The sequence below is a fragment of the Oncorhynchus nerka genome, linkage group LG21 (genome assembly GCF_034236695.1).
Source record: "Oncorhynchus nerka isolate Pitt River linkage group LG21, Oner_Uvic_2.0, whole genome shotgun sequence".
Classification (NCBI taxonomy): Eukaryota; Metazoa; Chordata; class Actinopteri; order Salmoniformes; family Salmonidae; genus Oncorhynchus; species Oncorhynchus nerka.
In genome coordinates, this window is record NC_088416.1 from 20,449,417 (window position 1) to 20,521,505 (window position 72,089).

General features: G+C 41.0%; 3 protein-coding genes and 1 long non-coding RNA gene across 6 annotated transcripts; 1 reads left to right on the forward strand and 3 right to left on the reverse strand.

Moving 5' to 3' along the window:
• Positions 1-2,242: 2,242 nt before the first annotated feature.
• gngt2a (guanine nucleotide binding protein (G protein), gamma transducing activity polypeptide 2a) lies at positions 2,243-4,614 on the reverse strand. The gene is made up of 3 exons (XM_029624438.2): positions 4,526-4,614; positions 2,933-3,022; positions 2,243-2,787 (listed from the first exon to the last, which is right to left on the reverse strand). The coding sequence occupies exons 2-3, from the start codon at positions 3,014-3,016 to the stop codon at positions 2,659-2,661; spliced, it is 213 nt and encodes a 70-aa protein (XP_029480298.1). The 5' UTR covers positions 3,017-3,022; positions 4,526-4,614; the 3' UTR covers positions 2,243-2,658.
• Positions 4,615-25,371: 20,757 nt separating this feature from the next.
• On the reverse strand, positions 25,372-51,179 carry LOC115104044 (beta-1,4 N-acetylgalactosaminyltransferase 2-like). 2 transcript variants are annotated; one of them, XM_029625203.2, is made up of 11 exons: positions 51,096-51,179; positions 39,998-40,143; positions 39,623-39,766; positions 39,190-39,296; positions 39,007-39,044; positions 36,718-36,895; positions 36,532-36,618; positions 33,509-33,690; positions 31,296-31,439; positions 30,176-30,407; positions 25,372-26,062 (listed from the first exon to the last, which is right to left on the reverse strand). In XM_029625203.2, exons 2-11 carry the CDS (start codon positions 40,141-40,143, stop codon positions 25,878-25,880), a joined length of 1,443 nt encoding a protein of 480 aa, XP_029481063.1. In that variant the 5' UTR covers positions 51,096-51,179; the 3' UTR covers positions 25,372-25,877. The 2 variants fall into 2 exon arrangements, with proteins under 2 accessions (XP_029481063.1, XP_029481062.1); XM_029625202.2 differs by lacking the exon at positions 51,096-51,179 and adding an exon at positions 41,989-42,264.
• Positions 51,180-54,555: 3,376 nt separating this feature from the next.
• Positions 54,556-66,996, reverse strand: nags (N-acetylglutamate synthase). The gene is given in 9 exon segments (XM_029625205.2): positions 54,556-55,846; positions 56,196-56,378; positions 56,716-56,847; positions 58,461-58,500; positions 59,565-59,699; positions 59,702-59,744; positions 60,584-60,797; positions 60,898-61,175; positions 66,624-66,996. Coding segments are annotated over 9 exon segments (1,566 nt in total). The 5' UTR covers positions 66,990-66,996; the 3' UTR covers positions 54,556-55,671.
• On the forward strand, positions 66,230-71,541 carry LOC115104046 (uncharacterized). Of its 2 annotated transcripts, none has more exons than XR_003859691.1 (3): positions 66,230-66,318; positions 69,906-70,030; positions 70,983-71,541. It is a non-coding gene; the product is annotated as an uncharacterized LOC115104046 (long non-coding RNA). The 2 variants fall into 2 exon arrangements; XR_003859690.2 differs by lacking the exon at positions 66,230-66,318 and adding an exon at positions 67,149-67,228.
• Positions 71,542-72,089: the final 548 nt, after the last annotated feature.

Here is a 72,089-nt window from a genome sequence, read left to right on the forward strand (position 1 = left end):
AGCACAGGCAAAATCCTAGAAGAAAACCTGGTTCTCTCTGCTTTCCACCAGACACTGGGAGATTAATTTACCTTTCAGCAGGACAATAACATAAAACGCAATGCCAAATCCACACTGGAGTTGCTTACCAAGAAGACAGTGAATGCTGAGTTACAGTTTTGACATAAATCTGTTTAGAATCTATGGCAAGACTTGAAAATGGTTGTCTAGCAATGATCAACCATCAACTTGACAGAGCTTTAAGAATTTCAGAAAGAATAATGGGCAAATATTGTACAACCCAGGTGTGCAAAGCTCTTAGAGACACACCCAGAAAGATTCACATCTGTAATTTATGTCAAAGGGGATTCTAAAATGTGTTGACTCAGGGTTGTTAATACTTAACCAAATTAGATATGCATTTACTATATTTTTTATACATTTGCAAAAATTTCTAAAAACTTGTTCACTTTGTCATTATGGGGTATTGTGTTTAGATGGCTGAGAAAAAAAATATTTAATCAATTTTGAAATTTGGCTGTAGCACAACAAAATGTAGAGGGGTAGGAATACTTTCTGAAGGCACTGTATGAAGTTCCTCTCCAAAACGTGTATCCATTTTTTTTTAAATGTTGCTAAATTAGCTTTTTATTGTTGAAAGAAACTAGGAAAGAGATGAGTGTGTTTTTCTCACTACCTAATAATGGCATGGGGTTGTTCAATGACAGCCATGTGTTTGTTTAAAATCTATCACTTGATGGTTTCATTTCAGAGAGACAAATAATCACGTTTTTTTCCCCATTCAGCAGATGCGCTTATCCAGAGTGACTTACAGCAAGTTCATTCAGCTAGGTGAGACAATCACATATCATAGTCAAATATACAGGGATGAACATTCCATTCCAGCTAAACAATGGATATGTAGCATTTTGCACAAAAAAAAAGTTTTCATACACAAAAAAATTATCTGAGAACAGTAATATTTTACACACATATGAAGGTACCCAAAAGCAATAATAACTGATGAAAAAACACAAATGTGAAAAATTGGTGTATACTGTATATCGTTTTGGAAATAAACCTTTCATATCTTCCTCTTTTTTGTTTACTTATCAAAGCAAAATGCTTTTTATATTATTACATTATTATAATAATTTTTTTACATTTCAATTTGTATTCATATAAAAATATTTTCCTGGTATGGTTTAGAGGGCAAGTTAAACATCAATTAACACCATTCTGTGTGATCACCTTCAACCTATGGTGAAGCACTTCTATCCTGATGGGAGTGGCCTCTTCCAGGATGACAATGCCCCCATCCACAGGGCACGAGAGGTCACTGAATGGTTTGATGAGCATGAAAACGATGTAAACCATATGCCATGGCCGTCTCAGTCACCAGATCTCAACCCAATTGAACACTTATGGGAGATTCTGGAGTGGCACCTGAGACAGTGTTTTCCACCACCATCAACAAAACACCAAATTATGGAATTTATTGTGGAAGAGTGATGTTGCATCCCTCTGATAGAGGGAGGGTGACCCAACACCCTATTAATTAAGACACTTTATGTTGGTGTTCATTTTATTTTTACCTGTATATATTTCCTTTCTCTAATCACCTTTCTCTATTATTCATTTTTTTACTGTTATTGTTGTCATTATCTCACTTTGATTTAGCAACAGTAGTTTTGCCATTCATGCAGAGAGAGAGAGAGCAAGCGAACGAGAGAGAGAGAGAGAGAGAGAGAACGAGAGAGAGAGAGAACGAGAGAGAGAGACCACTTATTTGGATAGTCCCAAGTAGATGGTTTGTAGTTAAACTTTCAACAACAATAACTTTCAACATCATTTCAACTAACTATCTACTAACCTTAACACTTACCTTAACCCGAAAGGTAACTGTTACCCTAACCTCAACCCTTACCCTTATTCTAACTCAGCAAGCTGTTGGATATCAAGAGACAGTTTGTCGATAGTTTGCCCATCTGTATGGGGCTATCCGAATAAAGTCTGACTGAAAGCAAAAGGTGAGTTTGAATTCTTACAATTCAACGTTCTAGTTCAATGGGACTGTATCCGTTCACAGTGACATATATCATACATCAACCCAACTTCTGATCAAAATGTTGATTTCTAAAACATACATTACAACTTGATCAAGGGATACGTGCAGCATGAGACGATCCATGTTCATATGAGGTGCAAAACAAGGGAGAAGTCACAGAGAGAAGTCACAGAGAGAACCAAGAGACGTCGAAGAAACTGCTGTAGTGGATACACTTTATTTACAAGCCAAACAAAACCAGGTCAGTGGGTGCACTTGGAACATTCCGGAGCCTGTTTGGAAGCTCTCGAACCGCCAGAGATAACTGACAGGTGAGGAGGTTAGGGTCATAGATCGTCAAAGAGAACGGAAGGACACCATCGTAACCAAATGATCCCTCCTATCCCCTGAACTGTCCCCGGATAAATCTCCTCCTGAGGTGACCTTTGCGTATCCCAGTCAGTGTGCAATGTTGTGTTGTCCAAAACTGGCTAACCTAGTGGAAGTCTCTCGTGTGGGTAGTCACGTGGGAACACATGGCTAACTTACTGCAGCTATGTACCACTCTTTACAGTGCTGAAAAGGCTGAAACTGACAAATACATCTGATGTTTTTCCCTGTGTCCCTGTGTGCTAGGTGATTATGCAGCCTCCCTTCTCAGGCTTGTAGGGGTTCTTATCATCTGGTACTCCTGTTATCAGGAGGTCGGTACCAGACGCAGCCTCACACCAGTCCATGATGTCCTTGGATGTCTTGGACACCTAAGAGAAACGGAGAGGGGTCAATAGAAGTTAGGATTCTTTCAATGCAGCATTCTAATTCAGTTCAATGGGACTGTGTCAGTTTGCAGGGATGCCTTTGTTATACTACAGAGCTTCTCTACATGGACCCTTTGATGGTACTTACAGGCTCCCTGGGCGTTGAGACCTCTTTCTTCAGCTGTTCCAGCTCCATCTTAAGGATGTCAATGTCTGACATATCCCGAGCCATCTTTCCCTGAGAAGGAAGGAGGGGAGTGGACCCATGAGAGAGGGCACACAGAATAAACAACAAATATTCACCATGCTATAACAAGTATAATTCATCCAAATCCACGTGAGGGTCTTTGGGATTTGTGAATGACTTCACTAATTGAACAGGTTGGCATACTTGTTTGAAATTCTTATATCTGTCTTCAACAAAGCGCTTCAATGGGTAAGCCCATGAACCCAGGTCTTAATCTTCACCTTTCAAATCCATGTAATTCCTCTTTCTTAGGAATCTCATGCTGGGATGACCGGTCCAAGGCACCCTGGACTGTTTTCTATTGCATGTGTGGTAAAATAAAGCTATGATGTCACAACAAGCTAAAGAAGGTTGCAGAACAGGATTATCCAATAAGAACGCACCCTATACATTGTCTAACTTTGTATGGCTAGTTGCCAGGAATTCTACTCTAATAATATCTTGCTTTTTAAGTAGAGTTGATCGCTATGGGCGTGCACTGACACAGTAAAATATGTCTTAGGTCAGGGATGGGCAATTTTGATGGGGTAGGGGCCACAACAAATGTGAACTGATCATGAGGGGCCGCAGTGGTCCACTGGTCCCTTTACAGTGGGTCTCTTGACAGCAGAGAGACATTTTCTAAGTTGTAGAGTTTCCAGCAATTCTAAACATTTTGCCGTGGGGGGGGGGGGGTGAGAATACACCGACTGAGTTCCAAAATATATACAGTTTATATTATATTTTTGGGGGAGGGAAATTCATCCGCTGGCCTACAAAAGGGGAACCTTAGATATCTGACTGTATGAACAAACCAACGAACTTTTGACATATCTGTAGTCCTTGTTGACTCTTCCCTATCCTGAAAGAATCTATCATACAACTGAACTTTTGAAATACCTGAAGGCTATGTGGTTGGTGTTCTTTGTTGGGTCCTACTTCAATCCTAGCCTCTACCAACACACTCTGCCAACATAATCAGGCAACCAACCAAACCCAAAACGAGCAATTACATGTCACATGAACAATCACAGCAGGTAAGGGAGCCACTGTGACAGTGGGTGGTGCAGACAACAGCTTTATTACATTGTGACTTCTAGCCACGCTGAGCAAACACACACTGCATTCATCCATTCATTTCTGTCCCAAACAAGGCCATTGTTTGGGACAGAAATAGAAGAGTACAGACAGAAATTCAGTCCCCCCCAAAAAAAGACCTCAGACATCATTCAATCTAAAAAAAGAGACCGAGTTATGTCTAACAACAGTGAAAACAACTCAAAGGGGGTCGTTTATACAAATAATTGATTGTATTAGAAATGTGATACTACATCAAATGTAGTAGTGTGGCTTGTTGAATCCATCCCACAATAAAAAATCTAAAAGTTGTTCGAAATGCATACTATTTCATTCAATTAATTGCTCAGATGAGCTAGAATCTCCCTGAACACTGGTCCAGGCTAATGGCCAAGACTGTAGTTAGTCGCTACATCCTCTCTTCAGGCCGACACTCACCTATTGGTTGTGGGGACAGTCGATGCAGGGAAATTGTAGTCTCTCGCCCTCTATGGAACCGCTGCGATTGGGTTGTCTCCCTCCTGAGTTCAACTGGCTTACCCTGTCCCTCACCTCTCCTCTTCAGGGCGTTCTCCAGATGGCACAATGGCAGATTGGGAGGAGACTATTGCACAACCCCCCCGTTCCTAATCAGATTAGTCTATAATAATTAGCTGTGCCAAATGTCAACCTCAAATCACATATGACCTTTGAGTGTCACAGGAGGACAGAGAGAGAGTATCAGCTTCAGACAAATGCTCACAATGCCAATCCTGACCTTTATCATGGGGTTTCAAAGTTTAAATTGGCCCCAGATCTGTGCTTATTATAAGAAACTTCCAACTTCCAAATATGAGCATTCTGAATGACCAGGAAATCATTTTAAAACAGCCAGGCCCTCCGACAGATTCACATACGCCCCAAACTCAGGCCCCCAATTCAGTCAATTGATTTGGAAAGGTAAACTGCACTGGGTTCACTCAGAATGTTAACTCTGTATTGTAAGGACAGGTGAGGATTGTGATGGATTTAATTGGGGGGGAGGGGTTAGCGTTAAGATAAAATTAGAGAAGAGATGATAATAAGAACATGCACAGTATAAGACCTATACACTATGTCATAGGCATACTGTTTAATAAATATTCTTCGGGATCTGTGTCCCTTCCACGGGACGGTTGAGCTAACATAGGCTAATGCGATTAGCATGAGGTTCTAAGTAACAAGAACATTTCCCAAGACATAGACATATCTGATATTGGCAGAAAGCTTAAATTCTTGTTAATCTAACTGCACTGTCCAATTTACAGTAGCTACTACAGTGAAGGAATACCATGCTATTGTTTGAGGAGAGTGTACAATTTTGACCATGAAAAGTTATTAATAAACAAATTAGGCACATATGGGCAGTCTTGATGCAGAATTTTGAACGGAAATGCAATGGTTAATTGGATCAGTCTAAAACTGTGCGCATACACTGCTGCCATCTAGTGGCCAAAATCTCAATTTCACCTGGGCAAGAATAATACATTATGCCGGCAGATAGTCTAGTTGTTAGAGTGTTGGACTAGTAACCGAAAGGTTGCAAGATCGAATCCCCGAGCTGACAAGATAAAACAATTTGTTGTTCTGCCCCTGAACAAGGGAGTTAAACTACTCTTCCTAGGCCGTCATTGAAAATAAGAATTAGTTCTTAACTGACTTGCCTAGTTAAATAAAGGTCAAATCCTTTGTTTTACAAATAATACATTATGGCCTTTCTCTTGCATTTCAAAGATGACAGGTACAAAAAAATACAAAATAACGTTTTTTTTTGTTTGTATTATCTTTGACCAGATCTATTGTGTTATATTCTCCAGAGGGTGGTGCGGTTTGCACAATACGGTCTGCACAACACATCACCGGGGGCAAACTACCTGCCCTCCATGACACCTACAGAACCCAATGTCACAGGAAGACCAAAAAAATCATCAAGGACAACAACCACCCGAGCCACTGCCTGTTCACATCGCTATCATCCAGAAGGCGAGGTCAGTACAGGTGCATCAAAGCTGGGACCGAGAGACTGAGAAACAGCTTCTATCCCAAGGCCATCAGACTGCTAAACAGCCATCACTAACTCAGAGAAGCTGCTGCCCACATTGGGACCCAATCACTGGACATTTTAATGAATGGATCACTAGTTACTTTTAACAATGTCACTCTAAATAATGCCACTTTAATAATGTCTACATATCTTACATTACTCATATCACTTGTATATATTGTATTGAAACCCAATCACTGGACACTTTAATAAATAGATCACTAGTCACTTTAAACAATGCCACTTGTTGGAACTTGAAGCACAAGCATTTTGCCACACTCGCATTAACATCTGCTAACCATGTGTATGTGACCAATAAAATTTGATTTGATTCCTTTCACATCTCCACAAACGTCAAAGTGTTTCATTTCAAATGGTACCAAGAATATGCATATCCTTGCTTCAGGACCTGAGCTACAGGCAGTTAGATTTGGGTATGTCATTTTAGATGAAAATTTAAAAAAATTAAAAAGGGGTGGATCCTTAAGAGGATTGTCAGGCATGTTATGAGTATGGATGCAAGAACTGACATTTTAATGTGAAAATTACAAACATTAGAATCCTTTTTAAACATTGAATACACTATAGATCCTTCTGGACTTCACTTGCACGAACAATTCCAATCCCTCATCCCTGTTTTGCCTCTTAAGAGTGACCTTCCTGGTTGTCTGCTTCTGTCCCATCTGAACCTGAGGCCTGGCACATTTGGTATCTGGCCCCATGTCACCTCTTATTAAAGGAGCAATCTCGGACAGATACAGGTGTAGAGTCTTAATTTGATCAGTCTTTTAATGTTGAGAATTTTCCTGCACAGCCAGGAAATGCAAACTTATAGTGTATTCAATGTTTAAAAAGGCTTCTAATGTTTGTAATTTTCACATTAAAATGTCAGACTTGATTTGCCCTAATGAAAAGTGTATCAACCCCTCTTATGTTCCTGCTGTAGTAAACTGGCTCAAATTAAGATCCTCCATCTGTAGGGCTGGAGAAATGAAACACTGTCATATGTATGGACGGTCAGTTCTTGCATCCATAGCCTATCTATGAGATCAAAATTATAGTTTTAACCATGTTTTGAAGCGTTACACTGATGGTTTGCAATCACATTATTTACAGATGATTTAGTTCAACAATCTAATATTTTGGATTGTGACGGAGAAAGACCACTGAACTCATTTCATGAGGCATTTATTATTGACATTCTTCAAAAATCAATGGCTATATATCATCAATCCAAAATTAAGAATCAATCCTAGATTGTCCCTTTAAAGGCCACATCCTGAATTACCAACCCCTTTAGCCTAAAGACAAATTGCTTCCTGAGTCAAATCCTCCCAATCCCATTTCAGAGTCTTGTCTGTCTTAATCCATTAGATTAATGACTGAACCCTGCAACTTATTTTTGTATGTGTGGGAGGGAAGGGGGGGTAATCTAAAATAGAATATTGTGTGACCAAAGTGTTACAATGCACATTGCAGCTGACACACACAAAAAGACACTGTAATTCTGTATGTAGCCAAATGTATCTGCTGCTCATTCAATTTGCTTGAAAATTGATAAATGGTTCAAAAAAGTAAGACCCTCATCCATAGAGACACATACCAGCTCTGCTGGTAGTACTGTAATAAGAAGGGACTAGAAGCATCTGATATGGTGAGCTACTGAGTAGCTTGGACAGGCAAGTTGTCACGGCAGATTTCCTCCTCTTCCTCTGAAGAGGTGAAACAAGGATCGGACCAAAATGCAGCGTGGTAAGTGTCCATGGTTTTAATAGGAAAACTCAACATGAACACAACTACAAAACAAGAAACGTGAAAAACAGTCCCGTGTGGCACAAACACTGACACAGGAAGCACAAAGACAGGAAGCAACCACCCACAAAACCCAACACAAAACAGGCTACCTAAATATGGTTCCCAATCAGAGACAATGACTAACACCTGCCTCTGATTGAGAACCATATCAGGCCAAACATAGAAATAGACAAACTAGATACACAACATAGAATGCCCACCCAGCTCACGTCCTGACCAACACTAAAACAAGGAAAACACATAAGAACTATGGTCAGAACGTGACACAAGTCCCATATTATTGTGGAGGACTTAATTCTTCCTACTGCCGCGGATATGGCTGTGGGAAAAGACCAAAAAAACTATACAGACAATTCCTTCATCAAACAACACTGTTTCACAGCTCATCAGTGACATGGTAGGAGATGTTTTGAAACAATTACTGCTTTGCAAGCAGTTGCTCCAGACGCCACTTGGGTACGTTGCAGCATCCACCGAGAGGCTCTTGCTGCCAAGGGAATGTCTGACAGCTTGAAAGATGTTTTGGACACTACAGTCAAAATGGTTAACTTTGCATTATGCAATGATATGGTCAGCGACCATGTAACGCTTTTACAACATACAGAATTGCGCTGGTCATCAAGGGGCAAAGTATTGACACTTGTTTATTGAGAGACGAGCTTAACGTTTTCTTTACTGACCATAATTTTCACTTATCTTAACCTCTTCAACCTATGGGGGCACTATGTCATTATTGGATAAAAAAAAAACGTGCCCGTTTTAAGCGCAATATTTTGTCATGAAAATATGCTCGACTATGCATATAATTGGCAGCTTTGGAAAGAAAACACTCTGACGTTTCCAAAACTGCAAAGATATTATCTGTGAGTGCCCCAGAACTGATGCAACAGGTGAAACCAAGATGAAACTTCAAACAGGAAATGAGCAGGATTGACGCTCTGTTTTTCATTGTCTCCTTATATTGCTGTGAAAGCGCCACGAATTAGCCTGCCCTTTCTATCGTTTCTCCAAGTTGTCTGCAGCATTGTGACGTATTTGTAGGCATATCATTGGAAGATTGGCCATAAGAGACTACATTTACCAGGGGTCCGCCCGGTGTCCTTTGTTGAAATTGTTGCGTAATCTCCAAGCTGCTCGCATTCATCCATGTGATTGAGACAGAGAGGAGACTTCCAGGAATGATATATCAAATCAAATCAAATTTTATTTGTCACATACACATGGTTAGCAGATGTTAATGCGAGTGTAGCGAAATGCTTGTATCATGAAGAGATATGTGAAAAACACCTTGAGGATTGATTCTAAACAACGTTTACCATGTTTCAGTCGATATTATGGAGTTAATGTGGAAGAAAGTTTGGCGTTTGGATGAATGAATTAGTTTTTTTTTGGTAGCCAAACATGACGCAGAAAACGGACCGATTTCTCCTGCACAAATAATCTTTCAGGAAAACTGAACATTTGCTATCTAACTGAGAGTCTCCTCATTGAAAACATCCGAAGTTCTTCAAAGGTAAATGATTTATTGAATGTTTTTGCTGGTTTTTGTCAAAATGTTGCCTGCTAATGCTAACGCTAAATGCTAATGCTAAATGCTAACGCTAAATGCTAAATGCTATTTTGCTATGGTTGAGAAGCATATTTTTGAAAATCTGAGATGACTGTTGTTAACAAAAGGCTAAGCTTGAGAGCTAGCATATTGATTTCATTTCATTTGCGATTTTCATGAATAGTTAACGTTGCGTTATGGTAATGGTATTGAGGCTGTAGTCATGATCCCGGATCCGGGTTGGCTCGACGCAAGAAGTTAACACTTGCATGATGACGAGTTTTTCACATGACTGGCCTGTCTGGGTGATGTTTCTTCTCGCCTGAATGATCTGAATCTAGGATTACAGGGACTCTACGCAACTATATTCAATGTGTGGGACAAAATTGAGGCTATGATTAAGAAGTTGGAGCTCTTCTCTGTCTGCATTAACAAGGACAACACACCCGTCTTTCCATCATTGTGTGCAAATGAACTCAAGCTTATGGACAATGTCAAATGTGATATAGCGAAGCACCTGAGTGAGCCGGGTGCTCAATTACGCAGGTACTTTCCTGAAACGGACGACACAAAATAGTGGATTTGTTATCCCTTTCACACCCTGCCTCCAGTCCACTTACCGATATCTGAAAAAGAGAGCCTCATCGAAATTGCAACAAGCGGTTCTGTGAAAATGTAATTGAATTAGAAACCACTGCCAGATTTCCGGGTAGGGCTGCGCTCAGAGTATCCTGCCTTGGCAAATCGGCTGTTAAGACACTGATGCCCTTTGCATCCACGTACCTATGTGAGAGTGGATTCTCGGCCCTCACTAGCACAAATACAGACACAGACTGTGTGTGGAAAATGATTTAAGACTGAGACTCTCCATTACAACCCAACATTGCAGAGTTATGTGCATCCTTTCAAGCACACCCTTCTCATTAACCTGTTTTGAGTTATTCACAATTTTTGATGAACAAATAAGGTTTAACATGTAAAATGGCTAAATAAAGAGCAACATTATTGATCATTATTATATTATTATTTGTGCCTTGGTTCTCTAACCGAGCCGGGTTGTGACAAAAACTCACACTCATTCTTATGTTTAATATATGTACCGTATAGTGTGTGTGTGGCAGGCTTACATTGATTGCAAAAAAATAAACATTTGAGAGTGTGCTGACCCTGGTGCTAGAGGGAGTACACAGCTGGAGGTTGAATGTTTGAAGGTGTATGGGACTATACCTTAACCTAACCCTTACCCTAACCTTAACCTGTGTGGGTCTTGGTTGCATGGGGAGGTGTCAGGTTAAAAGCTGTGGGTTTACAAGCAGAGGAAAATACTTATTTCTAAGAAGAAATACATTTACAAACAGTCTTTACACCTAAAATATGAATTATACATATAAACATTTATTTTGTTTTAAATTGTAGTTTTATATAATAATAGTAATATGTATGATTTAGACAAAGGTTTTAAAAAAACATTAGGGTTATAGTTTAATATTGCATGGTAAACTTAATTTAATAAAAATTATTTTAATATGTATGCATTTCTGTACTAAAGTTTTCGAAGAAAATCAAATGTTTGAAAGAAAATAAAATAAATAAAATAGTTATTCCTCTGGACCTCTCTCTCTCTCCCCCCTATGTGTGTGTGTGTGTGCAGCTTGTAACCTGACACCTCCTCATGCAACAAAGACCCCCCAACCCCCCCCCCACCCCCCACCCCCACACACACACACACACATACACACACACGGAGCCAAGCCTTCTCGGAAAGGGGTTTGGTTTGCCTTCTCTCGGACTTGAGTGTAAAGGCTCTGATTGTCCACAAGAGGTCACAATGTCCTTCTTCTTAGTTGTCTGTGGCTTCAATGACATGTCATGTAGTCTGGAGCAGAACTAAAATATGGTGTTCCCTTCCTCTCGTTCTGGAAGAGTGGTCCTCTGAAGACAGGCTAATCAGCCGTGTCGATGATCCCCTATGGGTTGATGAGAGCAGACGATGGTCTGAAGAGAGTAAGAGGATGGTCCTACTTGAATTCACTTTCCTAGATACCGTACTTAGGACAGCTAATCAGCTGTACCAGTGATTGTCTGAGGTGAGCATCTCGCCTCTTCCTCCTCGTGTTGGTCTTCAGGATTCGAACCGCGATGGACATGAGCTGCAGCTCTTTGTCTCTCTGGTCTAAAGGAAGGTGAGTTTCTTTCTTCACCTCGTGTGTGGAGGTGTCAAAGTCCCAACACCAGTTCTATCCTCCCCTCTGCGGGTGGGAGAAGGTCTGGTTATTGTCAGCAATTGCCAAGCGCATCTGACCCATTGTGATCCTCACAGGACAGTCATGACAAGTGTTAGTGTCCATCTGTTGATTCCTGAGTGTTGAACTTATGCCCACTCTATAGCCACCCTGGCAATTATCTGACCCTTCTGGTCATTACGAACGTAGGAACATCCTGAATAAAAAAACAAGGGACACATGTACTCAGCACAGCCCTCGGAGCATGGTTTCTCTCTCATTTCAGTCCTAGGTTTATGACTTCTAGGGAGTGTTTCCTAGATGCTGTGCTTCGACATATGCATTGATTGGTCTTAGGTTTTTAGACTGGTTATCTGTAAAACACTTTGTGACAACTGCTGATGCAAAAATAGTTTTTAAGAAATACATTTGGTTGATTGACAGATCTTATTATTAATCATAATCATAATCATAATAATAATGTTTACAGGTGAGACATACCCAAAAAATGTGACGTATCAAATCAACAAAAAGTATTGAATCAACAATGACATAATATGCAATTAACTATTTACTTTTTAAAAAATGTGTAAATCCTTATTATAAAAAAGATGAAACCTAGAGTTCAGTTTAAATAACAATGAGGTGAATGAAAAAGGTTGTATATGTATTAGGTTGATAAGATCATAGTTTACATGTATAAAAAAGACAAGTCAACGCATAATAACTAAATCCAAATATGTATGTGTTATAACCTCTGAAAAACATGTCGTCTACAACTCACAAGTGCTATTAAAAATGTGTAACAAATTGAAATACATAATAATATATACATGTACCACATCTCAATATTCACAAGACATATTCTAAACTTTTAAACAAAATTGTAAACTCTTTACACATACTTATGCTAATTTCACATATCAAAATGCAACGTCAGGTTCAGTGTATTCATCCTTAGATGATGTGGGGAATGTGTTATAGTGTGCACATGTTCCCCCTGTAGATATTCCATAACATCTTAGATTCTAGTACATTAGTAGTACGTAACAGTGTAATAGTGCAGTACTACAGTACGGTCCTGTCTTGACAGTCTCGTTTGAAACTTTAATAAAGCTTCTTGTCTATTGTCAGAACGAGCCTTCTCGATATGTGTGGTACTGTATATAAAACATCAGTGACTCCTTGATTCACCGAAGGTTCTCGCTCTCTACAGTTTAACATGAACAATATTTCCCTCCCCTCTAAAAACATACTTTTGGATTATAAAACACGTCAATCAAAAAAGGATGACTAAAATAGCCAATGTATCTTGTCATGTCATATACATCATAACCCAAGGGAGGTCGAAATTGTTGTTTAAATGTTGCATATACATCTTTAAGTACATAGGCATTGCGTTACATGTTAGAATGTCTGATAAACAACTATATTGTATACATTGACAATATTGTCTGGTCAGAAAAATATGAACATAATAATAACGTTTTACCTGCACCTTTATGCAGACGATACAGTTGTGTATTCTATTGCCCCGCCCCGCTGATCATGATCTATCTGAACTACAGTATGCTTTCATTTATTATTGAATACGTGCAAAACTAAGTATATGTTGTTTTCTAGAGTGCACAAAAAATGATTCTAATGATTGAAGTGTATGTACCTAGTATGGTGTGTCAGTATAGACGTTAAGTTGTCTTAAAAAAAAAACATATTCATAAATTAGTTCATTAAGATGCTGAATATAGAAAGGAGCTTCTTCTATAGAAATAGGTCAGGCCTCTTGCTTAAATAGTACAAAGCAGATCATTTAGTCAATGTTCTTACTGGTCCTAGATTATGGCAAAATCATTTATATGAATGTAGCTGCCACTTCATTAAAGCCATTAGATGCATTTGACCATAGACCACTTTGTTTTATTATGGGTACAGGTTCAGTACACATCCCTGCATTCTCTATCCTAAAGTAGGCTGACCTTCTTTGAAGTCACGTCAGTCAATTCATTGCTCTCTTTGCATTTATAAAGCTCTTTGACATACTGTAAACTCCCTTTGTAGCTAGCATCTATAATAACCATTAGACATACTAGTCGGAGTTATCATACACAGTCTCAGGGATTGCTAGCTCTGGAAATTCCTTTGGTCTGTACAGAGTTAGGTCAATCAGCTCTTTGCAGCTTACTTGTGGAACAATCTCCAAGCTTCTCTAAACGTTGATGTTTTGGTGACTCTAGGTTAATACAGACTGCTGAATGAGGACCTGTTACAACTTACAAAACCTTTAAAGGAGTTCATGAAACCATTCAGTCATGGATGTACTGTATGTAAACATCCGTAACACAGATTGCTTGTTACAGAAGACTACGGTTGTACATTGAATAGCCATTCATCATTGTTACACCTCCTTGATGTGATGGTTCTCTATGTCTGTACATGTTTATAATCCACATAGTGTGAATAGTGGTTTCCATAAAGTTATTACCCCCCTAAACCTGAACCTGAAATTACCTTTATGATCTTTCTTACCACTATTACTTTGGGGTTCTAATCCCCCTCTTTCAGAATCCTATTACTTTGGGTTCTAATCCCCCTCTTTCAGAATCCTATTACTTTGGGGTTCTAATCCCCCTCTTTCAGAATCCTATTACTTTGGGGTTCTAATCCCCCTCTTTCAGAATCCTATTACTTTTGGGTTCTAATCCCCCTCTTTCAGAATCCTATTACTTTGGGGTTCTAATCCCCCTCTTTCAGAATCGCCACTGTGAACAAATCTTCAAAATTCATGTACCTTCACTATCTTCATCCCTAAACTACCAACAATAACTATTGTCTATTGTTATTCTCAATGACCTTATTGCCAATATGAAAGTTTTATATCTAGCTAAATACAATGTTGGAGCCAGTTTTCATGTCTTTGGATATGCAAACATGTATTAGTGTCACGCCCTGATCCGTGTCACCTGTCCTTGTAATTGTCTCCACCCCCCTCCAGGTGTCGCCCATCTTCCCCATTATCCCCTGTGTATTTATACCTGTGTTCTCTGTTTGTCTGTTGCCAGTTCGTCTTGTTTGTCAAGTCAACTAGCGGTTGTCTCAGCTCCTGCTTTTCCCAAGTCTCTCTTTTTACCCCCCTCCTGATTTTTTCCCCTTGACTGTCCGGACTCTGAGCCCGCCTGCCTGACCCTGACTGCCGTCCTGTACCGTTGCCTCTACTCTGGATTACTGACCTCTGCCTGACCAGACCCTGAGCCTGCCTGCTGTCCTGTACCTTTGCCCCACTACTCTGGATTATCGACCCCTGCCTGCCTTGACCTTTGTTTGCCTGCCCCTGTAGATGTAATAAACATTGTTACTTCAGCACAGTCTGCACTTGGGTCTTATCTGAAATGTTATAATAAGATTATATTTCTCATGAAGAATAATGATGTTTTAATTCTATAAAAGGGTCACGCCTTGCTTTGGTCATATGTTCTCTTATGGATCAATGATTTTAAATGACAATATAGCAATTATGTTCTCGCCTCAATTACTTCAAATCAAATCAAATCACATTTTATTTGTCACATACACATGGTTAGCAGATGTTAATGCGAGTGTAGCGAAATGCTTGTGCTTCTAGTTCCGACAATGCAGTAATAACCAACAAGTAATCTAGCTAACAATTCCAAAACTACTACCTTATAGACACAAGTGTAAGGGGATAAAGAATATGTACATAAAGATATATATATATATGAATGAGTGATGGTACAGAGCAGCATAGGCAAGATACAGTAGATGGTATTGAGTGCAGTATATACATATGAGATGAGTATGTAAACAAAGTGGCATAGTTAAAGTGGCTAGTGATACATGTATTACATAAGGATGCAGTAGATGATATAGAGTACAGTATATACGTATACATATGAGATGAATAATGTAGGGTATGTAAACATTATATTAGGTAGCATTGTTTAAAGTGTCTAGTGATATATTTTACATCATTTCCCATCAATTCCCATTATTAAAGTGGCTGGAGTTGAGTCGGTGTGTTGGCAGCAGCCACTCAATGTTAGTGGTGGCTGTTTAACAGTCTGTTGGCCTTGAGATAGAAGCTGTTTTTCAGTCTCGGTCCCAGCTTTGATGCACCTGTACTGACCTCACCTTCTGGATGATAGCGGGGTGAACAGGCAGTGGCTCGGGTGGTTGTTGTCCTTGATGATCTTTATGGCCTTCCTGTGACATTGGGTGGTGTAGGTGTCCTGGAGGGCAGGTAGTTTGCCCCCGATGATGCGTTGTGCAGACCTCACTACCCTCTGGAGAGCCTTACGGTTGTGGGCGGAGCAGTTGCCGTACCAGGCGGTGATACAGCCCGACAGGATGCTCACGATTGTGCATCTGTAGAAGTTTGTGAGTGCTTTTGGTGACAAGCCGAATTTCTTCAGCCTCCTGAGGTTGAAGAGCCGCTGCTGCGCCTTCTTCACGATGCTGTCTGTGTGGGTGGACCAATTCAGTTTGTCTGTGATGTGTACGCCCGAGGAACTTAAAACTTACTACCCTCTCCACTACTGTTCCATCGATGTGGATAGGGGGGTGTTCCCTCTGCTGTTTCCTGAAGTCCACAATCATCTCCTTAGTTTTGTTGACGTTGAGTGTGAGGTTATTTTCCTGACACCACACCGCACTACTTAGAAGTGCATGTGGTCCCACCCGTCCCATGTGTGCCCAGGTGCATAATTGGTAGCCCAGATAGAGTCAGGATGTAAGGCATACTAGTTATGGCAAATGTTAGGAAGACCTGGTTGTTGTTAAATATATATAACAGCAAATCTTTACTTTGACCACATTTTTTCACCTACTTTTTATTTGGGCCTTTTTCATTTACCACATTGCTTAGCTCCAGCCAATGGAAGCTCAGTACATGTACCAATAAAAAGAATGCAAGTCAACCATTGATGGATGGTGACGAAAGTAATGATATTGCCAGTAGTCATGTTAAGGTTTTCAATATTTTATTGGTGGAGTTTATTGATTTGCATGTGACTGTGCATTATATGATGCCTGAATAGGAATAGGATCAAGCCTACTGGAATTCCTGATCAATTCTCGATTCAAAAAGACACATCACTGTTTTGGGGTTAATTCCACATCTGCTTGCATTGCTTGGTAGTGTATTAGCATGGTATGAAACATAAATAATACAATTTAAGTCCATTTAAAATAAAACAGTATCCTAAATTAAAATGTGAGAACACAATTTTTATCCACAACAACAAAATATTTTAGGATGTACCTGTTTTCAGTAGAGAACATATGCAGATTATTTTACAATTTTGTGTTTTGTCTTAATTATTGTTCTTTAGTAAATAGGAAACTCAACAGTGTGTTAGTCTGAGAAACGTGAATTAGATAGTAGTTTTATGTTTGTGAAACCTTGAAATGTACACAATGAGAAGTGATTTTGTAACAACAGTTTTGAATGAGTAATTGCATCAAAGATATATCATTGTATGTTTGAATTAGTGCTCATATAAACTGTTTTCATTTACTGTCCTGTAAACCAATTCTTGTAAGTTGGAGCTACTGTACATGATTGTCTGGGGCTGCTGTACAGAGAAATCATAGAGCGTCTATTTTTTTATCACTCATGGTCAGCTTCTCCAAGCTCATATGGTCGTTTTGGGGGTTAATCCATAAGGCCTGGTTTGAGCACTTGACAAGATATTGACATATCTGGATGTCCCACCTGTAACATTATAATAATAATATTGTTATATTATTTTATTATAATACAAATCTGTCAATCAACCAAATGTATTTCTTAATACCCCTTTTTGCATCAGCAGTTGTTAAAGTGTTATACAGATAACCAGTCTATAACCAGAGTCGGGACTCTGACTATTGGTTACACTGACTTTTGGCCTCCCCTCCTATTCTAACCACCTCCACCGGCTTTGTATTTATGCTACCTGATGAAATTGCTGTTCAGTATGATCTTGTTGCCATCTAATGCTCTCCCCGTCCTCTGCTGTGCCTTGATTGTATTACCGCTGATGAGATCTGTAAAATTTGCATGTACACCCTATCCCAGCTACTGTTGATAGCCCCAATTCTGACTTGCGCTCTGATATCTACTCCACTGATTTCTGCTGTCGTAAAAGCCTGGGTTTTCTGCACGTTAACACTAGAAGAGTATTACCTAAAATGGTTCAATTGAAAGTCTGGGTTCACAACTCTAATCCAGATGTGTTGATCATGACTGAGACATGGTTAAGGAAGAGTGTTTTGAATACTGATGTTACCCTTTCTGGTTATAACCTTTATCGGCAAGACAGATCTTCCAAAAGGTGGGAGAGTGGCAATCTTTACCAAGGATCACCTTCAGTGCTCAGGTTGTCTCCACCAAGTTGGTCCTGAAACAATTTGATTTGCTGGTTTTAAGCATTACACTTTCAAATAGCTCTTTGTTGACTGTTGCTGATTGCTATCATCCTCCATCAGCACAAGCCTGTACCCTACCTGCCCTAAGCTCTCTCCTGGCCCCTTACACTATGCCTGAATTTGTCCTGCTAAGTGACCTAAACTGGGTTAAACCACTTGAAATGCTACTCTCTGTAGTATCTGGGATCTACATCTGTTTATATTAGTTACTGTGCTGTTACTAAGCAGTAATGCATTACGGCAGTGTTACGTTACTACACCTAATAGGAAATGCACATGCGCACTGGGGCGCCGGGAACTGTAGAGCACGAGGGGTTTTGACTAAACGAAAACTAACTGTACTCCCGTCTCCTGCCTGGTCATTTCTTCACAACACAAATATTACAGTGGCGACGAGGTGATTAAACTACATAAACGGACATTGCTTGAAGGGAAGAATGTTGCGTGAGTAATGAATGTAATTATGTAATTCGTCAGTTATTTTTTATTTTCTTTCGCCAGTAATAGAAGGCTAACCACTGCTAGCACTGCTAGTACAGTATTCAGGAGCTGCCAAGTAGCAAGACTATTGGAGTCCAGAATATCGACACTGCCCTCTGGTGGTTAAATAAATAAAAAACTGTCTCATTGAACCCATTGAAATTAGGCGATATCAGTGGAGAAATATTGGCAAGAAAAAAAAAGGAAGAAGGAACGTAACACGGTGTGTACATTAATACAAATGAGTGCAGTGAATGAAGTAATTGCAGAAACTTCTGAAGTGAAGAAGTAGATGAATATTCAGAAAATTAAGGAATATAAGGAAACTGAACAATTAACTGTGAAAATGGCAACCATTGGTCGAGTACCAGAGTTTGAGGCTACAAAAGAGGATTTTGATTCCTATTTGGAGCGTTTTGAGCGTTGGCTGGCTGCAAATGAAATCAAAGATGGAAAGAAAGCGGACGTATTTCTCAGTGTTTTGGGTCCAACTGAGTATGGATTGCTGAAAGGTCTCATTGAACCAATGAAAGCAGTGGAGTTGAGTTGAACTACGTGTGGAGTTGAACTACGCAGAACTGACTGAAACTCTTTCAAGGTATTTCAAGCCTAAGCCAATTCTCATTGCAGAACGTTTCAGATTTTACCAACGTCACCAGAGTCAAGGGGAAACCGTGGCTGACTACATCCTTGCTTTGAAAAGGCTGGCAAGTACATGTGAGTTTGCACGATTTCTTGATGATGCTCTCCGAGACAAGTTTGTATGTGGTCTCACAGGTGAAGCATATCACAGAAGGCTTCTGTCAGAGAAGGACCTGACCTTTAAGAAAGCCTGTGATATAGCACTTGGACTCGAGCTTGCCCACAGGGATACTATTGAGCTATCGGGACATGCAAGAACGTCAGAAAGGTGTTCACAAGTTCAGTGATGCACGTGGTGAAAAAAGCTCACAAAAGTCACACTTTTTTCAGTCCTGTCCTCAAGGTTACACAAGAACAAAGCAGCCCACATCTCAAAGGTCTAAGCCAAGTTGCTACAGATGTGGCGGAGATAATCATCAGCACAGTGAATGTCGAATCCAAAAGGAAAAGTGCCACAATTGTGGAAAGGTTGGACATTTACAGAGAGTGTGTAAAGCCTCGAAACGCACAGCAAGAGCGCACAAAGTGTCAGACGCAGCACAAGACGAGGAAGGTACAACTGAAACAGTATTGGAACTGTTCACAGTGTACACAGCTCAACAACTAAAAGATGGAATCTCTCTCAACATGGAGTTAGCGGGAAAACCAGTAAAAATGCAGCTGGACACCGGAGCGTCTGTATCTCTGGTTCCAGAGAGACTCTACAAAGAAAAACTGAAAGAGTGCCCTCTTCAGCCCGCGTCCATCCGCCTTTCTTCATACACTGGTGACACTATTCCTGTGTTAGGGCAGATCCAGGTACCAGTCCGGTATGAGGGGAAGGAGTGGACACTACCGCTTGTCAGTGTTAAAGGAGAAAAATCAGCCTTGCTAGGCAGAAACTGGCTACAAAAGATCAAGTTGAACTGGGGAGAAATCTTCAGTCTGAGAAATGACAAACCAGTGAGTCAGGCTACACTCACTAACATGCTGGAGAAGCACAAAGAACTTTTCAAAGATGGCTACGGTGAAATACAAGACTTCACAGCAAAAGTCAGAGTGCAAGAAGGAACCAAGCCTATCTTTCACAAACCACGTCCAGTTCCCTATGCTCTTAAGGAAGCAGTAGAGAAGGAACTGGACCGCCTACAGAAGAATAACATAATCACGAAAGTAGCGAGGAGCGACTGGGCCGCTCCGATTGTTGTAGTCCCAAAGAAAGACAAGACCATCAGAATGTGCGGTGACTACACGGTCACAGTAAATTGCTGCATACTACCAGAGGAATATCCACTACCAAACACTGAAGATCTGTTTGCCACTCTAGCTGGTGGGAAGGTTTTCAGTAAGCTGGACCTGGCATTCGCTTATCAGCAACTGAAGCTGGATCCTGAGTCAGAACAGTATCTGACCATCAATACACACAAGGGGCTATTCAGATTCAATCGCTTGGCCTATGGAATCTTGACAGCTCCAGCGATATTCCAACAAACAATGGATCAGATCTTGGACGGTATAGACCATGTTGTGTGCTTCATGGACGACATCCTCGTGTCAGCACCAACCATTGGAGAGCACCTTGTAGTGCTGGACAAAGTGATGTCAAGACTGGAGAAATACGGAGTGAGAATGAAACGCAGCAAGTGTGAGTTCCTCCAGGACTCAGTGGAGTATCTCGGATACAAGATTGATGCACAAGGCCTGCACCCAACCAACAGCAAGGTGGAAGCAATCGTAAACGCACCAGCACCCACAAATATCTCAGAGCTGAGGTCATTTTTGGGGCTCCTGAACTATTACGGAAAGTTTGTTGCAAACTTGTCCACATTGTTGCATCCGCTTCACCAACTGCTGCAGGCCGATACAAAGTGGAATTGGTCCCCACAATGCGAAGAAGCATTCAAGACTTGCAAACAGCGTCTGCTAAAGAGCAAGTGGCTTGCCCACTATAACACAGAGATGAAGCTGAGACTCGCGTGTGATGCATCTCCATACGGAGTAGGAGCCGTCATCTCACATGGTCTACCGTCAGGTGAAGAACACCCTATTGCATTTGCATCACGGACTCTGTCACCAAGTGAGAAAAATTATGCTCAAATTGAGAAGGAAGCCCTGAGCATAATATTCAGAGTGAAGAAGTTTCACAAATACCTCTACGGAAGGAATTTCCAACTGCTGACAGATCACAAGCCTCTGTTGGCCATCCTTGGACCAAAATCAGCTATACCAACCCTTGCTGCACTTCGAATGCAACGTTGGGCTCTGATATTGTTAGCCTACGACTACGAGATTGAGTACAGACGATCCAGTGATCACGCAAATGCCGATGCACTATCAAGACTACCATGCAATAGTGACTCCGACAGTGAAGATGATAGAGCAGTCTTCCAGATCTCTCTCATTGATGAACTGCCCATATCTGCTTCTGACATAGCAGAGGAAACAAAGAAAGACCCAGTGCTTTCCAAAGTCTTGGACTTAACATTAGGCGGTTGGCCAATCTTCGTAAATAACGATAACCTTCGTCCATTCATCGACAAGAAAGACCAGTTGTCCACTGATCAAGGGTGTGTTCTGTGGGGATCAAGGGTGGTGGTACCTCACAAATTCCAGAGGAGACTGCTATCTGACCTGCATGAGGGACATCCAGGGATCACTCGAATGAAAGCACTCGCTCGCAGTTATCTGTGGTGGCCTGGAGTGGATCAGGACATTCAACAGCATGTAGGCCACTGCTCACCTTGTGAAGCTGTTCGCAACAAGCCTGCTGCTGCGCCTCTTCATCCATGGTCCTAGGCTGCTACACCTTGGGAACGCATCCATGTGGATTATGCCGAAATTGACAAGCAACATTTCCTTGTTGTCGTTGATGTCCATTCCAAGTGGATGGAAGTGTTCCCTACTCAACTGACCACAGCTGAGAAGACCATCAATCTTCTCAGACACCTGTTTGCATCCTTTGGACTAGTCAAGGAGCTCGTATCGGACAATGGCCCTCCGTTCACGTCAAACGATTTTGAAATGTTTCTCAAGAACAACGGAGTAAGGCACATCCTGTCACCACCTTACCATCCGGCATCAAACGGAGCAGCGGAGAGAGCCGTGCAAACCTTTAAGAAGGCCTGGACTAGACTCGAGGTTCAGTCTGTGCCCATCCACCAAAGGCTTTCCCGGTTCCTGTTTACTTACCGTAACACACCACACACAGTAACGGAATGTACACCAGCTGAACTGTTTCTGAAACGCCAACCACGTACCCGCCTGACATTGTTGAAACCAGACTTGTCAAGCACTGTGGCAAAGCACCAGCTACAGCAGAAGAAAGCTCATGACAGACACTCAAAGACTGTCAGAGAATTCAAAGAGGAAGAGAGGGTGATGGTACGTGATTTCAGACACCCCAAGCGCCTGTGGAACTCAGGTGTGATCTTGCAACGCAGAGGACCTTTGACTTACCAAGTCCAAATTGGTCATCGCCAGGTCAACGTTCATGTGGATCATCTGCTACGGTCCAACGCCCCAGCAGAGACACGCCAAGAAAACAAGAACAATAACGACCCCCAGGACTATTCTCCTGACTGTGGACGTACGGGAGAGACCGAGCCTGACCTTCCACCCGAACCTGGCCCACCACAGGAAGCCCAGGCGGAGCGGAGATATCCTATTCGACAGCGAAGGGCACCTCAAAAGCTTGACCTGTGAGTTGAGCTGGTTAAGGAGGTAACGGACAGTAAAACAAACACTTTAATATGTCCTAGATAAAAGGAAAGAAAAAGGACATTACCTGGGTTAGTTATTAGGACACAAACTCCATCTTCGGGGCAGAATAATCCCCTGGATTTGTGCTGGGCTCTGAAAAGTCTGCTTCAACCCAGTAGTTGAAAAATGTTTAAGAATGCATTGTTCAGATATTGCATTAGTAGTTACCTAACATATTTACCTTGTTCTCTGGGAGTTAAACACTATGGGGGAGGAGTGTAGTATCTGGGATCTACATCTGTTTATATTAGTTACTGTGCTGTTACTAAGCAGTAATGCATTACGGCAGTGTTACGTTACTACACCTAATAGGAAATGCACATGCGCACTGGGGCGCCGGGAACTGTAGAGCACGAGGGGTTTTGACTAAACGAAAACTAACTGTACTCCCGTCTCCTGCCTGGTCATTTCTCCACAACACAAATATTACACTCTCCTCGATGTTATCCTCACAAATAATCCTGATAGGTATCAGTCTGGTGTTTTCTGTAATGATCTGAGTGATCACTGTGTTCGTAACGGATGCTCATTGAAACGACCTGTCCTGATTTGTCATAGACGCTTGCTAAAAATACTTTCATGAGCAAGCCTTCCTTCGTGAACTGGCCTCTGTAAAATAGGATAGAATCAGTTTGATCCCCTCTGTCGAAGACGCTTGGACCTTTTATATATTTTCAGTGGTATTGTGAACCAACATGACCCCATAAATAAAATAAGAATAAAAAAATTAAAAAACAGGTTCAGCCCTTGGTTCAAATGTGATCTTGCAGAGTTACTCCATCTCAATAATTGCATTTGGCGAAAGGCTCGGCACATGCATACGAGAGCCAGTCAGCCTGAGTAAGGCTATCCGGAAGGCCAAAGTTAGTTAGCAGTTCTCTCGTTATGGGTTCCGCTCAGGTTATGGATGTGTCACTGCAACCTTAAAAAGGTCCTCAATGATGTCCCCACTCCCCTTGATTCTAAACAATGTTGTGCTGCTATTTCTATTGACTTGGCCAAAGCTTTCGACATGGTAGACCATTCCATTCTTGTGGGCCGGCTAAAGAGTATTGGTGTCTGAGGGGTCTTTGTCCTGATTTGCTAACTACCTATCTCAAAGACTGCAGTGTATAAAGTCAGAACATTTGCTGTCCCAGCCACTGCCCGTCACCAAGGAAAAACCCCAAGGGTCAATCCTAGGCCCCACGCTCTTCTCAATTTACATCAACATAGCTAAGTAGGAAGTAGGAAGTTCCTTAGCCATTTATATGCAGATGATAGTGTCTTATACTAAGCTGGCACCTCTCCGGATTTTGTGTTAAACGCTCTACAACAAAGCTTTCTTAGTGTACAACAAGCTTTCTCTACCCTTAACCTTGTTCTGAACACCTCCAAAACAAAAGGTAATGTGGTTTGGTAAGAAGAATGCCCTCTCCCCACAGGTGTGATTACAACCTCTGAGGGTTTAAAGCTTGAGGTAGTCACCTCATACAAGTACTTGGGAGAATGGCTAGGCGGTACACTATCCTTCTCTCAGCACATATCAAAGCTGCAGGCTAAAAGTTAAATCTAGGCTTGGTTTTCTGTATCGTAATCACTCCTCTTTCACCCCAGCAGCCAAACTAACCCGGATTCAGATGACCATCCTACCCATGCCAGATTACGGAGACATAATTCATAGATTGGCAGGTAAGGGTGCTCTCGAGTGGCTAGATGTTCTTTAACATTCGGCCATCGGATTTGCCACCAATGCTCATTATAGAACACATCATTGCACTCTATCCTCCTCTGTAAACTGATCTCTGTATACCCGTCGCAAGACCCACTGGCTGATGCTTAATTTATAAAAACCCTCTTAGGCCTCACTCCTCCCTCCTGGGCCTGTTCGATCTGACATAGAGCAAGTCTGATCTTAAGCCATTCTCTCATGCGAAACACAGGAGAATACCTCCAGTTTGTTGGCAAAAAAAGTGTTGAGGCAGCTGTGTATAAAAATCTTCACTGATGAATCGTTCGGTTGGAAAATGTAACCCATATGGCCTTCACTCATATCAATCACACCATTAAAACAATCCGGTGCGTCACAAAGAATGGCATCGATGGTTTTGTCATCGTGACCCAGACATGGACACAATACACCTAGAATTGGTCTAGGAGACATGTTCTGTAGTTTCTCTCTGGGTTTCTTGTCACTCGTAGTGTTCACAGGACAAGTCTAACACTTATACTCAGGCAGACCTACCTAGAAAGGACTTTTTCACTCTACAAAGGGTCACAAGCTCACTACATAAATTCCAAACAGTTTCAAAAATGTCAAACAGTTGAAACTCAGGCCTCCCTCATTCACTACAAAAATTCCCAACCGTTTCAAATATTCAAACACATTTTCTTTAATTTCAACAAGGTCACTTCACCACACATCAATCACCAGTCCATTACTTTTTATTTCAAACATGTGCTTTACTTCAAAGAGACAGGTGCCCTATCAATTTACACAAGCACACCAGAAATAGCGAGAACATCCAGACAGGATATCCTTAAAAGGGCATAAACACAGGAATAACTCAGAAATCACTTTTTGACCACAACTGTCTACTATATACTCCTCTTTATCACTCCTGTGAGCACAGAACTCAGTAGAGGAGAAAGTACCTAGAGCAACAGTTTCAGACCTTTAAATGTGACTCTGTAAAACCTTTATTTTTTCACAAACGGTCCAACAAAAAAAAAGATACTGGTTTCGTCGCCTCATACTCATTTGCTTCCTGTACATTTTTTGAAGAGAACTGCAACACTACAGACGGGATGCCGCGATTACACATTTGGAATCGTGCACCTCACTATTGCGCCACTATTTTCATTGTAATTCTTTGTAAACTATCCATAACGGATACATTTCAGGTGGTTCTTGAAGAAGTGGTGGGCTAGTTTGTCTTCTACATCTTTTGATTTTTGACGTCGGAACGACGAGTACTTTGTGTTTGCAGTTTTGGGTTGGTGGCCGATGCTGACATGACTACAGCTGGCAACAAGCAAACTGCCCAACCCATCCATGAAGAACTCTGAAACAGACATATGGACAGGGAAAATGGAATGGAGAAAATATTAATTACCAAAGACAGCAGTGCCTTAATTGTAAGAACAGCAACATGGGTTAAAAAAAAGCAACATGGGTTAAAAAAAAAAGCAACATGGGTTAAAAAAAAGAAGCAACATGGGTTAAAAAAAAGAAGCAACATGGGTTAAAAAAAAAGCAACATCTATAGAAACAATTGACTTTTTCAAAACTTACCACACGTAACCGAATTTGTCCATTTGTCTTGACACAGCTTTCCAGATTTCCTACTGACATAGTTTACAGACTTGCTGCAATCTGTCGATGTGCCGTTGAGCAAAGCACCTAACCCTAACTGCTCCTGCAAGTTACTCTGGATAAGAGTGTCGGCTAAATTACTCAGATGTAAAATATGTGCAAAGGTTTATACTGGGATTTACCAGCCCTCTTAGCATAGGATGAACTTTAATGTCACTGGTGGGAAAAATGGTCTTAGACACACAGTACTGCTATATACAGTGCAAACAGACTGAAAAATACACACATTATACAATACCGCCGCCATACACTTTGTTCACTTCTCATACTGTATATCTACACACAGATGAGGTAGGAAGTTCACACACTTAGGATGGAGTCATTAAAACTCGTTTTTCAACCACTCCACAAATTTCTTGTTAACAAACTATAGTTTTGGCAAGTCGGTTAAGACATCTACTTTGTGCATGACAAGTCATTTTTCCAACAATTGTTTACAGACAGATTATTTCACTGTATCACAATTCCAGTGGGTCAGAAGTTTACATGAACGAAGTTGACTGCCTTTAAATAGCTTGGAAAATTCCAGAACATGGATGTCATGGCTTTAGAAGCTTCTGAGTCAGTGCCTCTTTGCTTGACATCATGGGAAAGTCTAAATAAATCAGCGAAGACCTCAGGAAAAAAAATTATAGACCTCCACAAGTCTGGTTCATCCTTGGGAGCAATTTCCAAACGCCTGTAGGTACCACGTTCATCTGTACAAACAATAGTACGCAAGTACAAACATCATGGGACCACGCAGCCGTCATACCGCTCAGGAAGAAGAAGCGTTCCGTCTCCTAGAGATGAACATACTTTGGTGCGAAAAGTGCAAATCAATCCCAGAACAACAGCAAAGGACCTTGTGAAGATGCAGGAGGAAACAGGTACAAAAGTATCTATATCCACAGTAAAAACAAGTCCTATATCGAAGAAGCCACTGCTCCAAAACCGCCATAAAAAGCCAGACTACGGTTTGCAACTGTACATGGGGACAAAGATCACACTTTTTGGAGAAATGTCCTCTGGTCTGATGAAACAAACAGAACTGTCATAATGACCATTGTTATGTTTGGAGGAAAAAGGGGGAGGCTTCCAAGTTGAAGAACACCATCCCAACCGTGAAGCACGGGGGTGTCAGCTTCATGTTGTGGGGGTGCATTGCTGCAGGAGGGACTGGTGCACTTCACAAAATAGATGGCATCATGAGGGAAAATTATGTGGATATATTGAAGCAACATCAAGATATCAGTCAGAAAGTTAAAGCTTGGCCACAAATGGGTCTTCCAAATGGACAATGACCCCAAGCATACCTCTAAAGTTGTTGCAAAATGGCTTAAGGACAACAATGTCAAGGTATTGGAGGGGTCATCAAAGCCCTGACCTCAAATCCAATAGAAAATATGTGGGCAGAAATGAAAAAGCGTGTGCGAGCAAGGAGGCCTACAAACCGGACTCAGTTACACAAGCTCTATCAGGAGGAATGGGCCAAAATTCACCCAACTTATTGTGGAAACTTATGGAAGGCTACCTGGAACTTTTGATCCAAGTTAAACCATTTAAAGGAAATGCTTCCAAATGCTAATTGAGTGTATGTAAACTTCTGACCCACTGGGAATGTGATGAAAGAAATAAAAACATTATCTCTACTATTATTCTGACATTTCAGATTCTTAAAATAAAAGTGGTAATTCTAACTGACCTAAGACAGGGAATTTTTACTAGGATTAAATGTCAGGAATTGTGAAAAACTGAGTTTAAAAGTATTTGGGTAAGGTGTATGTACACTTCCGACTTCAACTGTACATAACACATACTGGCCAAGTCTCCCTCCTAAAATAATCAAGAAGCTAAACAACTAATATGTATACAGTACCAGTCAAAAGTTTGGAGACACCTACTCATTCAAGTTTTAACTATATTGTAGAATATCGAAGACATCAAAACTATGAAATAACACATATGGAATCATGTAGTAACAAATCCAAATATATTTTTCAAAGTAGCCACCCTTTGCCTTGACAGCTTTGCACACTCTTAACCAGCTTCACCTGGAATGCCTGTCCAACAGTCTTGAAGGAGTACCCACATATGCTGTGCACTTGTTGGCTGCTTTTCCTTCACTCCGCGGTCCAACTCATCGCTTGTGTTTCTTGGTCCCACATCTTCTAATTGGTGTCCTTTAGTAGTGGTTTCTTTGCAGCAATTCGACCATGAAGGCCTGATTCACACAGTCTCCCCTGAACAGTTGATGTTGAGATGTGTCTGTTACTTCAACTCTGAAGCATTTATTTGGGCTGCAAATTCTAAGGCTGGTAACTGAAATTAAATTATTCTCTGCAGCAGAGGTAACTCTGGGTCTTCCTTTCCTGTGGCGGTCCTCATGAGAGCCAGTGTTGTCATAGTGCTTGATGGTTTTTGCGACTGCACTTGAAGAAACTTTCAAAGTTCTTGAAATTTTCCATATTGACTGACAGTCATATCTTAAAGTAATGATGCACTGCCATTTCTCTTTGATTATTTGAGCTGTTCTTGCCATAATATGGACTTGGTCTTTTACCAAATAGGGCTATCTTCTGTATACCAATCCTACCATGTCACAACCCAACTTATTGACTCAAAAGCATTAAGGAAAGAAATTCAGTCTACAAAGGGACATTGACGGGGCTGTAGTGGAGCGGGTCGAGAGCTTAGAGTTCCTTGGTGTCCACATCACCAACGAACTATCATGGTCCAAACACACCAAGACAGTTGTGAAGCGGGCACAACACCTTTTCTCCCTCAGGAGACTGAAAAGATTTGTCATGGGTCCCCAGATCCTCAAACAGTTCCACATCTGCACCATCGAGAGCATCCTGACCAGTTACATCACCGCCTGATATGGCAACTGCTCGGTATCTGACCGTAAGGTGCTACAGAGGGTAGTGTGTATGGCCCAATACATAACTGGGGCCAAGCTTCCTGCCAGCCTAGACCTATATACTAGGCGGTGTCAGAGGAAAGTCCCAAAAATTGTCACAGACTCCAGTCACCCAAGTCAGACTGTTCTCTCGGTTACCGCCGGGCAAGCTGTACCGGAGCACCAAGTCAGGGACCAAAAGGCTACTTAAGGCTTGGGGGCTGTTAAGCTGTTAAGAACAATTAATCAAATCAAATGGCCATCTGGACTATTTACATTGACCCCCCCCATTTGTTTTGACATTGCATAGACATTAAACAGTAAGTAGCAGCATAGTCACTTTTCCCCTAACTACATGTACAAATTTCCGTGACAAACCTGTACCCCCGCACATTGACTCGGTACCGGTACCCCCTGTATATAGGCTTGTTATTGTTATTTTATTGTGATACTTTCTATAATTGTTTTACTTTAGTTTATTTGGGAAATATTTTCTTAACTCTTCTTGAACTGCATTGTTGGTTAAGGGCTTGTAGGTAAGCATTCCACCGTTTGTACTCTGCGCATGTGACAAATAAAGTTTGATTTGATTTCCACAAATTCACTTTTTAACAAAGCACACCTGTTAATTGAAATACATTCCATGAAGCTGGTTGAGGGAATGCCAAGAGTGTGCAAAGCTGTCAAGGTAAAGGGTGGCTACTTTTGAAGAATATAAAATACATTTTGATTTATTTAACACTTTTTTTTTTGTTATTTCACTGTTTTGATATCTTCACTATTATTGTACGTTGTAAAAAAATAAATAAAGTAAAAATAAAGAAAAACCCTGGAATGAGTAGGTGTGTCCAAACTTTCGACTGGTACTGTATGTATATAAAATTAAATTTAAAAGTAAAAAAAAAAAAAAAAAAAGCCAACCTGAATGCGCCACTCTCTTCAGCCGGGGGTCAAAGCCCACTTTGCGCACGGCGTCGGTGCGACCGAGGAATAAGTTGACCACCCCGCTGGTGAAGGAGCAGGTAGGGAAGCCTGGAACAGGTTGGTATTTCACTGCACCCTTTCTGTTCAGACAACCCCCGTCCTCCCCATTACCCTCCTCGTACACCAAAGAGAAGTAGAACTGGCCGTGGCCCGCCACAGAGCCCCCCACCTGATAACAGGAGGCAGAGAACAGAGCAGATCCACATGTAGTAATAATATGTATTATTCTTCATTTCATTTGTAAAGCACATCTCAGACCCAATGCGTAGAAAAAAATAGAATATAAACAATCCAATACACAGAACATAGGAATGTAAAAAAAAAAAAATAGCTAAGAGTGTATCTAGAACCTAAAAGAATTATTCTGCTGTACCCATAGGAGAACCCTTTGAGTAACGATTTTTTGTTATTGGTAGAACCCTTTTCGGTTATATGTAGAAACCGTTTTACAGAGGGTGCTACATGGAACCCAAAACGGGTCTACATGAAACCAAATTGGGTTATCCTATGGGGACAGCTGAATAACCCTTTTGGGATCATTTTTTCCCCCCAAGAGTGTGGAACACAGACAACAAGCAAAGCTATATTCATGTGTTGTCAGATCCAGAGGGCATGAAAATAGATTTAGCAGAGGTCTTTGAAAGCTTTTCTGAACAGCAGGTTATTGACCTGTGCCTTAAATGAGGACAGAGACTCTGCAGCCCTGACAGTGTATGGAAGTACGTTCTACAGCCACAGAGCCGCTCAACTGAAAGCCCTGTCACATAGTAATTAGTCTGCTGAAGGGCTGCTGAAGGGAGAGGGACCTGGAGGAGGGAAATGTGCGTGTGGGGCAGGAGGGTAGAATGACGTCAGACAGGTACTTGGATCCAGAGTTGTGGATAGCAGGATTTTTAATTTTTTTTGTTTTTTTTCACAACATCAATATTGCGAAGAGAAAGTGTTGATTGAGAGCTGTGCTACCACTGAATTCCAGCCCCAGTCTAAGCAAAACAGGTAATACTTGTTCTAGCCTGGTGACATATCGGGGGAATCAGGCTACAGTTACGATGCTCACCACGTCTAGTTCTGGTGTGGCCTCCATCACCTCCACCAGATTCTCGATCTTGGTTTTGTCTGTGAACAGGAAGTCGTCATCGACCCAGAGGAAGTATTTGGTCGTGACCTGAGAGACAGCCAGGTTCCTGCCAGCAAACCAGCCCTTTTGGGAAGGAAAATGTCCTCAAAATTACTTTGTAATCTGTGATGAAAATATCCTATAAAAATAATGGTGTTCCCGACTCAACAGTTCATCATCAAAAGTCTGTGGGTGCAGGGTTCTAAAGGCATACAGATGTAGGATCTTAATTTGACCAGCACTGTCGTCGCAAAATAGTCCTGCAGCAAAGGGAGTTGATCGTTTAGTACATAAATAGTTGCTTGATATGTGGTTAGGCTATTAGCTGGCTAAAATTAAACTACATAAGAAGTTCAACGCGGTTAATAAAACCATGTGTTAGTACGGGTTTACAATGGATTTATGCAAATCCCAAAGCTCATCTGTATTTTCTTACGGTGCGTGAAAATTCACAGCAACAGCAATCAAATTAAGATCCTTCACCTGTATAACATAGGAAAGGAAACCCTGCCCTTACTGAAACAGAATGTTCTTTAGCAGCTGCAGATGTCTAACAAATGGACGGTAGGAGGAGAACAATTGGCATGCACCTATTAGCGGTAGGAGAACATTAGCGGTAGGAGAACAATTGGCATGCACCTATTATTTCTATCTTATGCCACATTGTCCTCCTGCTTTTCTTCACATTTAACATTTCTTATGTACATGATTTTTTTTAAAGACTAACAATTCCATAACAGCTTCACAATGGTTGGCCAGGTGAAAGCTATGATCCCTTATTGAGGTCACTTGTTAAATCCACGAGTATGTTTACATGCACACTAATAATTGGATATTAAACTGATTATGGTAGGAGGCAGATTATGCAAAAGTCATGTAAAATAGTCACCTTACTCTGTTTATCTTAAAATCGGCGTCAGGTCAAAATCGAAGTAAGCATACGCCGATTAAGACTCCTGGTTTTCTGAGCAATCTTTCAAATGATTAGGACATGTAAACACCTTCAGCGTACCAGAGGTATTGGATCTGTGCATGTGATACCACCAGCCGAGCAAGCCTTCCTCTTTAGCGCGAGCGAAGTGTGTTCGGAACAACAATGTATGGCTCTTAGGAAGTAGTTCACATACAAACTTTATATGTCAGAACTCCGAATAAAACATGCTTCCCAAAAATAGGATGCTCGCTGTGGTATAACATTTTTCTTTGATTGGCGTTTGTCTGCATTCATCAAAGTAGCATTAGGTAGCCTGATTTCAGGTGTGTCCATGTAAACAGGATTGTTATGGAAATCGTTCTTACAAAGCATGTGAATGTCTTAATCAAACTATTATATTAAGGGGGGAGTGAAACTCAATATTAGGAAGGTGTTCTTTATGTTTTGTACACTAAGTGTCAGTGGAGGCTGGTGGGAGGAGCTATAGGATGGGCTCATTGTAATAGCTAGAATTGGACTAATTAATTTCATTCCAGCCATTACAATGAGCCTGTCCTGCTATAGCTCCTCACACCAGCCTCCACTGCTCAGTATATATTGACAGTCAATGAGAAAAACGTATGTGGCGTCATGTAAATAAACGTGCATGCTTACGAAGGCTGTTGCCTAAACCTGCTCATTTGACTGACTGCTGCTGATAATGACAATTCAAACTTCAAGGCTTTGGTGGTTGTCTGCGTTCTTCTCGAGTGTATTTTTATTCAAATCCAGTGTGGCCGACTGGAGTTCGTTACAGATGTAGGATCTTAATTTGATTACTCATTTGTTGCTGAGAATTTTGCTGCACAGCTAACGTTTGTAATTTGCACTTCAAAACTTGCCCCAACGGAAGAAAAAAAAGCATCAACTCCTACAAAAATGTTCATTAATTATAATCCACATTTCCTGTTGCTGCAGGATTATTTTCCTGCTGTAGCAAACTGACTCAAATTAAGATCCTACATCTGTAAGTGTAAGTCTATGGCAGGTTGCCCTTATTGCACGGATCTGCTCCTGGAGACAAATACATACACCTGGGTTAATTAATAACATTTCAATAAAATGTTATTTCTATTCCTTTCAACTCAGAAATTCGATCACACATGCATTTTATGTCCATCATCAATTCACGTTGAATGTCCACTTTGAGGTTTTCAATTTGACCAAAACCAGCTTGTACCTGTGCTGGGGGCATGATGTACTGCTCAATGTTGGAGCCGTTCACTTTCTGTGGTTCCAGGCTGTCGTCGGCGATGATGATTTTGATGTCCTTGTAATAGGTCCTTATGCTACTGATGAGGACCTGCAGCTCGGTGTATCTCAGAAACGTCTTGGTGACGATGGTCACCCGGTAGTTGATATCTGCAATGAGAGTATCTCTGGTTTAATGCAGCGACATCCGAGATCCTACTGCAATTGGAGGTGGATATGTTTGATTTGTATAATGAAAAAAATATAACCGTAACATGTAAGTGTTGGTCCCATGTTTCATGCGCTGAAATAAAAGATCCCAGAAGTTTTCCATACACACAAAAGAGTATTTCTCTCAAATGTTGTGCACAAATTTGTTTACATCCCTGATAGAGCATTTCTCCTTTTCCAAGATAATCCATCCACCTGACAGGTGTGGCATATCAAGAAGCTGATTAAACAGCATGATCATTACACAGGTGCACCTTGTGCTTGAGACAATAAAAAGGCCACTAAAATTAGCAGTTTTGACACACATCACAATGCCACAGATGTCTCAAGTTGAGGGAGCGTAAAATTGGCATGCTGACCGCAGAAATGTCCACCAGAGCTGTTGACAGATAATTAAATCTTAATTTCTCTACCATAAGCCGCCTCCGTCATTCTACAGAATTTGTCAGTACATCCAACCGGCCTCACAACAGCAGACCACATGTAACCATGCCAGCCCCGGATCTCCACATCTGGCTTCTTCACCTGCAGGATCGTCTGAGACCAGCCACCCAGACAGCTGATGAAACTGTGGGTTTGCACAACTGAAGAATTTCTACACAAACTGTCAGAAACCGCCTCAGGGAAGCACATCTGCATGCTCGCTGTCCTCACCAGCGTCTCGACCTGACTGCAGTTTGGCGTCGTCACCAACTTCTGTGGGCAAATGCTCACCTTCCATGGCCACTGGCATGCTGGAGAAGTATGCTCTTCATGGATTAATCCTGGTTTCAACTGTACTGGGCAGACGGCGTTGTGTGGACGAGCGGTTTGCTGATGTCAACGTTGTGAACAAAGTGCCACATGGTGGCGGCGGGGTTATGGTATGGGCAGGCATAAGGTACGAACACAATTGCATTTGATCTGTACACAATTCCTGGAAGCTGAAAATGCCCCAGTTCTTCCATGGCCTGAATACTCACCATATGTCACCCGTTGAGCATATTTGGGATGCTGTGGATCGACGGGTACGACAGCGTGTTCTAGTTCCCGCCAATATCCAGCAACTTCGCACAGCCATTGACGAGGAGTGGGACAGCATTTCACAGGCCACAATGAACAACCTGATCAACTCTAAGCAAAGTGGATGTGTGACGCTGCAAATTGCAAATGGTGGTCAAATCAGATACTGATTGGTTTACTGATCCACTACCTACTTTTTTTTTTTAAATGAAGGAATCTCCGCCCAACAATGCATATCTGTATTCTCAGTCATGTGAAATCCCGTATCAAGGGTCCTTTTAAGGTTTTATACACAATGTTTGCAAGTGGTAGGCACCAATATTGATAATTCAATAAGATTATGATAACTTTCATATTGGTTTATTCTCCCTGTTAACCTACACTATTATGTAAAAAAAAAAAAAAAAAAAAAAAAAAAGCATACATGACTGTTCCTGCATGCACAAACCCTGGTCACTGACCTTTACATTAGGAAAGTCTATATAACAATATGTTACCAGAGGGCCTCCCGGGTGGCGCAGTGGTTAAGGGCAGCGACCGGGAGGTCCGTGGGGCCTAGCGTCGTCCGGGTTAGGGAGGGTTTGGCCGGTAGGGATATCCTTGTCTCATCGCGCACCAGCGACTCCTGTGGCGGGCTGAGCACAGTGCACCCAGCCCGCAGTGCACCCAGCCCGTAACCAAGGTTGCCAGGTGCACGGTGTTTCCTCCGACACATTGGTGCGGCTGGCTTCCGGGTTGGATGCGCGCTGTGTTAAGAAGCTGTGCGGCTTGGTTGGGTTGTGTATCGGAGGACGCATGACTTTCAACCTTCGTCTCTCCTGAGCCCATATGGGAGTTGTAGCGATGAGACAAGATAGTAGCTACTAACAATTGGGGAGAAAAAGGAGTAAAATTCAACAACAACAAATATGTTCCCAGACAACTTCAATTGTATTTAACATCTGGCTTCCACACAGACTGTTCCTACGGACTGTTATATATTATGTTTTTTTTGTTGCTTAAGAAGCAGTGGCATGAACTTGACCAAATACCAGGATATCAAGGATCTGTAAAATATTCTGTATGGGGGAATGGTCTAAGATCCCTCCCAATGCGTTCTCCAAACTCACAAAGCATTTTAGAAAAAGTCTGTCATTATGCTCAAGTCTTTTTTTACTTCTTAAATCTATTTCTGAGCAGTTGTATTACTATAAAATAACAATCTCTCTCTTTTCTTGCATACAATATACAGCAACTCTTTTTTTTTATTTTGTAGTCTTTTTAGCTCATCTTTATCAAAAAGGTGCCAATAATTTGACCTGGCTATGTCAATACAGCAACATTGCTGATAGCAGTTAGGTGATGGCAGGTTGAAGTTGGTAAGCCAGCAGAGTTTGGGCTCATGATGAAGATGCTTTAAAAAGGTCCACTTTTCAGGAATGGAGGAAGTAGGGTCATGGAATGTTGAATTTGGCAAGCTGACAGCATGTTTGCTCTGCTTTCATATTTTCATTATATACAAGGGGTGATGTCATAATTCCTCCTGATGACCTAATCTTGGTACCTGACGATAGCGCTAAGTTTTGCCGTCTTAAAGACGCAGCCATTTGCACATATCTGTAGAAGCTTCATGACCAAAAACAACAAATTAACAATCACATTATCTTTAGTGTACCCTTTATGTCTATCCCACCACTCTGATCCCGAGTCTTGATCCTGCCCCTACGGTTGATTCATTATCCCCAATTTCACTCTTCAGATACTGTCTACAATACAAGGGAATAAAAGGGGGCCTCTCACCATTTCCTATGTCATATAAAACAGGCATTGATGTCTGCTGGATGACAATGGGGAAGACAGCCTCATGGTGTTCAAACGTGAAGTGAGCTGGTGAAAGAGCAGGGACGGGTGGCGTCATATGAGGGTCTCAGGACATGTGGAGAGAAAGACATGGGTATGGTAGGAAAGCTGGATCTATGGCCTTACCCAAGTCTCCAGTCCTCATCCGGTACACAGTGCTGGTGTAGGTCATTCGTCCCAGAAGATTGTTGAGGTCAGATAGGCTGGTAGACTGGACAGTGATCTCTTTCTCTCCCTGTCCCTCTTGGTCTCCCTCTCCAAGGGCCTTGATGGCCAGGACACCACTGGACACACGCAGAGTCACCTGCAGGTACATAACACCATAGCGTTTTCATAGACTCAGGCCAAAGGTTGAGTAGATGGACCATTTTCCACTTCTATGGAACTTATGTGATTGTGCAGTTGTTGAATCAATGTGGTTCCTGTTAGCATCTGCATACTTCTTTCTCTAATCAATTAAGTTCCCGAGAGGTGTATTGAAAGTACATTTTGCTGTTAAAAGTTAGATTGAAGCAGAAAAACACTGATTTGAGATTTAGCGTTTAGATACACAGTTCAAAAATGATTTGCATCTTTTGGAGCACAAAACGTGTAAGCATTACTGTCATTGTAGACAAATGTGAAAAATAGGTGGATGATTTGTTCTACATGGTAAAACATTCATTTGAACATGTGCCTTTAATATTTGTGAAACGGTCTGCGGATAGGCAGTTAGCTAGGAAAATATTTGGGGGAAAAAAACTTGTCAATCCTGTTCATTTCAATGCGGTCTCAAAAAGACATACCGTAACGAGGAATGAACCAGTGTGGGGGGAGAAGAAAAAACCCGGATGATTTGTTTACATAGCAGGTTAGGATAACTAACGCGGCAGGTTAGGTGAATAAACGGAGCAAGTTAGAATGGCTCAGGGTTTGCTACAGTTGTCATGGGTCCACTAAATGAAGCGGTTGTAGGCCTACTCCATCCAGTCACAACGGTAGAAGCATAAACAAACCAGCTGTGGGACAAATCATAAGTATCATAACACTGGGATGAAAGTTACAAAGGGTGAAAGTATCATGCCCATTTTCTCAGATAACTCAGAAGCTAGAATGCTGTAGTGAAGTCAGCGCGACCATCGGACCCAGAAATGTTTTTTTTTTGTTGTTGTAGAGATGTGCTTACATATGTCATTTTCTTAACCCATCTAGTGACTAAACGACAGCATAGCTTGTAAGTATCATGTTAGCTAGTCTTGGGTAAGACGAAATTTCAACTGATGACCTGGAATAAAATAAACACGTTCAAGCACTGGCCATTGCCTCTTATAATTCATATTGCTTTCATAATGTTATCTAAATGTTTAAAGATGATATGACATCTTTAAAATAATGCCTTCATTTACTTGATTAGCTTCTCACAATATGATTTTATCGACAGGTTAGTGGTTAAAAAAAATATATATGTGTATAGCTATGATTCTGGGGGTCAATTACCTCAAGCAGGATGAGTTTATATTCTCTTCACAAATGGCAAATGTTTATTCTATTAAATCACGAGGAGTACGCATGACAACGCCAACTGGCGCACATCTGATTTGTAGGGCTAAACATGAATAGTAATTTAACATTTTCATTAAATAAATGTTGGTTAATATAGCTATTATGTGATCATTTTAGTCCGATTAATAGGCAAAATAAGTTTTTAAAAAATAGTGGTTGTGCGACATTGCGATTCTGACGCATGGTTAATTTTAATGAATTTCGAACCAATATATTATTGAAGCGACACAAACAAGAAACTATGGCTGATAGTACCTTTGTTGAAAGTAAGTAGCATTACAAACCCCCAAAAAATGTAAATAAGAGATGGTGCACTTTCGGCCAGCTGTTAATTTTGCCCCAAGCCCGTTTTATTTTAGACGTGCCTGGCAGGTACAAAAGTAGTATTGTGATAGTTTCGTTTTCGGTCTTTATATTTTAAAATAATGTATGCTAGACATTTAATTAGAGTTTGTAATGGTATAGGTCATATATACTGTAAGTTGTTTATCATAAAATGTTTTCTAGCACTATCGATCTGCGTAAATAGCAAAAAAGCAACCATTTTTTTTTAAAGTGTTACTTTCATCCCCGTTCTCCCCTGCATGAAGTAAAAGCTAAGCAGAAAATGGTAGATATGACACCGGATGTAAAGAACCACCACCAAAAGGAGAAGGTAACTTAACATTAAGGGTAAAATTGACTTTGTTTGTATCCTGCGTTTGTCTGAACACTGGCTTTAGCCATAACATACACTGCATAAGTCAATAAATATCCTTAACTGTAAAGTCTTACCAGAGAGTCCAATCAAACACCAACAAAGAGGTGTTCATTACAACATGGAGAACAGAAGACCAATAACCCCAGTATACATTCAAAGCGTTTCGAACCAACCTTGTAACTTTGTCTTTTGGCTGCATGAAGAGCTAAACCTGAAATAATATTTTTATTGCACAATTTAAATATCGAATTACTAAATCTATTGTGTAACTGCTTTGCAAAGAACATACTATATATACACACAGTTAGTCTATATTGATGGACGGTACATAAACAAATGGCTATTGCATAGGCTACCTGGTATCAATGTCTTCTGAAGAGGGACAACAGTGAACCCCTGGATTGGATATTGAAGAGGGGTGTTGGATGGAGCTAAAATAAGCCTGTTCAGACTGGAGCTTGTCCTAAGGGGATGATCAAATGGTCCCATTAATGTTTCCTGAGTACAGCACGTACAGTTGGCCGTGCGCTTGTGCATATCTAAGGCATACCAATCCATTTGGTGAGTATTCTACCATTCTTGAAATGGAAGAATATCATGTCCAGAAATGACCTGCTTGCCAGTGTAACGGAATTACAATAAACTAACTCCACAGTTGGCTTGAAATGTTTCATGGGTGGCGGTCACGAGTGTTGCGAAGCACAGGTCTCGTGTTTGTGCCGGGGGGAGTACTCGCTAAGCTACGTGATTTCCGTAACACCAGGTTACATCTGTAGTTTTTTCACCCACCTGATATGATGCTTCCTGTACTCCTCAGCTCTTCGTTTGACTATGTCATCATACTGGTCTTTTGGAAGGTGATCTTTCAGTACCAACACTCCGCCTCCCTGACAGGTGCAATTGGGTTGTCTGAGACTGATGGATGGTACGGCTCTATTGATTCGCAGGGACAAATAGAACACAATCAGCAAGAACTGAGAAGGTTCCATTGCTGAAGATAGAGGACCAATATACAATTTTAAAACTGGTACAGTACTTTATTGATTTTCGCGATGGCAGAACAGTCTTTAAAAAAAAATAGTGTGTTTTCAGGCTTCACCATAACCGGTGAAAGTCTTCCAACTACAAGTTCAAACAAACAGTTGCTGATAAAGAAAAAGGTACCTTATTTGCTGAGGAACTAATTGATCGGTGTGTTCTTCAGTTGTGCTATAGTGGTACATGAAGTAGTACATCACTGATGCGGACAGACAGAAAATAACTAGGACAAGAACCTGCTTGCACCTTCCCATCTGTAGAAGACTGTCCATCTGTAGAAGACAAGAGCATCATATTCTGACCAGGGAAGCAATGTAAAATCTTGAAGTGGCTACCCACTGGGATCAAACAATCAACGTTATGGTCATCATACATATAGGATTTTCAAAAAGTCATCAATCTAAAGAAAGACATTTCGTGGATTTCTTAACCTAAATCCAATGACATGGTTCCACGTTTTGTTGATTTCACTTTCCAAATAGCTTGTTGACAAACTCAATCACATGAACATCAAAACTAGGCATCTGGGCCCCGTGGGTAATGTGCTTTCTCACTCATAAATTACAGCTCTGCTACTAAGACTTCACAGGGCAGCTTATTATTTTTTTGCCAAATGTTTCAAACACCATGCAAGTTCTGCAAATACAGTCATACCATATATATATATATATATATATTATATATAAAATGACAGATGGGATGAAAACAGGAGATTGATACAATTTTATAAATTAATTTTATAAATTAATTAAGCAAGAAATGGCGGTGGAAACGTCTTTCTTTATGCGGAAATATTGATATAATAACCATCATATAGAAAGTAATCTTACAGTCACGGATATGGTGTGTTGTCCTCCCACAACGACTCGGGAAACCAGCCAGTTTATTAGGATACAGATTAAATAAATGATCTTCACAGGGCAGTGAAAGTACACTGAAATCAGCTTGATGCTCCTTTCCAATAAATATTGAGGGTCTTATTCTGGTGACATGACGGTCGATGCTTGACTGCCGTTCGGGGCTTAAATTTGAGCCCTATGCACCCCTGGTAATAACCATACTTTTCCCCAACAGAAATTATTGACAAATGTATTCTAGTAAATTGTAACATAAGGAATATATACAGTATCCCTTTGAATAAGGCACATGTGGATCGGTTGTTCTGAGGAAGTAATGAGAAACATTTTTTCCTATTGGAGAGTCAACTGGATTAAGTGAGGGTAGCTCAAGAAGGTGAGGTCTGGATCCACCTCTAAACAACAAGAGTTCCAGATGGAATAGCGTCAAAGACTATGGCGAACTCTCTAGGTGTGAGCTATATTGTAACGAGATAAAACATTCCTCATAATTGAATAACAATCCTTCTGCATTAAAAAGTTGACTCACCAGGAGGATATGAAAAAAATAAGACTCGTTTATATACAAAATATCCTTACTGTTCCAAATTAAATACCAATGCGGGGGGAGTACACACACACACACACATATATAAATATATATAATGACCATGCTAGCCAATGAAAAGCAGATAATTTTGCAGGAATCTTATCAATGTAATAGTTACAAAGTAACATAAAATGGAAGCCGATATTTATTTGTCAAACGGCAGCCAAGGATCGATCATAATTTCATCAGAATAAGACCCTCGATTTTTATTAGAGTATAAAACTCAATCACAACATTTTCACCACCCTGTGAAGTTCATAACATATTTTAAGCTAATAAACTGCATGCTTTCATGAGTCATAGTAGGGGTACAACACCACACCATCGCGTGACCCCATGTTTAATATGATGGTTATGATATCAATAATTGCCGCATAAAGGAGTTTCACCGCCATTTCTCGCAAAATTACCGAGACAAAAAGATCCTACCTTGTCTAGTGCATTTTGTTTTTGTCGAAATTTGGAAAGTTTACCGGCAAATTTGCCTGACAACATTTTTTATCCTATAAGACAATATGCAAATGTTTACAATTCATTTAATGAAAGTTCCGTAGGTCTACTATAGGGCTAAATATATGCCTTGACGCATACTAGCCTACACAAATGGAAAGCAATATCAATTATGCGAACTACATTTTAAAACTGCTTAGTGAAAAGGCTAAAATACAAACCTTTTTGCACACAATTCTACGATGGTCCAGTCATTTAACTGAAGAAAAAAAAAAAAATCTACAGCAGATCTGTTCAGAGGTTAAACCAAAGATTATGGATATATTGACAAGACACACGTCTCTCTGCCCTAACAATGAGTCGTTGTCAGCAAAGCAGAATTATTGTAACCCTTTTTTGAATATTCGATAAGTTTGTTGACGTCAACCGCCTCTATTCAATGGAGAGAGATACTATTGTAACCCTTGTTATGTTGGTGCTTTGAGTCCATATCCTTCCGCCCCCTGATATTAATGTACCTAGGCTATTCAAATTAGATGTGTACGTGTTTTAGGAATGCTGCCGAGACACGTAGTGGCATCCATGCTCATCGTACACTACTGTGGATCAAAAACGTCACATAGGTAAGCAATACTTCTGTGAGCTGTTTTATATTGATTTATATTTACTTATATAACGTAGTTTCATGGTTAAATGGTGTGAAAGTGATTAGTGAAAATATGTTAGTATTTAGAGTGCATTCGGAAAGTATTCAGACCCCTTGACTTTTTCCACATTTTGTTAAGCATTATTCTAAAATGTATTAAATTGTTTTTTCCCGCATTCAAATCTCCACACAATACCCCATAGTGACTAAGCAAAAACAGACCAGTTTAGATTTTTTTTAGCAAATTTATGAAAATAAACAGAAATATCACATTTAGATAAGTATTCAGACCCTTTACTCAGTATTTTGTTAAAGCCCCTTTGGCAGCGATTACAGCCTCAAGTCTTCTTGGGTATTACGCTACAAGCTTGGCACACCTGTATTTGGGGAGTTTTTTAAATGTTTCTCTGCAGATGCTCTGCACAGCTATTTTCAGGTCTCTCCAGAGATCTTAGATTGGGTTCAAGTCCGGGCTCTGGCTAGGCCACTCAAGGACATTGAGACTTATCCCAAAGCCACTCCTGCACTGTCTTGGATGTTTGCTTAGGGTCGTTGTCCTGTTGGAAGGTGTACCTTCACATCAGTCTGAAGTCCTGAGCAGGTTTTCAACAAGGATCTCTCTGTACTTTGCACCATTCATCTTTCCCTCAAACCTGCCTAGTCTTCCTGTCCTGGCCACTTAAAAACATCCCCACAGCATGATGCTCCCACCACCATGCTTCACTTTAGGGATGGTGCCATGTTTCCTCCATATGTGACGCTTGCCATTCAGGCCAAGGAGTTCAATCTCGGTTTCATCAGACCAGAGAATCTTGGTTTATATTTTATTAGGATCCCCATTAGCTGTTGCAAAAGCATCAGCTACTCTTCCTGGGGTCCACACAAAACATAATACAGAACATTTTTAAAGGCACACATATCCTACATATCAATTCATATACACAAACTATCTAGGTAAAATAAGGGAGAGGCATTGTGCCGTGAGGTGTTACTGTTTTCTTAAACCAAGTTTGCTGTTTATTTAAGCAATAGTTTGTTGTTGATGTGGACACCAAGGAACTTGAAGCTCTCAACCGGTTCCATTATAGCCCCATCGATGAGAATGGGGGCGTGCTCGGTCCTCCTTTTCCTGTAGTCCACAATCTTCTCATTGGTCTTGGTTACGTTGAGGGATAGGTTGTTATTCTGGCACCACCCGGCCAGGTCTCTGACCTCCTCCCTATAGGCTGTCTCGTCGTTGATCAGGTGTTGTGTCATCTGCAAACTTAATGATGGTGTTGGAGTCGTGCCTGACCATGCAGTCGTGGGTGAACAGGGAGTACAGGAGGGGACTGAGCATTAGAGAAGCTTCCATTAAAGAACACCTTTGAGTTATATTAGATAGACAGCTCTGAATCCACGATATGGGAACAAGATTATCCACATGTATCGATTACATTTTTTCCTAATACTGTTGAACTAAAGCTGTATCCATACCCATTGGATGCAGTGATCACAATATAGTGGCTATGTCCAGGAAAGCCAAAGTTCCAAAAGCTGGGCCTAAAATAGTGTATAAGAGAACATACAAAAGATTTTGCTGTAAGTCTTATGTGGATGATGTTTGTTGTAGAAATTCTAATCGATAATGAGGAGACACAAGATATCACCAATCAGGATATTACTTTATTCAAAACGTATTAAAGGAAAGCAGGTCACACCACACACAAGTGAATGATGTGAGTGCTCTGCAATAACGATGGCTGGTCGACACAACACTTGACTGTTGGGTTGAGAGCCCTGACACAAAGAATACAAATATATTTCATAGCAAAGACACACCACCTTAGTCTACATGACAGATGTGTGGAATGGGTCAAAAAGGTTAGGATTCATATGAAAGAAATGAATCATTCATAACAGACAGTATCTGCTGTAAAGACTGTTCCCATTGTGTGGAAACATCATTATCCATACCCAAGCCATCTACACCCTGGTACCTCCCATTACACAAACATCAACTGTCTATGGAATGTGGGCTCCGAGAGAGGACAAGACCATCATAAATAAGTTGCTAGAGTTCAAGCTCAGAAGCTTCTCTCAGTTCACACAGACACAATAGAGTTCTAAGAACCCTATTCCACTGGTTCTCGATCCTGGTCCCGGGGACCTGAAGGAGTGCACATTTTTGTTTTTGCCCTAGCACTATAGTCGTGACCAAAAGTTGAGAATGATACAAATATTAATTTCCACAAAGTTTGCTGCTTCAGTGTCTTTAGATATTTTTGTCAGATGTTACTAAAGTATAATTACAAGCATTTCATAAGTGTCAAAGGCTTTTTCAATTACATGAAGTTGATGCAAAGAGTCAACACTTCCAGAGTTTACCCTTCTTTTTCAAGACCTCTGCAATCCGCCTGGGCATGCTGTCAACTAACTGGGCCACATCCTGACTGATGGCAGCCCATTCTTGCATAATCAATGCTTGGAGTTTGGCAGAATTTGTGGGTTTTTGTTTGTCCATCCGCCTCTTGAGGATTGATCACAAGTTCTCAATGGGATTACGGTCTGGGGAGTTTCCTGGCCATGGACCCAAAATATCGATGTTTTGTTCCCCGAGCCACTTTGTAGCGGTATTTATTAGAGAGGGGTAAAGAAAGATTTTGTTCGGGCGCCAGGCAGGTATTAACCATGCCGAAAGGAAAAAGAGTAGAATAGAGAGAGTACCACTACCAGACCCACACACATCAGCAGAAGAGACTGCCTAGAGTGTAGCCTGTTTATCAGATAGCCAGTGGAGAGAAAAAAGAATACACACCATATAAAACCCACATTACAGCACAGGGGTAACCCAAACAAGAATACCTCATACAATAATACTAATAATGGCAGAGCAATTCAACAGCAACTTCATACAAGAACGAACCCAGTCAACAACATAGGATTTGCAATAATCTGTATTATTTTCTAGTGGATGAGTGCACAGGGTATGAATGTGGGGGGTGTTCATCGACACAACAAAGGCCTTAAAAATGTCCAGTCTTCTCGGCCACATGTCATTAGTACACCCCACCTCAATACAGTTCACATAATATACAACTTGCAAGTAACCTACTAAAATGTCCATCCAAATACTTCTGGCAGAGAAATAATAGTCCAGCTCTAATGAACTTCAATGGGAAGTGCATTTGAAAAATAGAGAGTCTGTTGCAGGGTAAAGCACTGGAATGAGAGGGAAGAGAAAGAGAGAGAAAAAGATCAATCTTAGCTGTGGTCTTCAGGCCTGCCGGTGTCTGACTGTCCGATGGTTTGTTGGTTTGTTTGTTAAAGCTTCGCAACAATGTTGCTACTAATCCATGCGATCCATAACGGGCGCGGTCCCAAACAAAAACAACCACGATCTAAAGCGATCACACCGATGATTGAGTTAAATACGTTATAAACTACAAACGCTGAAAACAAACAAAACTTCTGCAGCACAGCACACACAATCAAACTGTCGCGCCACCCAAGAGTTCCTCCCCAAAGAGCTGAACAAGCTCTCTTTATTTCCTCCTTCCTTACTGCTCATGCGCTCTTAAAGTGGCAGCGCACGGTGAAGGCTCAGAGCAGATTTCGCCACAACTTAGTTATTACTTTTGCCTTATGACAAGGTGCTCCATCATGCTGGAAAAGGTATTGTTCGTCACCAAACTGTTCCTGGGTGGTTGGGAGAAGTTGCTCTCGGAGAATGTGTTGGTACCATTCTTTATTTATGGCTGTGTTCTTAGGCAAAAACGTGATTGAGCCCACTCCCTTGGCTGAGAAGCAACGCCACATTACCCCAGTCCTCAGCATTCCAATCCCTGTACCTTTTGCAGAATATCAGTCTGTCCCTGATGTTTTTCCTGGAGAGAAGTGGCTTCTTTGCTGCCCTTATTGACACCAGGCCATCCTCCAAAAGTCTTCGCCTCACTGTGAGTGCAGATGCACTCACACCTGCCTGCTGCCATTCCCGAGCAAGCTCTGTACTGATGGTGCCCCGATCCCGCAGCTGAATCAAGTTTAGGAGACGGTCCTGGTGCTTGCTGGACTTTCTTGGGCTCCCTGAAGCCGCCTTCACAACAATTGAACTGCTCTCTTTGAAGTTCTTGATGATCCGATAAATGGTTGATTTAGGTGCAATCTTACTGGCAGCAATATCCTTGCCTGTGAAGCCCTTTTGTGCAAAGTAATGATGACGGCACGTGTTTCCTTGCAGTTAACCATGATTGACAGAGGAAGAACAATGATTCCAAGCACCACCCTCCTTTCGAAGCTTCTAGCCTTGTCAACACTCAAACCTGTGTTAACGAGAGAATCACTGACATGATGTCAGCTGGTCCTTTTGTGGCAGGGCTGAAATGCAGTGGAAATGTTTGTTTTTTTTTGGGGGGGGGGGGGGGGGGGATTCAGTTCATTTGCATGGCATAGAGGGACTTTGCAATTAATCTGATCACTCTTTGTAACATTCTGGAGTATTTGCACATTTCCATCATACAAACTGAGGCAGCAAGACTGAAGATTAATATTTGTGTCATTCTCAAAACTTTTGGCCATGACTGTACACAGCTGATTCAAATGATCATCTCATCAAAAGGCTCTGATGATTTGACTCAGGTGTCTAGTGCAAAAACGTGCAACCTTTTGGGTCCCCAGGACCTGGATTGAGAACCACTGCATTCTGTTGCATTAAACAACCATTTGATGCAATAACAATATAGTAATTTCCCCACCATACGTTCAAAATGTTTGTTGGTCTGATTAATATCCTGCACTTGATGAATTTATGAAATTGCTTCTTCCAATTAGTGATAAACATGCACCCGTTAAGAAACTGACTGTTAGAACTGTTAAGGCTCCGTGGATTGATGAGGAATTTAAAAACTGTATGGTTGAAAGAGATGTTGCAAAAGGAGTGGATAATAAGACTGGCTGACTTGTGAAATGATGTGACTAAACTCAACAAGAAGAAGAAACTGAATTATGAAGCCAAGATCAATGATATAAAGAATGATGGGGAAAAAAACAGAGTACTTAAAAATAAAATTATGGGCAGAGAGACAAATTCAACTCCATTACGTCATCGAATCATTACAAAACTATTTGATTTTGCCAATTATTTTAATCGTTACTTCATTGGTAAAGTTGGCAAACTTAGGCAGGAAATGCCAACAAGGAACAGTGAGCCATCGTATTCATGCATAGAAAAACTAATAACGATAGAAAAGCTTGCAACTTTAAACTTTGTAAAGTTAGTGTGGGAGAGGTGGAAAATATATTGTTATCGATCAATAATGACAAACCTCCTGGCATTGACAACTTAGATGGAAAGCTACTGAGGATGGTAGCTGACTCTATAGCCACTCCTATTTGTCATATCTTTAATCTGAGCCTAGAAGGAAGTATTTCGCCTCAGGCCTGGAAGGAAGCCATAGTAATTACACTACCCAAGAGTTGTAAAGAGGCTTTTATTGGTTCTAACAGCATATTTATAAACTTGCTGCCAGCTCTTAGCAAACTGTTGGAAAAAAATGGTGTTTCACCAAATACAATGCTATTTATCTGTAAACAAATTAACAACAGACATTCAGCATGCTTAAGGAGAAGGGTACTCAACATGTACTGCACTGACACAAATGACGATTTGTTGTGTTAGGTTCTTATTTTTCAGAGTAAATGACTCACGGACACTAGAGAAGCTTTAACCAAGTTTAAGTCTTCCCAAAGGTTCTGTACAGCTGTAATTAGACAGCAAAAAAAAAAAATACACATCTCATCAGTTATATACAAATCCTACTTAAAACACTTCTGTCTTTCTTCAGAGAACCATTAACTTCCGACATAGGAAATGAAAGGGACTGGGTTCTATCATTCATTTACTACCTCAACGATATATATATTATGGCTTTTCAACCTCTACCATATCGTGGATTCAGATCTATCTTTCTTTAATGGAAGCTTCTCTAATGTCAAACATGTCAAGTACGGCGTACCAATGACCTGCCACTGGCATTAAACAAAGCATGTGTGTCACTGAAACCCTTAACAAAGAGTTGCAATCTGTTTTGGAATGGGTGGCCAGTAATAAACTGGTCCTGAACATCTCTAACACTAAGTGCATTGTATTTGGTACAAATCATTACCCAAGTTCTAGACCTCGGCTGAATATGGTAAACAATGGTGTGGCTGTTGAACAAGTTGAGGAGACTAAATTACTAGGCGTTACCCTAGAGACTGTAAAATATCATATTCAAAACTTATAGATGAATTGGTTGTAAAGATGGGGAGAGTGTTATAAAACCTCCAGGGTGCACTATTGTGGCAGGCATTGATGCATTAACAGCCCCTCTATTGACTTTTATTGACTTTTTTTAATGAGACGACTCGCAAAACGGCTCCACTCCTTTGTAAAGGACACCAGAAGTGTCCTAAGAATACTTTGTTAGTTGCTTATGATGTTGAGTCGTTACACAAATATTCCACACGAGGGCGGTATTGAAGCTATGGAACATTTTCTTCTGCAACGTGATCCTAATGAACTACCTTCCAGTGCATCCATTATAGCATTGGTCTAAATAGTACACACACACACACTTCATGTTTCTAAATTATTTCTTTATTCAGACGAAGGGTACTGCTATGGGATCCCCCAATGGCTTTTAACTACGCTAATTTGTATGTGGGTTACATAGAGAAACAGTCCATTTTCAATTCTCTCAAATGTTTTCTTGCCTAACATTATTTGGAAACGGTATATTGATGATATTTTTGTTCAATGGAGGGGTGATGTAAAACAGCTCCAGGTGTTCCATACTTTTCTTAACTCCTGTTTTGAGCATCTGATACACGTCAAAATCAGTTTCATTGATCTTCAGATCTTGTGTGAAAATCATGTTCTATACACTGATCTTTACAGGAAACCTACTGATCGTAACAGTTTGTTGAGGGCTGATAGTTGTCACCCACTTCCCTTGAAAAATAGTGTGCCCTACAGCCAATTCTGTCGAGTCAAAATAATTGGTAAAAAAAGAAAAAGGATTTCGACAGAAATATGCCTGAGATGCAAAGAAAATTCAAGTAGAGGGGGTACAAAAATGGTCAGATAAATACTGCCATTGAGAAAATTCAAAACATGACCTGTTTCAAGGTGATTCTAGCAAAAATAAACATTCTTGCGTTCTAACTTCCCGCTAATCAGTGCTCTGAACAAATTAAGGGAATTGTTCAAGCATTGGCAGATTCAAAGAACCGATGATGGTTCGAAAACACATTTCCGATACTTTCCCTTGGTCGTATTCTCGCGGGGCAGACACCCCAGAAATAAATTGGTAAACTCTGATTTACCACCCCAAGATATCCCTGCACAACGTCTATTTGCTCCCCTACTGGATGGAAACTACAAGTGCAATGGCTGTGCTCAATGCAATGGCACTTATAAATGTAGATCCTTTAAAACACCCCCAAACAGGGAAACAGATCCCAATCAAAAGGAGTCATTACGGGCTCCACTTAGACAGTTATTTATATTATAACTTGTCCTTGTGGTAAAAATTATCTGGGTAAAACAAAGCGCGAATTAAAAGTACGTATCTCGGAGCATCATTAGGTGCAAAAACTAGACACCCAGTTGCGGCCCACTTTATGGAACAAATCCACTCCATTTCGTCTCTACGTTATATTGGCCTCGAACATGTCACCCTCCCCAGGAGAGGGGGTGACCTCGACAATGTATTGTTAAAACGAGAGGCTGCCCTTGCTCCCTTCGCGCTCAACGTAGACTTTGATCTGAAGCAATTCTTGTGATTTTGCTATTGTAAATGTTTGTAGGCCTATGTAGCCAAATGGTATCTATGATCGTACGCTATCCATTTATGTTCTTTGTATGCTATTTTAATATATGATAATTAAACAATGATATCAGGCCACACCCGGCCATGATTACAGGCATCGGTGTGCAGTGTTGCCAATTTAGCGACTTTGTCGCTATATTTAGCGAGTATTCAGACCCCTCTAGCGACAAAAGAAAAACAGAACCTAAAGCGACTAGCGACAAATCTAGCTACTTTTTCTGGTGTTATTGGAGACTCTGACGTGAAAACACGTATCGTTCTTACTCATCTCAACGAGCAGCGGGTGCCCACCCCCGTCCCAAAGCACTCTCAGCCGCCCAGTATTCGCGCTGCAGTCAGAGCAGGAGATGTTCACCCCTCCGCGTCCAGACTGGAAATGAATCGCGCATGCGGGAAGCCGCCGCTGGCTGATCCCGCCCTGGCTTACATTACATTATTATTATTTATTTTTTTACAATTAACCGGATTAGGGCCAGACTAGTTACCATCATTTTCTCACATTGCCATTGACAGTTTGTTTCTATTGTGTTTTTAGATTGTATACGTAAAAACATGTTATGGTCAAAAATGTTCATGTTTTACTGTGACTTGTTGTAGGCTCCTAAGTGGACCACAAGGTTCAAAACCAAAACAAATTAAGAAAAATAAACAAAAAAATGAAAATAAAAACCGAAGTAACTCCGGCAGAGTGTCTATTTTGGGTAACTTTTGCCGGTCCCAAACCCGGATAAAAGAGGAGGGTTGGAATTGTGACATAAAAAAATAAAAAAAGAATCGACAGAAGAAAGTTCATTTGTAATTCTAAACATATTGAGGGTGTTTTTTTACTCACTTTTTGTCTCTCCCAAGACGTTATTCTTCTCTCCTGCAGCGTCCATCACAATTACATTCACATGGTAAATTATGCAAATTGACCGATGGCGTCATTTAGTGAATTTTAGGACAGCCAATAGCTACTTTCCATACCTGCTAAATTGGTTAGGTTTCACCAACAAGCTTTAATGGCCTGGAAAATATGTTTCCTGCACATAAAGCTCCTTTGTGGAATAATTCAGACATAACTGTAAGGAATAAGTAATTGTTCTACCCCAGCTGGCATGAGAGGAATATTGACTTTGTTCTTGATGTTTTCGACAACAAGGGTAATATTCTCACATATGAACAATTTATAACATTGAAAGAGTTTCCAATACCTTTCAAAGAGTTTATTTCTGTGATCAAAGCTGTTCCCGGTGGTCTAACTACACTAATGAAAACTCATCTTAGTTTTGGTAATGATCACAAAGTTTATCCAGAACTCAGATTGGAAAGTGTCGGCTTACTTGAGAGATCTTGAGGTAACAAATATATAAGACAAATCCTTCATTCACAAAACCAACTCACACAGAGAGGAAAGTTTTTCTGGAACATGCTTATTCCTGACATTGCCTGGAAAAATGCATGGTTAAGACCTTAAAAACATTGTATACCAAACAAAGTTAAGGAAGTGCACTTCAAAATGTTACATAAGATATATCCGTGTAATTCTATAATATCCAAATTTGTGGCTATTGATGATATCTGCGTTTTCTGTGAAAAACAAGGTGAGAATCTGTCTCATTTGTTCTTTGAATGTAAATTTGTGTCATTTTGGGAAAACCTTGCAAAATACTTATTTACCATTATGAAAATGACCTATGTTTTTGACAAGAAAGATATATGTTACTATTGCAATGATAACAAGACCACTGAAATTATTGTAATTTTTTAAAATTCTTGTTGCCAAATACTTCATACACAAACAAATATTCCAAAATTCTATACCAAAATTACAAATTTTTGGGATTGAATTGAACTCTTTTATTAAAACATTAACCATAGTAAACAATAACAAGAATAACATCTTCCTAAATCATTACAATAAGATTTTCTCAGAGTAATTACAATTGCACTAGAATTGTTTGTTTTATTTAAATATTTGTTGTTTGTTCCAGTATTTTCTCATTAATACCTGCGTTCTGTTTTGATGTAATGTTTTGATGTAAGAATGTAAATTGTTGATCTGTATTTTGAATAAAATAAAATACTTTTAAAAATAAAATGAATCTGCCAACAATTTAATTTATTTTTAAATAAAAATAAATAGCTACTTTCCTTACTGAGGAGTTGGCAACACTGCCTATGTGTGTCTTTTGACACTATATAAATTAGTCATCCCCCGCAGTGTTTTGTCGTTATACCCTGATGAAGACAGCTTGTCTGTCGAAACCTATATAAATATTGATGCATCTGAGCCCATAGAGTGTGCGGCACTCCTTTAGTTTTTCAAGTGTTCCACTCCGCTAGCCAACACCTCGCCTAAATTGGTGTGCGTTTCTTTCGCTTCCAGAAAGACACATTCAACTTCATATTTCATCGAATCAGATGGCTTATTCATCACAAAACTATTTGATTTTGTCAATTATTTTAATGGTTTCTTCATTGGCAAAGTGAGCAAATTTAGGCATTGACAACTTAGATGGAAAGCTGCTGAGGATGGTAGCTGACTCTATAGCCACTCCTATTTGTCGTATCTTTAATCTGAGCCTAGAAGGAAGTATTTCGCCTCAGGCCTGGAAGGAAGCCAAAGTAATTCCACTACCCAAGATTTGTATAAAGCAGCTTTTATTGGTTCTAACAGCATATTTATAAACTTGCTACCAGCTCTTAGCAAACTGTTGGAAAAAAATGGTGTTTCACCAAATACAATGCTATTTATCTGTAAACAAATTAACAAGACTATAAGCATGCTTATAGAGGTCACTCAACATGTACTGCACTGACACAAATGACTGATGATTGGTTGAAAGAAATTGATAATAAGAAGATTGAAGGAGCTGTACTGCAAGATTACAGTGCCGCCTTTGATATCATAACCTGTTGTTTAAAAAAAACGTATTTGTGTTATGGCTTTTCAAACTCTACCATATCGTGGATTCAGATCTATCTTTCTTTAATGGAAGCTTCTCTAATGTCAAACATGTAAAGTATGGCGTACCAATGACCTGCCACTGGCATTAAACAAAGCATGTGTGTCCATGTATGCTGATGATTCAACCAGACACGCATCAGCAACCACAGCTAATGAAGTCACTGAAACCCTTAACAAAGAGTTGCAATCTGTTTTGGAATGAGTGGCCAGTAATAAACTGGTCCCGAACATCTCTGGTACACAATCTGGTAATGAATGGTGTGGCTGTTGAAGAAGTTGAGGAGACTAAATTACTAGGCGTTATCCTAGAGACTGTAAAATATCATGGTCAAAACACAAAGATGAATTGGTTGTAAAGATGGGGAGAGGTCTGTCCGTAATAAAGAGATGCTCTGCTTTTTTGACACCACACTCCAAAAAGCATGTCCTGTGGGCTCTAGATTTGTCTAATCATAATTATTGTCCAGTTGTGTGGTCGAGTACTGCAAGGAAAGACCAAGTTAAGCTGCAGCTGGCCCAGAACAGAGCGGAACGTCGTTCTCTTCATTGTATTCAGGTGGCTGATATAAATACTATGCATGCCAGTCTCTCTTGGCTGAGTTGAGACTGACTGCATCACTTCTTCTTATAAGTAACATTGTGTTGAAAATCCCAAATTGTTTGCACAGTCAATTTACACACAGCTCTGACACACACGTACCCCACCAGACATTCCACCGGGGGTCTTTTCACAGTCCTCAAATCCAGAAAATATTCAAGAAAGCATATAGTATTATGTAGAGCCATTATTGCATGGAACTCATATTGATCAAATCAACAGCAAACCTGGTTTCAAAAAACAGATAAAGCAACACCTCACGGCACAATGCCTCTCTCCTATTTGACCTAGGTAGTTTGTGAGTACCTATTGATATGTAGGCTGTGTGTGCCTTAATTTTTTTTTTTTTTAAACAATGTGATGTAGCTCTGTCCTTGTCTACTAATGTTCTGTATTATGTAACGTTTCATGTTGTGTCGCTAGAGGGGTCTGAATACTCACTAAATATAGCAACCAAGTCACTAAGATGGCAACACTGTTCAGGGGACGCGCTGCTGTAACTGAAAAGCTGCCTTTCCAGAGCGTGAGCTGATGTTTTAACTAATAAATTGGTTGCCTCTTCACCCCCCCCACCAGCCCAACTTTTCTCATCGGATCTACACGAATCACGTAGGTCCGCTATTTTGGATTCAAAACAGCGAATTTCACCGAAAGGTGACTAGTTTGCATCCCTTGTCCATTGGATTGTTGCAGTGAATTTAAGGCATTCATGGAATTCCAGACAAAATCCACAGTAGGTCTGTGTGTTTCAAAATGTAAACTTTAATTCCATGTAAATTACACGTTGAACCAATGGCTGATCATTTTTATACATTTCAACTATTGTTCAAAATATGCATGTTGTAAACCTCCAGAATGTATGAAGTCAATTACTGTTTTTTGTCCCCCAGATGACTAAAATCATGCCCATTTTAAATCAGTTAATTTGATTGGCAATCTTTTGTGCATTTAACAGTAGAGGTCAGCCATGTAAAAGGCTAGCTGCATTTTTTAGATTACCTTGGTCCTTGAATGGACTACCGTAACTCCAAAACCAGCATTGAGTCTATTTGAAATTCTTGAGATTCAAGTAAAAAAATGTCACATAAAAATGTAAACTTCACATTTGTTGTAGAGTTAAGACAAAAGTGTAAAAAAAAAAAAAAATGATACTGGCATTGACCACTGTGGTTAATCCAGCATGAAAGTGACCGAATGCTGGATCTACACTGAAGAAATACCCTTTGAAATGTAAACATTGGCATAAGTCTCTTAAAGCACCATCTTGAAATGTTTGTATTTGAAACATATTTCTGAAATGTAAAAAAAAAAAAATTATAATTAAAAAGCTCCAAGATGAAAAAGGGAAGCCACTCTATAAACTCCAGAAGACATTAATCTCTCATCATGTATTTCTTAAATTAGATTTTGCTTCAGGGCTTTCTAAGGGCCAAATCATAACTTGAGATCTGCCTTCAACACTCACATATCCCCCAATGACATCAATCCAAGGTGCACAGAGTGTGAGTTTTGAGCATGTACCTCAATTTGGGATTTGGCCCAAGCACAGTAGTGAAATCAACTACATGAGGGGGGTGAATCCAGACTAAATGTACAACCTTTTCCACCAAACAAACCTTCAGCAGCCAGAGTGCTGAAGGCACGCTTACTGCAATTCTGCCAGATCCAAATATAACCACCGCAGTCTAACCCAAGATGCTCTCTGGCACTCAAAACAATGACCTACTGCACCAAGCCACCAAGCAATACCACATCAAATTGACCAGAAAACAGTTTGTCAATGGGAGGAACTGCTTATTTTAGCATGGTGTTCTGCAACCATTTATTTAGGCTTGGAGGAGGAATGTTGGGAGAGTTCATTCAGGATCCTGGGGGTGGCTGCTGGGGGGCTCCCCCCATTATCGGACCGTGGAAGGAGTCTGGAACACGTTTGGCATACTCTACGAGCTGGTACGACTCCCTGATGTCTGAGAGGCCGAACCAAAATACAATCCAGCTGCCGTTGACAAAGCTTCCGTCGCAATGCTTGAAGTACCTGAGGATAGGTGGAGAAAAGGAAGGAAAAATAAATGTTTTAAAGAAAGAGACAACCCTGTACACAGCAGTGAGTCTAGGTGTTGGTTCAGGCAGGGACAACTAGTATCCAAAACATCTACATTAGAAAGACAGAGCATGACTTTTATTTTTAATTCACAGTTTAACATTTTTTTTTTTATGCATTTTTTGGTAGTGAAAAAAAAAGAAGACAAATTGCCCCGCAGAATTGGAGAGAAAATCTTCTAGATACTCTCAACTTGACTCTGATACTTCAGCCATTATGTGGGGCCAAAACAGCCATAAGTCATGTTTCTTGTGTCCATTGTGCAGTGTCATGTTCTCCTCACCAGGGGTTGATGCGGTTGGTGGCGCGGGACCTCCAGAAGAGCTTGCCCAGGTCCTGCCTGATACACTCCCACAGGATCTGGCTGGTGCCCTCACCCTGCTTGCTGCTGCTCACCACAAACTTGTCCAGATAGGGCGTATCGCTGCTCAGAGGCTCCCTGGTGATGATGGCTGCTGCACTGTACCTGCAGGTGATAGAACATTCCATGTTGCGGTTTCTTTGAGACACGGGCAAGGTTCCCGTTCTTTACCTACCCTTCTCCAGTAGCGTGGACTCGTTCACTCCTCCTCATGCATTGAAAATCATTGGGTTGGTGTAAGCATGGCTGGAGGAAGTTTCCTTCCACTGCCATATTCCTCACAATATTTTTTTTTGTTCATCTATGAGAGCGGATTGTACAAGTTTACACATCTGGAGAAGGGTAGAGAATCGGAATGTAGCCACAGATCAGGAAAAGGCCAAGGAAAAAAGGATGCCACACATGAAGACGTGTGTGTGTGTGGGGGGGGGGGGGGGGCTACCCTTCAGAGAGGTAGATGGAGTGGAGGCGGCCTTTGAGTGACTCAATGTAGTCCTCCCTCAGGTTCTTTTCGAAAGACTTGTTTATCAGGGCCAGTAGGCGGTCTAGGTCTATGTCATCCAGAGTGCTGTACCTGGCCAAACAAAAGGATAGAAAGAGAGATGGTATAATTGTAGTTGTGATTAACTTTGCATCACTTTTAACAGACACCTGACAAGCTCAACTATCTATGACAAGACCCTTGGGATGACAGGCATCACCCGTCTCAAAGTCAGAATTAATTCATTGGCTGACGGGGGAAAAGTCACCTTTCCCCATGCCTAATTGCACACATGCAGTGCACAAAATACTAAAGTCAGAATTGATCTTATCAAACACGATAAATCTGTAGTTGATCTTTTTCTTCCTGCGCAAACCTTAACTTGCTAACTCTACATTTAGTTAAGGAGTTGTGGTTGTAGGAGAGTATTTGTTTCACATCAGATAGCACAACGGCCATCTGCACGGGCTTGTCATGAGGGAGTACTCTGTGCACAGCCTGTGTGCGATTAGAAGTGGAAAATACCACCTGTGGTGTGTGAACAGACACTTGTCTCCCTAGACTTATGGTTCCAGAGCTATCACTGTGACAGGTGACATTATTGTTATGGTGCCGATACGAAAGGCTTAGTGAGGAAACTAAGCGATATAATGTCAGAAGTAAATGGCATGAGCAAGTAGCCTAACTGTTCCTAAATTTCACACAAAAATCTTGCACTGACGTCAATGGAAGAGTTTGCGTAATAGTCAGGTTAAACATGCACGACTCAAGATAGGAGGCTCCGCCCACAGTGAACACATCCAAGTTGAAAGCAAAATTGCAAGCTAACAGAGAAGAGAGTATGATAGAGAACTTACATATTTAGCTGGTTTATTTTATATTAATGGTTAACAATTCATATTTAACTAATAGTAACACTGTCCTGTTAGTGTCTGTGTTTTCATGGGCTCCACTAGTTCCCTGCAGCTAATCTGGATGTATGGTCACTAGAGACGGCTTGAGTTGACAAAGCCAGGGAGGGGTTAAGACAACAACCCAAGTGCAGATAACGACAGGATGAACCCAGAGTGGCTTATGATGCTCCTTGGTCTGCATGAGAGGGGATTGAACCAACCATGGCTGAGCATTGGAGCTGTGAGGGGAACGGCACCTCAGTACCTCCAGGCTCTGATCAGGCCCTACACCCAAACAAGGGCACTGCGTTCATCCACCTCTGGCCTGCTCGCCTCCCTACCACTGAGGAAGTACAGTTCCCGCTCAGCCCAGTCAAAACTGTTCGCTGCTCTGGCCCCCCAATGGTGGAACAAACTCCCTCACGACGCCAGGACAGCGGAGTCAATCACCACCTTCCGGAGACACCTGAAACCCCACCTCTTTAAGGAATACCTAGGATAGGATAAAGTAATCCCTCTCACCCCCTCCCCCTGAAAAGATTTAGATGCACTACTGTTCCACTGGAGGTCATAAGGTGAATGCACCAATTTGTAAGTCGCTCTGGATAAGAGCGTCTGCTAAATGACGTAAATGTAAATGCATTGCTAGTGTCAGCTATATATAGTACTCTGCATTTGTGTAAAGGTTAGGTTACTCGGTCGACCAGCCTCATTGCAATAATTAAATCGATATTAAATAAAGATGATTGTGTGAAGAAATGACCAAGTCTCTCACAGTACTGAATTTCCACAACAAGACACTGAAATACTCACTTGTGAATGGGGTCTCCATTCTTGAACAGTGTACCAGAACCTATGAAAACAGCAGGGGTGAAAATGAACAATTGTGTGCACAAAGCATGTCAAATCAGGAAGCACAAATGCCACGATACAATGTTGAGGACAAGGTGAACTAGCTTGAAAAGTGAATTACCCAAGGACTGTTGAGGAGTCTGCCATTTCCTTGTGTCAGTACTTTGAGTGTACGGAATGGGATAAATCTAACCAGTTAGGTCAGTGAAGGATTGATTACCTGTCGTGTAGACTTTTGCATGCAGTGACTCACATTTACATATCTGTGCTGTATGATAAAGAAATGGAGACACCCAGGTCAACGAGTGCATCTTTAAAACCACTGCTGTGCTAAGGTCACTTCTCAAAATACACATCCTAGGACCTTAACATGACCCTTGGTTGGATTTCAGATGTCACAGATACACATAGATGCCGTGCACAACATGAGCTGCATGCATGGACATACAGTCTACTACAGTGGAGGCTGCTGAGGGGAGGACGGCTCGTAATAATAGCCGGAACGGAGCGAATGGAATGGCATCAAACTATGTATTTTTAAACTATTCCTCTCATTCCGCTCCAGCCATTACCGCGTTTCCGTCCTCCCCAATTAAGGTGCCACCAACCTCCTGTGGTCTACTACACCTCGAGGGCCAGAGTGTCTGCTGGGGTCTGTTCTTTACTTCAATTCAGCGAGTAATTAAGAACTGGGACACCGGCGGCCGTATGTATGAAGTGTCTCGGAGCATAATGAATACGATTATATGGACAGGAAGGACCTGATCCTAGATCAGCACTCCTACTCTGAGATGCTTGATACATAAAAGCCCCTGGGAGATAAAAGGGAAGCAGCAGAAAGGGAGAGAGCAGGGACTGACTCCAGAGGACTGAAGTTGCGGAACGCCTATGCCTGCCTTAAGGGGCCCCAAACTCTGCTCAGCAACATGAGAGGTGAGCCCCACGTGGCATCAACAGCAGCAGTGACAGGTGCAGAGTGTGAGTGAGTGTGTAGAGAGCATCGGTTAGACATAGGGGTTAGTCAGTGAGGGGGGGGGGTCACACACACACACAGGTCTCCCTCACCCTTGTGGCTGAACAGCTCTGTGAGCATTGTGCTGGCAGAGGTGATAACTGCAGAGGACTCGCAGGGAAGCTGGTTCAGGAGCTGGGCGATGGTGCCCACCCTCCGACGCTCGGCCAAGCTCAGCCACGGCGCCCCGACAGACTGGGAAGATCACCGGGCAGAGACACTAGATCCAGCACCTGATATGGGGACAGGAGAGTGGGACAGAAACACATCAAGGTGAACAAAATAAAGGAAACACTTAGAGTAAATGAGGGTTCTGGCGGCTCGGTTATGGAGTGGGGTGCATTTTCCTGAAATGGTTTAGGTCCTCTCATCCCCTTAGAGGGAAAGGTAAACACCAATAAATACACAGCCCTTCTGTGTGATCACCTTCAACCTATGGTGAAGCACTTCTATCCTGATGGGAGTGGCCTCTTCCAGGATGACAATGCCCCCATCCACAGGGCACGAGAGGTCACTGAATGGTTTGATGAGCAGGAAAACGATGTAAACCATATGCCATGGCCGTCTCAGTCACCAGATCTCAACCCAATTGAACACTTATGGGAGATTCTGGAGCAGCACCTGAAACAGCATTTTCTACCACCATCAACAAAACACCAAATTACAGATTTCTCATGTCTCCCTCCAATAGAGTTCCAGACACTTGTACAATCTATGCCAAGGCGCATTGAAGATGTTCTGTTGTTCGTGACGGCCCAATGTTCTATTAAGACACTATGTTGGTGTTTCCTTTATTTTGGCAGTTCCCTGTAGTCCTATACTGGAGAGCAGGCAGGTGTTAGGCCTCTTTGATTGGGAGTAAATAGCCTACTGCTTCTAATGTACAGGAAATGTACGGACTTATCTGCTGTGAAAAGTCTGATGGGCCTACCTTCAAAGAGCAAAGAAGACAGCGACAAGCTCCTTAACTACATGCTGTAGGTCAAGTACCATGAACGCACATGCATTGAGAAAATACTTAACCTCCAATCTGCCACCCAACACCCCCCAAAATAACCCCAAATTAACCCACCTTGTGACTCTGATTGCGGAGGCCTCCCCAGCTGTTGAGGAACATGACTTTGAGTGGCTGCAGGACCTTGGAGATGGAGGCCGTGACATTCACCGAGTCCAGGGCCACAGAGCGGCCCGTGGTGTCCCGCCCCACAGGGCACACTAGGGGGATGGCCCCGCAGTCCAGGCTCCACTGGAGCAGGCCTTTGTCCACTGCAATGGAGGACCCTGCACTGACAACACATAGGGCCGTTATTCCTCTTAAAAATAAGTCAAAACAAACAAGTAATATCGTAATGCAAAGGAGGATAGGGTAAGTGTGGTAGGGGAGACCTGCTTCCTTGGGGTGGATCCTGCACCAGCAGCAAGGCCTCTGCACTGAAGAAAGGTATGACACTGGCTGAGTGTTGCTGTAGGACCTCTGTTAGGGTCTGGCACCGCTGAACGATATCAGCCCTGGAGTTGGAAGTAAACCCGTCTGGAGCGTCGTCGTCCTCAGGCCGTGACAGTCCCATCACCACGACTGGCTTCATGTCCATCCGCTGCAGGAATGAGAGCCCAAACGCCAGACTCTGCAGCATCTCTCGGCTCTCGAATACAGATTTGTCCACCTGACATGAAGATAGATTTCAAATGTCAGTGAACAAGTGCTAGATATCAATAATTTATCAAAACTCATAAAAGGGCTAACCATGACGAGAGTTTCTTCTTCTTTCGGATTTGGTGTGGCGGATCGCATCCAACTTTTAGGCACATACACCGCCACCTACTGCACTGGTGTGTGAGGCCAGCCACAGCCTATCTACATTACATTCTTGATACGATAATAAAAAAAATATGGGAAAAGGTAAATCTTCGCAATCCCAAGTACTTCTCTGCTGCCTCAATCTTTATTTTCTGTGAATTCCAATCCATTTCCGCAGTACAGTTGACAACCGTGGCTATGAATGCTAAGAAACCCACCTTACTGAAACACATTATTCCCATTCCTCTCTATTGGTCTCTGGTTACTCACAGGAATCCCTCACCCTGTAACCATCTTCCTCTACTACGTCTGCATACGACACTTTCTGTACTACTATGACCATGGCAACCTCAACCTCACATCTCCAACCCTATGGGCACCCCCACAACTAACCACTTTCTCCAACGATACTTCACATTCCTCCTGCACACTTCTCACATCAAGGAATCTCCCTCCTACACACTGCTGTAACATGCCCATAAACTTGACACCTAAAACACTGTAGTATTTTCGGAACGGAATCTCTCACGGGATAACTTCCTAACTTGACCTTATCTGGCAAAGACTCTGCAAGACTGAGTCTTCTCCGTTTCCCCACACTCTCCTCCGGATATGCATCGCACCAAGTGGCTGGCGTCGCAGACAATGGGACTCCTCCATTTCAACTAATCCCCCTTAACACTTAATGCCTCCCCGTTATCACTCCTTTCAACGGCACCCTGCTCTGGAAGGCAAAGCAAGTCACATTTCTTGTTCCTAATCGTGTGACCCGGAGCACCCGCTCCCTGAAGAAAAATCACCACTAGTCCAATAACTTAATCTCACTAACTCAACAGTCCCCAACCTCTTCTCCACCCAACCTGACACCACATATGGATCAGCCAAAATGCAAGGATCCATTCTCTCCATAAATCTCACTCCCACTGGGCCAGAATCATCCTTTGCATCCTCGCACAAATTCTGAAGTCCTCACTGCAGGTACTACAGCCTTCCTCTCGTCAGGTTCCATCTCTGAGCTACTATGGGACGTAATCCCTCTTTTTGCACTTGACGCCAACCTCCCTCACCACACTGCTTCCCTCTACACTGAGCTCCTTTCCTCACCACACTGCTTCCCTCTACACTCAGCTCCTTTCCTCACCACACTGCTTCCCTCTACACTGAGCTCCTTTCCTCACCACACTGCTTCCCTCTACACTCAGCTCCTTTCCTTACCACACTGCTTCCCTCTACACTCAGCTCCTTTCCTCACCACACTGCTTCCCTCTACACTCAGCTCCTTTCCTCACCACACTGCTTCGCTCTACACTCAGCTCCTTTCCTCACCACACTGCTTCCCTCTACACTCAGCTCCTTTCCTTACCACACTGCTTCCCTCTACACTCAGCTCCTTTCCTCACCACACTGCTTCCCTCTACACTCAGCTCCTTTCCTCACCACACTGCTTCGCTCTACACTCAGCTCCTTTCCTCACCACACTGCTTCGCTCTACACTCAGCTCCTTTCCTCACCACACTGCTTCCCTCTACACTCAGCTCCTTTCCTTACCACACTGCTTCCCTCTACACTCAGCCCCTTTCCTTACCACACTGCTTCCCTCTACACTCAGCTCCTTTCCTCACCACACTGCTTCCCTCTACACTCAGCTCCTTTCCTCACCACACTGCTTCCCTCTACACTGAGCTCCTTCCCTCACCACTGAGCTCCTTTCCTCACCACACTGAGCTCCTTCCCTCACCACACTGAGCTCCTTCACGGTGGTCATCACTGCACCTGCCACCACAATTAATTCAGCCTCACTCTCTTCACGTTCACTTTCCTTCTCTAGCAAAACTTCTGTGCGATCCTCAATTCCATATTCCCTCAAAACATAATCCAATTTCCTCCAATCCACCATCTTCTCCTTCACCAGATCTTCCAGAAGGCTTGTGCAATACCCCCACTCCATATTTACTCCGAATATGCTCCACTTTCTTCATTTCTTCTTTGTCTGCCATCTTCCCACAGAAGGATTACCAAGCGTTTGCTTGTCTTTTATAAAATATTTTTTATAATAATAATCAGGCTCTCGCACTATCTAAAACCTTCCATGATGAGAGCTACTGGGTGTGTAGCAGAGCCGGACTGCTCATTAGGCAGGATAACTCGGCAGATTGACTAGGGCGGCATTTTCTGAGCTAAACTGACCAAGACGCACCTCCAACAACACATAAAACATCACATAATTCTGCCTAAAAACAATGACAATTTCTCTCAAGTGGCATGTTGGCTTTTTAGGTGAGAGCTGATGCCACCCTGTGATAAGCAGTGTCCGCTTTGTCAAAGGCAGGGACGCAACATATTTATCCTGTCCATTCCCAGCGCACCTATACAGGGTGCTGTTGGAGAGACGCATTTCTGCGGCGCACCACCAACATTCTGTCCCCCCAAAAAAATTATCTAACACAAATCATGTAACAGATATAGCCTGTGGTAGAAAGAGTATGTGGCCTTTTCTGTAACCTACAGGCTGGAGATAAAAATGTATGACAGTGTAATGAGATGGAAACTTTATACATCATGCAGGTTTCTCCGGTCAAATAGCCTAACCTAAATGGCACCCAATCAAATAAAACAATGCTCTGACATGTTAAACATATCCTAAAAACAGGACAGGTCAAAGTAAAATGGACACTATGGAATCAACAATCAAATGGTTTTATAAAGCTCTTCTTACATCAGCTGATGTCACAAAGTGCTACACAGAAACCCAGCCTAAAACCCCAAACAGCAAGCAATGCAGATGTAGAAGTACGTGGTTAGGAAAAACTCCCGGCTACTCACAACTGCTGTTCAGGAGTTGCATCCAAGCGGGCTAAATTGTCATGATCAGTGGCTTCAAGTTTGTAGCCTTACATTTTTTTACGAGCTGATCATAGTGAAAAATAAAATGATTCTGCATTTCCCGCTGTGAAAACACATTGCAAATAGGCTCAGTTGGGTAGCTGATATAAATTACATATTTGAAAAACTTTCATTCAGAACTGAAAATAATCCCGATTTCAACATCTGGAAAATACATATTTTAAACATAATTTTGCTTACTGGGACTATTCTAGTAGAGGAGGCAATTTGATTATTATCGGCAGAGTGTCCAGTACCGGCCCTGATGTGACGTCTTATTTCAGATACACTCTAACACACCTGATTCAGTAAACTTAAACTTAAAAACAGTAAATGTTTTACTAAATTTTAACCCTCTTATTAAAAAACCCCAGAAGAAACTAAATCAATGGCTACAGAGGGACTTATCTTTAAAAGGTAGAGTCCTAATAACCAAGGCTGAAGGTATCTCTAGACTAACATATGGTGCTCTATCTTTATTACCAGATGCTTTTCAACTTTCTTTGGAGAAACCGTACCCATTACATTAGGAAAACTGTTGTAATGAACATTTATGCGAATGGTGGACTGAATATTCTGGATTTTACTACTTTAAATAATACTTTCAAGATCAATTGGATAAAACAATTCCTAAGAAGACCCACTTCTATCTGGAATTTTATTCCTCATCATGTCTTCTCTACTTTTGGTGGCCTTAACTTCATGTTGTTTTGCAATTATAATATTGACAAAGTTCCAGTGAAACTTTCTGCTTTTCATCGGCAGGTTTTCTTGTCATGGTCCTTAATTTATAAACACAATTTTTCTCCACACAGATATTATATATGGAATAATCGGGATATATTGTATAAAAATACCTCTCTGTTTTTAGAATATTGGTTCAGAAATAATATCCTATTGGTGAGCCAACTGGTAAATGCAGAGGGTCTTTTACTCAGTTATAGGGAATTCTTATCACTTTACAAGGTCCCTGTAACACCTAAAGATTTTGCGATTGTTTTAGATGCCATTCCCTCAGGTGTTGCTATGTTATTCAGGAACATGTCAAGACCTGACCCTCAGAGCCTACCTTCTATTGACCCTGTTGACTCATCAGTAGGAAAGATTTGTTTCTCTTTTGGTCCATTCAACAACAGAGCGATACGATCCTTGTTTCAGCAGGATGTTATATCTATACCTTATGTCATGCCTTATTGGAATGGATTTATTGATAATATCTGTTGGAAAAAAGTTTGGATGTTGCCACACACATACCTACTTGTTAACAAAATTAAGGAAGTTTCCTTTAAAATTATTCCTAAATATTATCCTGCCAACCACTATATGAAGAAGTTTAAGGAAAATATCAACTCAAATTGCTCCTTTTGTAATGACCACCTAGAAACAGTTGTGCATCTTTTTTTGGCATTGTATGCATGTAAGAAAACTGTGGCAAGACATCAGTAGGTTTATAATTGAACACATTTATGAAGATTTTACACTATTGTGGAGAGATGTACTGTTTGGATTCTTTACATACAATAGAAATAAGCGGAATCATTTTTATGTAATTAATTTCATTATTCTTTTGGCCAAATTTCATATACACAAATGTAAATTTACAAACAGAAAACCACATTTTCGTACCCTACAAAAATAAATTGAACTGTATTTTAAGATGGTTAAATGCTCTACTAACAAAAAAGCTGTTAGAATTGTTAAGTATATGCATGTCCCTTAAGGTCCTTGTGTAATTGTACCCCCTAGCTCGATTGTCTATTGTTTGTAATCTATGTATGCTTGTGTTCCCTCATGTGCTTTATGTATTGATTTGTTGTTAATAAAAATACAAATACATAATAATAATAATAATAATAAAAAATAAAAAACCTGATTCAGTAAACATGGTCCTGCTGAGTGGCTGATTAGAATAAGGTGTTCAAGCAGGGCTAGAACAAAAGCCTGCATACAGTACACCCAGTAACTCTTCAGGAGGAGGGTTGGCCACGCCTGCTCTAAAAGTGGCTGACTGGTGAACCTATCCTGCTCTTGAGCTACAGTCACCTCACAATGTGAAGAGGGACACTCCTCCTGCCCATAAAGCTATGCAGCGCCAGCGATTTTTGCTAGCGACTATTGTTTCTAAGGTTTGTGTGTAGCACATGAGCGTTTGTGTGTAGCACATATTTGCCTATGTATGAGCTACTAGTTACAGTTAGCTAGTTATAGCATAATTAGAATTGGATAGGTTATCATGAGCTTTTTAGTTAAACTTGTTGGACAGATGCCAGGCAGTAACTAGTTAAATTCTGACAGCTGTACACAATTATTAGTTCGTTTCAATCACTTTAACGAACCACGCTATTCCGTTTGACAGTTATTTTCATTCATTGTTCCCCTATAATGTTTTTGCAAGTTACACTGGCATTAGCCTAGCTTGTTAGCCACTTACCTCGAGCACTGCAAATGCTGGCGATTGTGCCAAACTGGCTCTCTGAAATTGGGTCAACCAGTACCGAGCTTCTCGAGGGTCTCCACCAATTTCATTGAGAAACGCTTTCACATCCCGATAAATTAACGTGCGGTTTGACAGAACGTAGCGGTCAGAGGCTGAGAAAGAGTTCGGGAACTCTTGCTGGGCCAACGCCGGGGTTTTGCCTCCCTGGCCGGCCGCCTTTGAACTCGCCAAGCGTCGCTGAAGTTTTAACATTCGCCGGTGACATGTGCTCGGGACAAGCCCCGGTGAGGGGTTCGTCAAGTATTTACCAGCCATTACCATGACTCTGCAACTAGAGGTACCACTGTTGACTTTAGCCATGTTTGCTGGCTAATAGAGGTCGTTTTATAACTAGCTAAGTAACTAAACTGGTTCTACACCTCCAACACGCCTAAAAATATTACTGACAGACAGGTTTCAGGCAGAGGTATTTAACTAGTGTAGACGACGGAAGGACGTTACTCTCGCCAATGTGGTTGTCATAGACACCACTCAGCTTCATAAAAAGAGGGTCCGTTCTAGGTTCACTCCAACTCCAGTTGTGACGGTGATTCGCCAAGGTAAAGTACGTTTTATTTCAGACATTCACCGTTAGCCTATTTAAATGTTGACAATGTCCATTCCTCTCTGATTACTACGAAGGATATATATATATATATTTTTGACAGGGGTGAATGTGCGATCGCTAGGGCCCTTGAGTTTCCCAGTGACGTGGTTAATTCCACCAATTAAATTGTTATTTTGTATTTTAAAACAATCATAACCTTTTAACTGAAGTTCATCCAAATGTATTTAATATGTACTGTAGCCTAAACTGCATGGTTTCCCGGGTAGTGGTGGGAAGATCACACAACATATCATCTCGTGAATCCAAGTTTACTTCGATATGGCTATTATATCAATATTAGCGCATAAAGGCGTTTCCACCGCAATTTTTGTTCGCATAATTAATTTTACGACACAAAAAAAATCCCACCCTGTCGAAAGAACAAATTGTCAGTCTGCATTTATCAAATTGTACCGGCATATCCTATTTCCATCAGCCGGGTCGTGACTTTTTTCAGTCATTAGGTAATTCAGCCGCATGAAGTGGTTGGATGGAAACCTCGTTATAAACATCAAAACAAGTGCACGTTGTTCTAAAAACATCTGGCCTACTTCCACAACCTTCGGTTTGCATAAAAAGTGAAGTATTCATTTTATAGAAATAATTGATCACATAAATTGCATTTAAATCTCTATGCTATAGCTTTTCCATGGATTATCGTAGAAACATCCAACTAAATCCATATGATTAAAACAAGACAATCAATGGAACTGACCTAAGTCATCACCAAAATACAAATTTCGGCTGTACAAATGGTGCTACAGAATTACCTGCCGGTGACTCTTGGCAGCCCATCTCACAGCCCCTCTCAAACTCTGTAGATTGTTTGCTAGGGACCAGGTTGCCAGATGCCTTATTAACACACCTTGGGGTCAGCCGATCTAGGGCAGTCATCTTGGGTTCCAGATACCCAATTCCTTTCCGTCTTCTCCAAGCAGTTGCAGAGAGAGCATCAAGCTCCTACACCTCTGCCCTGCCAACACAACTGGAGTTATTCAGATACGGTGCCTTTCACATTTGTTGTGTTTCAACGTTTTTCCCAGTGAATGACTGGGATTTTATATATGGACTGTGCGACTCTATTTCATAGCTTATAGTTTATTCGCCGTTAGTCAGCTCCTCTACATAAAATATATTCTTCTGGGTGTGTGTGCCAGCTCATGTTTGTTATTTACAACGTTGGATTGAAATATATTTAATTGTAATACAAATCACATAATACGTTATATAGACTCAGTCCGTGTGAAATAATAGTGGTTGACATGATTGTTGAATGTCTACACCTTCCGCTTTCCCCCATACATACGACATCTGTAAGGTCCCTCAGTCAAGTACTGAATTTCAAGCACAGATTTAACTACAAAGACCAGGCCCTTACGACCTACATACAGACTTGAAATTATTGGCCACTTTAATAAATTGATCACTAGTCACTTTAATAATGCCACTTTAATAATGTTTACATATCTTGCATTACTCATCTCACATGTATATACTGTGTTTTAGGTGGTTGTTGTGGAATTGTTAGAATACATGTTAGATATTGCTGCACTGTCAGAACAAGAAGCACAAGTATTTCGCTACAGTCGCAATATCTGCTAACTGTGTATGTGACCAATACAATTTTTTAAAGATTTTTACAGTGCATTCGGAAAGTATTCAGACCTCTTCCCCTTTTCCACATTTTGTTAAGATACAACCTTATTCTAAAATGGATACAATTGTTACCCCGCATCAATCTACACACAATACCCCATAATGACAAAGCGAACACACGTATTTAGATTACATTTTTAAAAAATACAACAAATACCTTATTTACATCAACAACAACAAAACATCTAAAAAACTGCTTTTGCTTAGTCATTATGGGATATTGTGTGTAGATTGACGAAGGGGAAAAATACATTTTAGAATAAGGCTGTAAGGTAACAAAATTAGTAAAAAGTCAAGGAGTCTGAATACTTTCCGAATGCACTGTATATCAATATTTGCGCATAAAGTTGTTTCCACCGCGGTTAACTGCATAATTAATTTTACCGACACAAAATATCCTACCATGTTGAACGAACAAATTATATGTTGGCATGTCAAAAATTACACCGAAACTTCCTGTTTCCATCACAGCTGTTGTGATTTAAAAACAAATATATGATATGACTTTACTTACATAAAAACTGTTTGGAAACGTGTGATTGAAAATTAAAGGCAATGTTCCCGGTTAGTGGAGACTGCATTCACGGTCAATGCTGCAGATTTTCACACATTACCTTTACATTTCTAGCGCGCTGTATGTAACGCTTCAGCAATACATATTGAATTGTGCACGAATTACTGAGTTCCAAATTGCACCTCATAGCCCCTAATGTTTGCTAGTACCTCTGCCCTACACTTAGACTGTCATGCAGATCTGAAAAAGGTTGAAGGAATATGGTAATAGAAAAGGAAGAATATTTTATTGATCCATAATCTTTGCAGTCCACAGAAATACATCTTCTGCTTTGATCCCAACTTAACCCGAATGACACAAGCACGCAGGTTGGAGAGTTAGGTCGTTTTTCCATATTGGATAGGCCTACATTTAACCAATCCTCTACCTTTTCAACTCATGTATCCCTTTCCTCATACAGTACCTGAATCACTGCATCTAGCCTACAGCTGTTATTTCAGTTGATGGAGATATCCAAAATCAGGAGTTTGCCTTTCTGTCTCAACCTGTGACAAGCATGATAATCATGACAAGCGTGATAATAAGGTATGTTTGACTATGATTTTGTTATACTCTTTGGTGTGGTGAGGGGAAAGGCTCATGTACTAACAGTAGGCCTAGCACCAAAACATCACTGCAAGGGCATTACTTTCTTAAATGGTTTCTTTTTAAAATTGTATGCACTCAATTTACTTCTGAAAGATTAGATGCCATTCATCATCAAAATGAATCCCTTACAGGGGGGATCCTATATATTTGAAAAATAAGCTGTCCTGAGTCTTGCACATATAGGTCAATGCAATGGTCTCTAAGCCAGGGCAGCACATGGCCAGCACATGGTTGATCAAATATGAATGAAACAAAGGAAGACATCTTGAAATAGGCGTGTGGTTTCAAAAGTATAGGCTATATGCAAGGCTGGTTAACCTGATTGAGTGCATGAATTTATAGAAATAGTATGTTAAGTCATAAAAGTATTACAATATTGGTAGGCTCTATGGTTAGGCTAGCCACTGGTGATAAATAACTAGGTGCATTGTGGATGTTATTTTTTTACTTGGACAAGTGCTCTGCTGCAACCAGTGATAACGTTGACGTCATAGGCCACCTGCACCTGACATGGCATTTCCTTTGTTTTGGTTGAATTCGATGGATGTCTTCACCAGATCTACAGATGTAGGATCTTAAATTGAGTCGGTTTTCTCCAGCAGGAAAATCATCCTGCAGCTACAGGAAATGTGAATTATTATGTGAATTATAATTAATGGGAATTTTTGTAAGGGTTGAGACATTTTTTAATATGGGAATATCAAGTCAGAAATGTTAAAGTGGAAATTACAAACTTCAGGAGCCTTTTTAAACCTTCAATACACTACAAGTGTTAAATGTACCGCGTTGCATCAAAGTTCTCTTGCAACAGGGGTGATCAAATTAAGATCCTACATCTGTAATTATTCTGAAACTGCTAAATTAATGCAAATGTGTTTTTCTTCATCAGGCAATGGAAAATGATTCATGAAATCATGGAAGAAAGACCCTGTAGGTTAATCTGTCAACGTTTAATTAATTGATAAGACAACTCTGACAGCATTGGATGTAGGAGTTAAATAGTAGATCAATGTTACTTTGTTCATTATATAAAACATTTGACATCACAACTTCAAAAAACATATTATGCACTAGTTTTGTTTAACACAGATGACCAGAGTACAGTTTGTCAGACTCTGCCAAAGAGAAGTGGTTTCTGTGATAGCATTACACATTCTCCTTCCAACCCTTGCACACATTCTTTAGCTTGACCCGAAACTTTGAGGAACAGGAGGCTGCTTTTTAGCAGAAGATGGTGGGCTTGATGCAGGACTTCAACCACCTGTCCAGGGAGATGTGAAAGGGTGGCACCGATGCACACTGCTATAGGTCCCACAAACCCACTTCCATACCTTTATCAATGGTTACTGTATTTATTGTATGATTTGTGTATGTCTATCTCACACATTCTTATCACATTTCTAAACATATGTTTTTAAATAAATGTACTGATGAGCCCAAGTTTTCAACTATGTAAAATGTTTTTTTTTTTTACAAAATCATCCTAAATCAGACAAATACTCACTGTATACAAATTCTAAGGGCAAGAAAACTGTCCTCATTGAAGTGATTATTACGTCCAGAAAAGGAGATAGTAACCAGTAATATTAACACCGTTTGGAAATTATAATTAATTGTAAAATGAGAAAATTAATCAGAGATCAATGCTTTAAAGTTCCTAGGCCTTGTTGAAAAGGGTGCATGAAGGAAAGGCTCCCATCACTGAGCCCCTAAAAGACATCTTTGGGTCACAGAGGACACAACTTTCCAGTCACTGGGTGACTTGTAGCTCACGTGAATTGACCAGAGCTCTCGTGGGGGAGGCTGTGCATCAACTTAACTCTTCCCTCTTAGTAGTCATCTCCAATTCACCTTCAGGGAGTTCTTCCCCACTGATGAGTGAAATGCAGTATGCCATGGCGGTTGCTGAGAAGATGATGCGGGTGATCTCTGACACGATGCAGAAGATTGAAGAGGCAATGACGAAAGGCAAGATCACTCACTCCTTGTGAACCCG

What these genes read in the sequence shown, in the direction of transcription:
- gngt2a (XM_029624438.2), bottom strand. Translation starts at nt 3,016, where the DNA reads ATGGCTCGGGATATGTCAGACATTGACATCCTTAAGATGGAGCTGGAA. An exon ending in TCTCAACGCCCAGGGAGCCT is followed by an intron (nt 2,788 to 2,932) that starts GTAAGTACCATC and finishes CGTTTCTCTTAG; the next exon opens with GTGTCCAAGACATCCAAGGA.
- LOC115104044 (XM_029625203.2), bottom strand. Translation starts at nt 40,143, where the DNA reads ATGGACAGTCTTCTACAGATGGGAAGGTGCAAGCAGGTTCTTGTCCTA. An exon ending in TTAGTTCCTCAGCAAATAAG is followed by an intron (nt 39,767 to 39,997) that starts GTACCTTTTTCT and finishes GCGAATCAATAG; the next exon opens with AGCCGTACCATCCATCAGTC. An exon ending in CCAAAAGACAAAGTTACAAG is followed by an intron (nt 36,896 to 39,006) that starts GTTGGTTCGAAA and finishes ATGTACCTGCAG; the next exon opens with GTGACTCTGCGTGTGTCCAG.